This window comes from Rutidosis leptorrhynchoides, chromosome 7 (genome assembly GCF_046630445.1).
Source record: "Rutidosis leptorrhynchoides isolate AG116_Rl617_1_P2 chromosome 7, CSIRO_AGI_Rlap_v1, whole genome shotgun sequence".
Taxonomy (NCBI): domain Eukaryota; kingdom Viridiplantae; phylum Streptophyta; class Magnoliopsida; order Asterales; family Asteraceae; genus Rutidosis; species Rutidosis leptorrhynchoides.
In genome coordinates this window covers 157878729-157950817 of record NC_092339.1, presented here as the reverse complement: position 1 = coordinate 157950817, position 72089 = coordinate 157878729, and the positions used below count along the sequence as shown (strand labels likewise).

Genomic DNA, 72089 nt, shown 5'->3' with positions numbered 1-72089 from the left:
TCTAGATCCCTTTAAGAAGATAGTTTACAAGTAAACTTACAACTTTAAGCTTACAAGTACTCTTGCTAGAATCACTCTAAAAGATTACAAATTAAGTATAAGAATGATATCAGTAAGTATGAGAAAATATAAGTGCAAGAGGTAAGTCTTCAAATGCTTCAAGGCTTGGCTTTTATAGGAAAGAGAAATCTGCCTGGAAGTCATACGGCTCACTATACGGTTGACCGTGGTTCGACCGTGTACCTCTGACTTCTGATTCTTATGGCCGTTTTTGTCCTTTAAAAATTGTCATTTTCCCTTGTTGAATAGCTGCAACTAAAGGCCAATTACTTCTGAAATTATCCTCATTACCTTTTATGTTTTGGACATAACCTTGGAAGTTGACATGTCCATTAAAGAAGAAAGTCTTTAATCTTTGATCATTTGTCATTGATTACCAAAAGAGGTAATTGCAGATTTTTATCTCTTGACAAGCAATTATCTTCCAAAATCTTCATCAACCTTTCTTAATCACTTGTCATTTAGCTTATGGGAGTTTCTTGCCTTTTAGAACAATGTTACAACTTAAATGAACTAGTTTGAGTCTAGTTTGAACATAATGATTCTTGTTACATCTTGACTAGACTTGAGCTAATTACATTTACATACAAATAATGATACATAAAATCAATGGGAGAGCAACTCTTTAATTGGGACTTTAATGACCATTATTAGTATGTTTAAATGACACTATGATAAAAAGAGATGACACTTGAGTGTTTTAGCCTAAATCAAGCTTAAAGTGTCATTAAGATGTCATTAGGTGTGATTAGTAAAAATTAACATCTTTTGGTTCAAAACCCTTTTGAGATCAAAAAGGGCAACTATTATAAGTATGTTAAAAAGGGTTTTGTAAATTATAGATGCCAGGAACTAGTCAAAATTTATTTGGTCAAGATTGGTAACAGAGAAAACTACGGTCGGGCTGCGGTCGTCCGTGAGGTCAACCGTGGGTTTGCAGTTTTAGAAGAGCTTGAACTCGTTGATGCAGGACACACACGGTTGATGTCACGGTCGACCGTGGTGCAGCCATGTAGCATTTTTCCCAAGATGATTTCTTAAGTATTGGTCTTTTGCTAGAGATAGTTTAGGCTTATGAACTCATGTCGTCCTACATATGATTTAACTACTTAGTTCTTGTGTGTCATTATCAAAACAAAGTGATTAACTTTTAAATATTATGCTTTGAATCTTAACCAACATTCTCCCCCTTTTTGATGATGAAAAACATATGAGTAAGTGTTAACTATGTGGGTTGACATAAGTGTTAACATCACTTACCATATACTTTCTCCCCCTTTTGTCGAAGCAAAAAGGTTAGTCCCACTTGGAACTAAGCGCGCCCTATAGTAATGCTCCCCCTTAAATTGTACACACTTATCAATTGTTCTTGTTAATAAAATAGCTCCCCCTTAAACCAATAGTAGACATAAAAAGTAACAAACATGATAAGCATAGCAAGTGCATTACAAGCGTTAATCCTAGGACAAGTGTTGTTTCTACCCACCCTTATAATTGTTCTTAACCAACATTAAGTTCCTTTAAGGATAAATTCCATTGGTGCTAAACGCATCCGAGATTGTTGAGCTTTCATTGTCGGACGAGAGAATGATCACTTGATGATCCTCCCAAAAAGTAATAGGAATTGTTGACACGGGTTGAGGGACATGAGAAGCGTTGATGGCATTAACGAATTGGAAAAGCCTATTAAGATGATTTGAATACAGAAGTGGACAAGTTCCTAGTTCTCGAAGATAACCCATTCTTTGAGTAGTGAGATAAGCTAGATTTATGGGTTCTTGAGTGAGAAGTGACCACATGACAACAACTTTGGTTCCGGAGATGTGAGTGGCGGTAGGTTCCTGACAATAGACATTGTTCCGAATGACATTAAGAATAAGTTAAAGATCATGATGGATGTCATCATCTTGAATGCGAAGCCGTTGACTGAGGTTTCATTGTAATCCCGGAGTGGTGATGAGATCTAAGATGGGTTGCAACGGAAACATAGGATTGAGTGATCTTTGATCGGTTGAAGGAGTATAGAAGGAACGCCCATTCGAATGAATTGCCATAACGGTTCCGAATTGTTCAAGGGACCAAGTGTAAGGTGTTTTAAAACGTCGAAATGCCACTTGATCGGGGTTGGAAACATCAAGATTAGCATAGAATTCCTAAATGGTTTCATCAAGCTCAAGAAATGAGAAACAATTGTTATGGGTAAAAAGTTGAGTTAGCTCGGGAAACTCGGTATGATGAACAACACGCTCCTCATTAAGTGTTCTAGTCTCCATGTGTTGCCTATTGTTCGTGATACGTTGATTTCTCGTGTTGGTCATTTCCTAGAAAAACCGCAAATTTAGCAAACTAATCAAGTTGTTAAGTTTGAAAATCTATATGCTAAACATGTGTAGATTAGTCCTTGTCTAGACACATTTTGAAAACTATGAATTTGAAATTAAATTGTACTATTTTTCTTTTGAAAATTTAGACAAGTTTCATCTTGAATTTTGCTCTATGTTTGTCAAAAGTAGATACTAGTCATGAGATTGACAAGTATCATAATGATTTGTTCAAACATATGTGTTTGTGCATGAGTGAGTTTAAAAATTCAAAGCATATATGAGTTAAAAAAAAAACTTTCTACAACAATTTTACTCATATATTTAAGTAATTCATGCAAGAAATAAGTGTTCCTATGATTTTGGAAAGAATATAATCACTTTAATAAAATTTGAAGTAAGTTTTAGGTGTTTACCTTGAATAGATTTGAAAGAGTATGGACCACTTTTTGAAGATTACTTGAAGGTAGGACCAAAGTAAAACCAGAAATTCAGTGGTTAGGGTTTAAGGAAGAGATGTGGTTGGTGGAAAAGTTGTTTGGATATTAAAGGAGTTGCATAAAAGACAAAGAAATTCATCAGACATCAGGCGGCTCTCATCACGGTTGACCGTGGTTCGACCGTGCGTGATCAGGAAGAAATTTTACGGAGTATGTTCCATCATTCCCAACCCATTCCTAAGCAAGTTAAAGGTTTCCTTTTAAGGGGCTTAGTGAATATGTCAGCTATGTTTTCAGCAGATTCTACCTTATCTATCACAATATTACCATTTTGGACGTGGTCACGAAGAAAATGGTGCCTAATGTCTATGTGTTTAGTCCTAGAGTGTAATATTTGATTTTTCGATAGGTGTATAGCACTTTTATTATCACAACATATGGGTATTTCAGATGAGATGATACCGTAATCGAGGAAGGTTTGCTTCATCCATAGCACTTGTGCGCACGCTCTTCCCATTGCTACATATTCGGCTTCGATGGTAGACAATGCGACAGATGTTTGCTTCTTTGAGAACCATGACGTTAAGTAAAGCCCCACGAACGCGCATACTCCACTTGTGCTTTTTCTATCAATCATTGATCCACCATGATCAGAATCCGCAAAGCACATAATGTCAATCCCGGTAAACTTTGGATACCATAACCCAAGATGCATTGTTCCTTTTTAGTATCTAAAGATCCTTTTAACGGCCTCTACGTGCAACGTCTTTGGATTCTCTTAAAATCTTGCACATAAGCACACTCTAAACATGATGTCGGGCTGACTTGCTGTTAAATAAAGAAGGTATCCAATCATTCCCCTATATTTAGTACTATCAAATGGTTCTCCTTCTCCTTCTAAAGTAAGTTTCCCATTTGTTACCATCAGAGTCGCCATTGGTTTCGAGTTCTCCATTCCAAGTTTCTTGAGTATTTCATGAACGTATTTTTGTTGATTGATGAATGTTCCGTCTTCTAGTTGCATGATTTGTAGTCCAAGAAAGAACTTGAGTTCACCCATCATGCTCATTTCAAACTCATCATGCATTAACTTAGAAAACTCATTGCTAAGAGACTCGTTAGTAGATCCAAATACAATATCATCAACATATATTTGAATTATGACTAAATCCTTTTCATGCCTTTTGATAAAGAGTGTATTATCAATTTTTCCCATTTCAAACCCATTATTTATTAAGAATGTTCTAAGTCTTTCATACCATGCTCTAGGGGCTTGTTTAAGTCCATAGAGAGCCTTTTTAAGTTTATAAACATGATAAGGTTTTTCGAAATCTTCAAACCCCGGAGGTTGTGATACATAAACTTCTTCATTTATTACACCATTTAAAAAAGGCACTTTTGACATCCATTTGATAGAGTTTGAAATTATGAGCACATGCATATGCAAGAAGCATTCTTATTGACTCTAGCTTAGCGACTGGAAAAAATGTTTCATCGTAATCAATTCCTTCTTGTTGGCTATATCCTTGTGCAACTAGTCTAGCTTTGTTTCTAACTACTTTGCCATCCTCATCTAGACCCATTTTGTACCTATGATGTTGTTTTCACTCGGTAAAGGAACCAAATCCCATACATCGCTTCTTTGTAATTGATTTAATTCCTCTTGCATAGCTTCTATCCAACTTTCATCTAATAGGGCTTCCTTATTATTTTTGGGTTCTATTTGTGAAATAAAAGCATAGTTGGCAATTAGGTTAAATACTTGTGACCTAGTGGTTCTAGTGTTGATGTCTCCTATGACTTGGTCTATAGGATGATCTTTTACATGTTTAATATCTATTGAGGACGCTAAGTTATCCTTACTTAGTTTCAAATGAGATCCGTCCTCATTTGTGTCATTGAACTCAACTTGAGTTGGCATCATTTCTATAGCATCTTGTTCGATCACCTCATCATCCTGTAAAGGTTTAGTCTTAGGTGGTGGAGGAGTTTCATCAAAGGTGACATCTAGGGATTCTTCTATGACATTTGTATATTTATTTAGAACCCTATATGCCTTACTTTCTAACGAATATCCTAAGAATACTCTTTCGTAAGCTTTAGGCTCAAACTTTGTAAGATATTCTTTTTTGTTTATGATAAAGCATTTGCACCCGAATACTCTAAGATGACTTACGGTTGGTTTTCTACCATTTAAAATTTCATAAGGTGTTTTATCCATTGATGGCCTAATTAAGACTCTATTTTGAATGTAGGTGGAGGTGACAACGGCTTCACTCCAAAACTTTTGAGGTATTGATTGTTCATTTAACATAGTTCGACTCATTTCTTGAAGAGTTCGGTTTTTCCTTTCAACAACCCCATTGGATTGAGGTGTGCGAGGAGCCGAGAAGTTATGAGTAATACCATTTAAATCACAAAAGACTCCTAATTGAGCATCATTATCAAATTCTCTACCATGATCCGTTCTTATTGTTACTATAGTACAACCAAGCAAGTTTTGTATCTTAGTAGCAAAAATTATAAATCTTTCGCATGCTTCATTTTTATGTTTTAGAAATAGTGTCCATGTATATCTTGAAAAATCATCTACTATTACCAAATTATAAAAATTTCCTCCATAACTTTGAACGGCCGATGGCCCAAATAAGTCCATGTGCACAAGTTCTAAACATCTTTTAGTAGAAATGAAATTATTAGGTTTATGACTTGTATGAACTTGTTTTCCTACTTTGCATGCATCACAAAAATGGCTTTCATATTTTAATTTAGGCAAGTCTCTAACTATGTGTTTTGAGGATATATTATGAATTAGTTTCATGTTAGCATGCCCTAATCTCCTATGACATAATGTAGTAGTGTCATGTATAGATGTGAGACAAATATCTACATGCTTAAAGTCGTCCAATTTGCATGTATAAAGGCCTTTCTTCCTAATTCCATTTATGACACTTTTACCATCTTTTATTATGTGTGATGAATTTTTAGTAAATGTCATGTTATATCCTTTGTCACATATTCTTCCTACACTTAGCAAGTTAAAACTTAAGTTTTTAATGTACAACACATTATCAAGTGTAATCTTTTGATTAGTAATGGTACCTTTACCGACGATTTTTCCTTTCACATCGTCACCAAAGATTACATCACCTCCATTATGCTCCGAATACTTTGTGAAGAATTCGTTGTTACCCGTCATGTGTGTTGTACATCCGCTATCAATTATCCATTCTTCATTTTGTACAACACCATTGAGACAAACCTATATTTGATTAATCAATAACTTTGGTACCCAATGTTTGTTGGGTCCGGGATGATTAGCATTAAAGATTCCTACTCTAATCCATTTCTTAACAATTTTAATTTTGTTATTCCTTTTAGTTTTGACTCTATTCTTAGAGTTTTGATTAATCATTTTTCTTAAAGAACTTTTTGCAAATGATTTGATTTCTCTTTCTCTTGTCTTAACTTGATTGGTTGTGAAGGCCTTTGGTTTTGGTGTTTCTACTACTTGAGGTCTAACAAACACTATGGGCTTATGTTTGGATGACTTTGTTTCAAGAGTATTTTCCTTGTATCCTAGCCCTTGTTTGTCATTTGTTAATTTTTGAACACTTAAGATGTTTTCTAACACTTTACTACTTCCGTCATATTTTGAAAACTTAATTTTATTTTCAAGTAGTTTGTTAGTTTTGTTCAAAGCATAGTTTTCATGTTTTAAGTCATCACATGTAAGACATTCTTGTGAGTTAGATATTATTTCTTTAAGTTGTAATATTTCTAACCTAAGCAAGTTATTTTCTTCCTTTAGACTTGTGTTTTTGACACTTTACTACTCAAGGTACACAATTTTGCAAAGTTGTCAATACTAAACTCAATGGAATTTCGAAGTACCTCATTATCGGTTTGTCCGACTTGTGATCCTTTGTCGTCATCACTTGGTGTGTCAAAGGCCATGAGATATGTTTCCTTTCCTTCTTCTTGAGTGTCATTTTCTTCATCATCCCACGCACCTCCAAGAAAAACCTTTTCATTCTTTCTTTTGGGACATTCACTTATTAAATGATTTGGATCACCACACCCAAAACATTTTCGTACAAACTTTTTGTTGGGATCGAATGGCGTCTTTCTTTGTTCCATCGGAGGGCGAACTTGGTTTCCCGATCTTCGATAGAATTTCTTGAATGAGCGAACAATAAATGCGAGTTGCTCATCATCATTGAGAATATCATCATCGTCATCATCAATGTCATATTCATCATAATTCTTAGCCTTTAGAGCGATTGACTTGTTCTTTTCTCTCTTGGCCTTTTCTAACTCATCATCTTTATCTAGGATGACCTCATGTACTTTGAGATTTCCAATGAGTTCATCTAAAGTTAGCTTTTCCATATTCTTTAATTCATCAATTGCCGTCACCTTTGGTCTCCATCTTGATGGTAGAGCCCTTAAGAACTTACGAACATATTGCTTATCCGTGCAAGTTGTACCTAGAGCTTTCAAACTTGAACAAATATTTTTAAATCTAGTGTAGGCACTATCTATTTTTTCATAATCTTCAATAGCAAATTGTTCATATTTAGTTATAAGCAATTCTACTTTATTTTCTATGACTTGTGGGTTTTCAAGATGAGTAACCATGATACTATCCCAAATTTCCTTAGCACTACCCATCATAAACACCCTCTCATATTCTTTCCTAGGCAATGCATTAAAAATGGTCATTTTAGTCTCATAGTTTTGCCTACTTCTATTTTATGTTTCTTAGTCCATTCTTCTTCGGGTATATATATTTTAGTTTTCTTATCATCACTAAGCTTAAATGGAGCATGATCACCTTTAGTAATAATGTTCCAATAGTCTATATCTTTGAAACGGACATACATTTCAAATCGATGCTTCCAATAGCAAAATCCTTCACTTTCAAGAAGTGGAGGTCTTTGCATGGAACATCCTTCACTATAGTTCAAGTTCTCAAATTTTTGTTCCATGATCTTTAAACTCTAAGATTTGCAAAAATTAGTTTTAATTTTGAATTAGTAATTTTTGACAAAACGTTTAGAGCAATCGCTCTGATACCAATTGTAAGTAACTAGAGGGGGGGGGGGTGAATAGTTATTTAGTTAATTTTTAAAAAATTTCTTTTGCGATTTGTTGAAATTGAACTTGATATAGTGTGATTTGAAATGTTTGTTCTCTAACAATGCTAGCAATACAAATATATGTTAAATTGTAAATAAAAGATAAGGGAAGAGAGAACAAACACAACGATTTATAGTGGTTCGGGAAGATGTTAACTAATCTTCATTAATCCACTCCTCAATTCTACGAATTAAGATTTTTCTTCACTATGATACTCCAAACTCGGTGGAGTGTACGGATACAACACTAGTACTTCGATAAGCTGCACCTTGTGAACTCTTACATCCCTTTGAAGACTTCACAAACACCTATAGCTCTTACCACAAGATCCTAATGAACTTATCCTAGTGAAAACACAACTATCCTCCAGATCCCTTTAAGAAGATAGTTTACAAGTAAACTTACAACTTTAAGCTTACAAGTACTCTTGCAAGAATCACTCTAAAAGATTACAAATTAAGTATAAGAATGATATCAGTAAGTATGAGAAAATATGAGTGCAAGAGGTGAGTCTTCAAATTCTTCAAGGCTTGGCTTTTATAGGAAAGAGAAATCTTCCTGGAAGTCATACGACTCACTGTATGGTCGATCGTGGTTCGACCGTGTACCTCTGACATCTGATTCTTATGGCCGTTTTTGTCCTTTGAAAATTGTCATTTTCCCTTGTTGAATAGCTGCAACTAAAGGCCAATTACTTCTGAAATTATCCTCATTACCTTTTATATTTTGGACATAAGCTTGGAAGTTGACATATCCATTAAAGAAGAAAGTCTTTAATCTTTGACCATTTGTCATTGATTACCAAAAGAGGTAATTGCAGATTTTTGTCTCTTGATAAACCATTATCTTCCAAAATCTTCATCAACATTTCTTAATCACTTGTCATTTAGCTTATGAGAGTTTCTTGCCTTTTAGAACATTGTTACAACTTAAATGAACTAGTTTGAGTCTAGTTTGAACATAATGATTCTTGTTACATCTTGACTACACTTGAGCTAATTACATTTTCATACAAATAATGATACATAAAATCAATGGGAGAACAACTCTTTAATTGAGACTTTAATGACCATTATTAGTATGTTTAAATGACACTATGATAAAGAGATATGACACTTGAGTGTTTTAGCCTAAATCAAGCTTAAAGTGTCATTAAGATGTCATTAGGTGTGATTAGTAAAAATTAACATCTTTTGTTTCAAAACTCTTTTGAGATCAAAAAGGGCAACTATTATAAGTATGTTAAAAAGGGTTTTGTAAATTATAGATGCCGGGAACTAGTCAAACTTTATTTGTTCAAGATTGGTAACAGAGAAAACTGCGGTCGGGCTGCGGTCGTCCGTGAGGTCAGCCGTGGGTTTGTAGTTTTAGAAGAGCTTGAACTCGTTGATGCAGGACACACACGGCTGATGTCACGGTCGACCGTGGTGCAGCCGTGTAGCATTTTTCCCAAGATGATTTCTTAAGTATTGGTCTTTTGCTAGAGATAGTTTAGGCTTATGAACTCATGTCGTCCTACATATGATTTAACTACTTAGTTCTTGTGTGTCATCATCAAAACAAAGTGATTAACTTTTGAATATTATGCTTTGACTTAACCAACAGTCTTTAAAACAAGGTTTGACCAAAATATGTCGCATTTATTTCTAATGTAAAGAAGTTTCAAAGTTTACAAAAGTAGTTAAACAACTAGATACATTACAACGTTTAAGTACAAATGAAACCTATGCGACACAATTTTAAATAAAGTCAAAAGACGCTCCATGTATGCATGTATACTCGACATCCAAGCAAGTATCAAATAGAGTGCGGAAGCATGTATCACTTAGCGTTCAAGGACCTGAGAAAACATATAGAAAATGTCAACGAAAAACGTTGGTGAAATCATAGGTTTAGTAAGTATATTGTATTGAACCACAAGATTTAGTATAAGGTGATTATCCAAATGGTTTACATTACAAAAGTTGTTGTTTGTATCACGAGCACCCAATTATCAAGGCTTAACTGAATAGTACCTCTGCATCATAGTGTTAGAACCTACACTATAACCGAAAATATATTTCATTTACCGACGGTAGCGAACCGTCCGAATGAGGGTTCGTCAAACCCGCATGGCCACACAACATAAGTTCTCGCTTACACCCTACAAGTGTAACTAATGATAATTGAACTTGAGGATTTTTGTTCTAACTCGTATGTGGAATGTTTATTTTCGTACTTGTATTTAAAGTATAAAAGTATAAAACGTTTATGTTCTCTCATCCCAAGTATAAGTATAAAAGAGTAAAAGTGGGACTATGATCTCACCTCGAGTGCACGAGTATATAGGTACTTCACAAAGTAAACGTATGCTAGTCTTGACCAAAACAATAGGTCGTATCAATATCGATAAAGTATGAAGTCGGTCAAAGTTGTTCAGTTAGTCCTATGGCTCGTTATGACTCGATTATATATAGCATGTGAGTCAAGTTGTCAAGTTTAATGCAAGATATAAGTATAAAAGTATGTTAGAACGATTAAACAAAGTATTGGTTAAGTTTGAATAAAAGTCAACTTTGGTCAAGTCAAAGTCAACGAAAAAGTCAACACGTTCGGGTCGGGTCTCAGACAATTTTTCTGAACTAATTAATCATATATGAGCATGTCAGAACAAGTTACATGTTAATCGGAGGTGCGTAGCATAGTTAGAATTTAACGTGAAAAAGGACAATTGAACAGCCCCCAAACGCGGCAAATGTCGCGCCGCGCCGAATGAGGGCCGCGCCGCGCCAATAGGCGTGAGCTGGTTCCTGGCTGTTTCAAATGTTCAAGTCTCGAACCAAACTTCATTTAAACATAACTAATGAACCGTAAACACTTAAAATGCATGCCATACATCGTTGGAAAGGTAATTTAATGAGGAATACAACTAAACACATTTCATCAACCAAAACCAACATTTACATTAATCGAAAACTCGTTGAATGATCCTTTAATGCTCACCATTTAATGTTTCAACCTCATACATGCAATTAATTCAGAAACTTAACACACACATATAATACGCCGTTTCATAGGTAATTATGCATACAATACTACTAATAACTTGCAAACAACATTGCAAAGCATTTAATGCATCAAAATTCACATTTAAGGCTACCAAACCCTAATCAAAAATTATAAACTCAACAATCATGTTAATGGAGTCTTTCCAAGTCAACCTACATACCAAATTGAAGCTAGTGATGCTAGTAACACATTTAACACATGCACTTTTAACATCCAACAACATTTAAACAACCAAATCTCAAGATCAAACTAGTCATTTTTCAAGTTTAAGCTAGTTACACCAAAATGACAAGAACAAGCAATTAAATAACATATTCATGTTAGACTTGAGCCATAGACACTAATTAACATACTTTTAAGTTAAAAACACTAAGAACATGAAATCTAGAGTTTTTAAAAAGTTACCCAAAAGAGATGAAATCGGTATGGAATTGAAGAAGAAGATGCAAGGATTCCAAATATGTAATTTGTTTTGAAGAACGCTTGCTAGATCAAATTTAGATGATGAATCTTTGATTTGGGTGTTTGAGAGTAAAAAGTGAAAGTATCAAAATGTGGGTGAATGAATGAGTGGAGGAGGAGGAGATTTGACTCTTTGACCTAGTCAAGACTTTGGTCACTTGGCAACATTAGTCCCTCAAGTTTAAAAGCGGGTGAGTGAATTAACCAAACGAATTACCTTAAATATGTAGAGTAAACGAGAGATGTTATAATTAATAACGGACTTTAAAATAAATAAACGAAAAGTAAACAGAAAAAGACGGGTTGTTACATGTGGCCATTGATTACTTTATAAAGTGGGGTAGAAGCTAAACGACATAAAACAATCACCGGAAAGCAAATAGCCAAATTCGTATGGGAAAATATTGTCAGCCAATTTGGAATCCCAAATGAGATTGTAAATGATAATGGTACACAATTTGAGGGAAACCCTTTTATGGATTAGTGCCAAGAACTGAACGTAAAGCAAACATTCACGTCAGTTGCACACCCTCAGGCTAATGGCCAATGTGAAGTTACAAATCGTGACATTGTGATGGGCATTAAAGCAAGACTTGGCTTATGTCGAAAGGGTTGGGTGGATGAACTACCAAACGTGCTTTGGGCACACCACACAACACTAAAAGGCTCTAATAAAGAGACACCATTCACTACAAGAAAACTGCGTTCTTAGGACCCCCATAAGGGTCCTAAAAGGCCCATTCTTAGGACCCTTTGCCTGATAGGACCCCCAAAACGCACGACCTAACAACAGCGGTCGTATTAACCTAAAAAGGTCTTAACGCTTATAGGACCTTTTATTTGAGTCCTATAAACAACATCGAAAGGGTCCTAAGAATGGGCCTTTTAGGACACTTTATAATACTTTGAGATGCACAAAAGGGTCCTATGACGCCTAAATTTGTATGTTAGATCATATTAGGACCCCAAAAAGTGTACTAATATAATGAGAAACTATGTTAGTACCAATAAAAGCGTCCTAAAATAATTGTAAATTATGTAAGTACCCAAAAAAGGGTCCTATTATAAAAATATAGTAGTTTAGTACCACAAAAAAAGGTCCTAATATACATTTAGTAGTTTAGTACCACAAAAAAGGGTCCTAATATATATAAAAATTATGTAAGTACCCAAAAAAGGGTCCTATTATAAAAAAATATAGTAGTTTAGTACCACAAAAAGGGTCCTAATATAACTATATGTTAACTTAGTACCACAAAAAAGCATCCTAATAAGTCATATGAGTTTCGAATATCCGGTTTGGGTATTCGGGTCCATTTCGGATTTTGGGTCAGGTTATAGTAATTGGGCCTTTCCAGGCCCGTTCAGCTAATTGGGCCTTTTGGGCCAGGTTATGGTAATTGGGACTTTCCAGGCCAGTTCAGATAATTGGGTCTTTCCAGGCCAGTTCAGATATTTGGGCCTTTTGGGCCAGGTTATGTTAATTGGGCCTTTCCAGGCCAGTTCAGATAATTAGGCTTTTTGGGCCAGGTTATGGTAATTGGGCCTTTGCAAGCCAGTTTAGATAATTGGGCCTTTTATGCCCGGTTATGCTAATTGGGCTTGTCTCCACGTTTAAGCTTACTGGGCCTTTCGGGCCTACTTCAGCTACTTAGGCGTTTTAGGCCCTGTTCGGATCCTGTTTTCTTTTGATTGCATCAATTTATTATTCATTGCAATTACAATAATTTTAAATTTTTAAATTACAAAACAAATTAAATATAAATTATAATATTGATCACCACATGATTACATTTACAGTAAGTTATATTGTTTCAATAATAATAAAATCACGACAGGATAAATCATTGTTTCAAACATACCAACACATACATCGTATCAACAAATTGTTTCAAACACAAACATTCATTAATAAACCGACCCACATTAACAAACACAAAAAGTCTTCAACCCTTCACCATCAAATCTTGATCAATCCTCACGTACCAACTACAAATTAAATCATCCATGTATAAGCATAAAGGTGCACATTATAAAAATTAATCTTAATTATTACAAATTTAACAAGGACATACCTCGATTAACTTAGCAGGCCAGGCAATAGACGTACCAGTGACGTCATGAATGCATTTCAAATAATCATATGGCCTAAATAAAGCTTCATCTTTTTTAATGGCCACCTGAACATGGACCTCACACCAACCATGTCCAAGTTCTGTTCCATTAAGAACCGTATTTGGATCAATGCTCCTCAACCTTCCTATTGCTACGTTCTCGAAGTTTGTAAGGTTTTTTACATAAACTTCCTTATCGACCTAAAATTTAGTTGTCAAAAAAACATTTATGAACACTAAAAGGGTAGAAAAAGCAGTAAGCTATTAAATTGAAACATACCCATAAACGGTGATCACCCGAACCATTAGCATGAACACGCGAACCATCATTCTGAGCACTCGGACCATTGTTCTTCTCGGCTTTTAACCTTGCATTTTCTTCTTCAAGTTGTGCATTTCTAGACATCAGCTGAGCATTTACTTTACTAACAGCTAATCGACTAGGTCCTGCACCCCACAAATGATTGGCGAGAACACCAAGTTCGTACATTTCTGCAGTACCATTTTTAGCTTTACCCATTATCGTGGCAAAAACATCATCTGGTCCAGGTGCATCAGTTGCACCATCACCGAGTTTCTCGGTTAGGTCTTTCATTTGTTTCTGCATAAAAGAGATAGTAAATCGTTGATATTTGATTCAATAATATGACCAGTATATATATGTGACGACCTGGAAATTTCTGACCAAATTTAAACTTAATCTTTATATGGTTTCAACATGATAAGCAAAGTCTATTAAATTGAATTTCAGAATTTTTGAACTATTTCATGAAAGCATTTGACCTTTGACTATTCCCGACGATTCACAAACAATTGCGTGTAAATAAATATGTTAATATATATATACATATGAATATATATATATATATATATGTATGTATGTATAAATTCTACACATAAGAAATATTAAATATAAATAGTAAATAAATACTAAACATTCAATATATCATATTATTGGTAAAAATGATATAACTGATAAATTGTAACATAATAAAGTTAATTATAATTTTAAGTGTAAATGCTATATTAATATTATTATCATTACTTTCATTATTATTAATAATACTAACATTAATATTAATATATGTATCATCACAATTATTATTTAAAGTGTATATATATATATATATATATATATATATATATATATATATATATATATATATATATATATATATATATATATATATATATATATATATATATATATATATATATAGAGAGAGAGAGAGAAAATTAGATAAGTATAAATGGTTATATTATTATTGTTAATATTATTATTATCAGTAAAATTAATATTATTATAACTAATAATATTATTAGTACCATTAATAATAAAAATATTTTTATTATCATTATTAAAGTCAATGTTAGTTATATTATTAATATCAATAGATAATACATAAAATATTAAGTTGATATATATAAATTGATATATTATTATTATTATTATTATTATTATTATTATTATTATTATTATTATTATTATTATTATTATTATTATTATTATTATTATTATTATTAATGTTATTATTAATAATATTAGTATAATTGGTATTATTAATATAAATAATATTAGTGTTATATGTTTCTTAATAATTATTATCATTATTGTTAGTAATATTATTATTATTATTATTATTATTATTATTATTATTATTATTATTATTATTATTATTATTATTATTATTATTATTATTATACTTGTATTACTATTATATTAAAGAGTATTATTATTATATTTACATTTATTAATAAGAATAAATTATAATCTATACATATAATTAAATAACAAAAAAAAAGATATACAATAAGGGATATAAATACTGATAGGTCAGATCATGTTGAGATTGAGAGAAATGATAAGATAGAATGAGATTCGGTATGTAAGAAGGAGACTCGGTACTAGAGAGAATCGGTACAAATTAAATTCCACAGCTTCTAGAACTCAGTTACAATACAATGTCTATCTAATTAGGACTACATAGGTTCCTTATATAGTCCTCTTCTAAGGAACCTTCATTTAAGCTTAATTCACATTAACACTATACAACTTCGGGGTCCTAACAATCTCCCCCTTAGTATTTAATGTGAACTTTACAATATAATCCTATCCAAAACATCTAAAGGAACTTTGTTCCTCTGAAGTGAACTTTAGATTTGAATCCCTTGAGATTCTCATCTTATTTTGAGATGACTTTTCAATCTTGTGAGAATGTACTTGACAATCTCATTATCTTCAGTTGAATAGCAGTTATTAATCAGTCTCCATCTCATGTATTTGAAAGCATACATCAACGTTCCGTCTGAGTATCTTCTAAAATCTGAGACTCTGATGAAGATCTTTGTATAGTGAGAATTGACAAATATAAACCCATATGGACAGTCGCTCACTTCAAGTAAGGACATATATCTAAGCTCTTCAATCACTTGATTTGGCTGTTTGATTCCGAGCTTTTTGTGTCCAGATTCCAAACCCATTTGAAAATCATGAACAGACATCCATCTCATCGAATCAAGAATAAACCTGTAGACTGCCTTCATTACAGTAGCATGATAAATTGTTGCAGATTCATTCAAGTTAATCAAATAATTGTAAATGAAAATAATGTCGTCCATCTTCAGTTTATTAAAATCTGCTTCTGTAAACTGATAATCCTCATCATCCATTCTTGTAACTTGAAACAATGGCATCTTCACTTCATCCTTATTAATCATCAAAATCTTATTTATGCTTTTGATCTCTGAATTCCGCTGAATTTGAAGTTTCTTTTCATTCTTCAATTTGAATTTATTGCGAACACTCAGATAAGCTTTGAGATATTCAGGCTTCTTATGATATTTCCATGCACCCAGGACACTCATTAATGCAGAAAGGACGAGATCAGAATCACCATAGATTCTATACGCTTGTTGTTCAATGAATGGTGAACGAAGAATCTTTTTCTCTTCATCCTCAATTAGTTGGTAATCATCATCACGCTCAAGAACAATCTCTGCAGTTTGAAATGGAACATTCAAATCAGGAGGAGTTGTAGTATCTTCTTTGCCATTAGAGAAAATCTCCTTTTCGAAGTGAATTCCAAATTCATCAGTTGGAGAAATCAAGTTAACAAATTGATGATCATTAAATTCATTGGCGACACTTGATGACCCCTTCAAAATATCTTCAATGTTGTCAAAGTTTTGATTGTTCTCTTGAGATGACTTATTCTCTGATTGATCAGCTGTATCCATAATCATTAACATCCCTGAGTCACCCTCTCTCTGACTTTCTGATTCATCTAGAAAACTTTCACATTGGATTTCCTCAATTTCATCACTTCCGGAATCAGATATATCAACAACATCTTTATTCTTCTGTTGACTAGATGTACCAGCTTCATAACCACTGGACCGATGACCACTTTGTCTATTCTCCCCCTCATGAAGATTGTCGGGATCGAAATCATCATGATCAGGCATGTGAATTAGTCCAAGTGACTTGCATGGAGAGAAAGGATACACTATCCTTGCTTGCTCAAGATAAATCATCATAGTCTCGCGAATTTCATCAAGATCAGTCCGTTTAGCAAACTTAGCAAGATAGAGCTCCTCCACCTCATTGTCAGAGAGATACTGTAATCCATATCTATTTGAAATCCGAGAAGGTGACCCAGTTGGTGAAACAACAGTGTAACCATGAACAAAAGCAGCATCAGCAGCATTTGTTGAAGGCGATGTCGATGGAAGTGTATGAGTTGTCGTGAGGGCAGGTAAGGATGATTGTGCGGTATTATTCTTATATGTAGGGCTGTACATACTACTAGTCAGATTTGTGATATCCCCTTCTGATGGAGGTTGGGTAACAACCGGAGTTGTCACCGGCGAAGTTTCTTTCGAAGCATCCGCCTCCATGACTTTGGTCTCATGGGACTCTGACAAAGTAGCAGAACTACTCGTCGGTTTAGCTCTCGCAGAGATATTGCTATCTCCGACTCCTAAAATCATTGATATACCATGAGGTGGTAAATCTCTTTCAGTTAAAGACTCTTCCTCCAGACCCTGAGATTCAGAATCCGGAAGAGAAGTGGTTTGATCCAATGAATCACTTTCATGAATCAAGGGATCAGTCTGCTGGAAGTCTGATAAATATCCCGAAGGATTGTCATGTTGACTCGTTTCCATGGGACGCGGCAGATCTTCCTCATCAAGATAAGCCGGACCTCGAGAACCTGTTGTACGTTGAGGCACAGAAGGATTTCCAGCCGATACGCAGGGTGCCTTTTCAAGACTTTTCGGCTCCCCTTCGGCCGTTCTGGACTTCAATGATTGAGTTTCCTCAATCAATTGAGTCAACGCAGACTTTACTGCAGAGGAAGACTTTACTTCCTTAGATGCCGAAGCACCTTGCTTTGTAGGATTTATTATTAAGTCCTGTTTAGATTGGATGGGCTTAGTGGACTTTTTACCATCCGTGCGTTTAGATCTCTTGCCTACCGAAACTTGTGCTTCATTTAGCGTAGGGCTTACTGTTATTATTGGATGTGATACGGAGATGGGTGAGGGTTACCTAATTGGTTCTAGGTCTTAGTTCGTATCACCAACGGTAGTAGTAACTGTTTGGCGGATGATAGGTGTTGAAGTCCTAGATCTAGTTACTCGTTGGGTTGGCGGAGTCTGAATCATCTCATCAGGTATATATCGAGTCCTCTTAGGAGAATGTTCGGGATACGATTCAGATGCTGTTGCTAAAGTGTCGGTGTCACTGCTCACTTCAGGTGTTGTGGAAAGGGTTGGTTCAATCCTAGTTGGACTAGGTTCCTTGATCCTCACGGGTTGAGCTTGGTGCGCTGCCCTAGATCGGTTAAGGTTCACCCTAAGTGGAGGATTAGCTGGCCCGGGTGGTTGAACTATAGGTTCCCCTACAACCTCTGGGGTTGGAACCACGGCGGGTTCAACTTATTCTTGTTGTACCGGGTTCGGAAGAGGTATTCCTACAGCCTCAAAATAAGAATGCATACGAGCGTCTTGGGGTTCAGCTAGCCTCACTAGCCAATTTGGAATTGGCGCAGTGAATTGATTATCAGACACCATCGGGGTATTCATCTTCAGCTCCCCAAATCGTTTCATCTGTAATCCATGTGTACCTGGTACAAATATATTTGCATTTCTGCAAGCATTTATAGCATCATGGATAAAGATACAGAAAAACCTTTCGCAAGGGATGTATGAACCCCTTGGCTTATCAACTTGAGCTTGAACCAGATCCTATAAAAGCTCAGCATAGTCAGGAGCCTCTACTCTTATGAAAGAGTATAATACTTTCAGCATTGGCACAATCAAGCTATCGGATCCACTCCTTATCATCAGGAAGCATCTATTGATGATTGAGAAGATCACATACCACCTTGAGTACAGATATTTCTTCTGAAACTTAACTGGTGGAACATTGGTAGCTCCAAAATAACCAAGATCAAAGACAGAAGTCATCATTTGCTGAGTAGCAGGAAAAGCAGGAGCATTCTGCACAACAGGAAGTCTGAATATCCTCCTGAAATCAGCTTTAGTGATACTCCTCCTCCCTTGAACTCCTCTCAGTTGAAATTCAAAACGAGCTTGTGTTCCCTCTGGATTTTTAGTAGTAGGTTGTGTAGCTTCCACAAAACTAATTGCTCTGTTAAGTAACTCCAGATCTGTTACAGCTACACTGGCAGTAGTACTGAGAGCAGGCCACAGTGTGTGCCTCTCTAGAATTGCTGTCCAGTAGTTGCAGGGAATACTGGTTTCAGAGTTGATGAAGTGATTGTTCGCCATTTAGCTGTACAAATAAGAAATAGAAGACCACAAGATATTCAAAAAGCATATATCTCTTTTCTTATTTGTCTTTGAAATCCTTTGTATATGTTTTATCTTTTAATCTCAAATATGAACAAACAATTGGCAATCATGACATTCATATGATATTCATCACAATACAAATTTATCATGCAAAGTCAATTATACTACACAAAGAATCAGAACAACACTTAGTCAATTTTTTTAAACACATTTCAAGCTGATTCGGTAGTCATGAAAACTTGAGATTCTGTAACCAAATAAGCTTGAGTTTTTAGATCAGAAAGATATAGAATAAACAAGTTAAGTGTTTGAAGATAAAAATCATAAATTTTCAAGGTACCAAAAGTCAGATTCGGTATCAAGAGAAGAACAGATTCGGTATCTCCAAAATTAACATAAAGACACTCTAACATGCATATTCTATCATGTAAAATCACAACCATAATCAATTAACCAATCAATTAAATCATAACAAAATGTTAATTGTATGAACAGACTCGGTACAGTAGATAAAACATATTCGGTAGATACAGTATCCATCAAACAATCAATTAAACATGTAATCTAGCTTGGTCAAATGATAGATCAATCAATATAACTCAGATTAGACAAGAATTTATGTTAATTAACCAAATCAATTGAGTTTAATCAAGGATTAATAGAATACGACTCAGACTCGGTAAAATCAACAGAATTTTGAAATTGAGAGTTAAAATTCAGTTATTTTGATCTTTTCTGGTTGATAAACACATAATTATCTCAGATCTATAAGTATGTTAATTAAAATGAACATTTACCCAAGAATTTGAAGATACAGAGAGACAGACTCGGTAGATTAGGCAGATTCGGTATAATCAAGCAGACTCGGTAGGTAATTAACAACAGTAAGTGAGTAAGTTTGACTTTGACCCTCTTTTTATAGATACCGAAGGTAAAATACCGAATGGGCTTTACAGAATGGGCCTATTATACCGAATTCAGTCCAATTTTCAAAACTTTATCAATTTAACTTCAAATCTTGACAAATTGACTTTTTCTCTCAATATTCATTTCAATCTTTTTATGAAAAATATTTCTGAGACAATTTTGAAAACTTTGAACTTACCGAATCTGTACTGTTGGATGTCAGATTCGGTATAATGCTAAAAATAGCATTTTATCCAGTAAAAAACAAATATTTTTGGATTTTATCTTTTCCAATTTTTATGAATTTTACAAAATAAGATTTGTACTTAAAAGAACTTTGAATTTTGTGAACAAAGTACAAATCTTCAGTAATACCAATTGTTAAAACGGGTTGCATACTGAGATGTATACAAGCCTTAGTGAATTATTTCAGATATAAAACAAAGAATTTATGAATTCACTTTTGAAAAACAATATTTTTGAGTAATTTTCTCATTTTCTCCCTTTTTCTCCCCCTCAAAATGTGATATACAAGAACGTAAATCAGCATTTTGATAAATTACCCTAGAAAATGAATGAACTCCCCCTTGAAATATGATATCAATGAGTTACCTCCCCCTTATGTAACCATTGAACAATTATATCTAGGAAGTTATCATAAATCTAAAGGTTCCCCCTTAAAAGATGATATCCAAAGCATATGAAAGTAGTTGCTCCCCCTAGAAAGTATCTACTCCCCCTAAACACAAGATCTCAAGAATAAGTCTCAACAGATCTAAGGAATATCAAGCACTATACTCTACCATGCCAATCTCTTTGATCAAGAATTTTAGCCTAAGTTCATCTAAAGGCTTAGTGAACATGTTGGCTAATTGCACTTTGGTAGGCACAAAGTATAACTCTATATCCCCTTTCTCTACATAGTCCTTAATGAAATGATAGCGAATATCTATGTGTTTAGTCTTAGAATGCTGGACCGGGTTGCTTGTAATTGCAATAGCACTTTGTAAATCACAGTAAATCGGGGTCTTAGAAATCTTAAAGCCATAGTCTAAAAGTTGAGTTTGCATCCACAAAACTTGTGAACAATAATGAGCTGCAGCAATGTACTCAGACTCAGCTATTGATAAAGACACACAGTTCTGCTTTTTGAATGACCAACCAACTAGCCTATTCCCCAACATCTGAATTGATCCAGATGTGCTTTTTCTATCAACATGACAACCGCCATGATCCGCATCATCGTAAGCAGTGAGATTGAAATCGGATCCATGAGGATACCAGATCTCAAGGTTAGGTGTACCTTTAAGGTACTGAAAAATCCTAACAACCGCTTTGGAATGAGATTTCTTAGGGTTTGACTGAAAGCGGGCACAGACAGTTACAGCAAGTGTAATGTCGGGTCGACTTGCAGTCAGATACATTAAAGAACCAACCATGCTTCGATAAAGTGTAACATCAAAGGGTTCCCCATTAGCATCAGCATCCAGTAAAGTCCTCATTGGGGTTGTCATTGGTTTTAAAGCAGTCATTTTAAAACATTTTAGCATATCATTGATATACTTTGTTTGTCTGAGAAAAATCCCGTTTGGTAATTGTTTTACTTGTAACCCCAAAAAGAAATTTAACTGATCAAGCATGCTCATTTCGAATTTGTTGGCCATAAGATCACCAAATTTTTTGCATATGGTCGGGGATGTGGAACCAAAAATAATGTCATCAACGTAAATTTGAACCAAGAGAATGTGACCGTGGTTTTTACGGATGAATAGTGTTGTATCAATCGTTCCACGAGAGAAGCCGTTGTCCAGCAAGTACTTTGTTAAGGTCTCGTACCATGCACTCGGTGCTTGCTTTAGACCGTATAAAGCTTTCTCCAAGTAGTAGATGTGATTTGGATGAATGGGATCGACAAAGCCTTCTGGTTGATCGACATGGACTTCCTCTTGAAGATGACCGTTCAGAAAAGCAGTTTTGACGTCCATTTGAAACACCGTGAACTTCATATGAGAAGCAAATGCAAGGAAAAGACGAATAGCCTCAATCCTAGCAACCGGAGCAAATGTTTCGTCATAATCAATACCCTCTTGTTGTCGATATCCCTTGGCCACAAGACGTGCCTTATTCCGAACCACAATTCCATCAGAATCCTTCTTGTTCTTAAAAATCCACTTAACCCCTATTGGTCGTTGACCAGTTGGTCTTGGAACCAATCGCCATACTTTTTACCGTTCAAATTGATTGATCTCTTCTTGCATTGCAACCACCCAGTTCGGATCTAGTAAAGCTTGAGCAACCGTTGTTGGTTCAATCTTACTAAGAAAGGCAGTGTATAGACACATATTCCAAGTAGCCCTTCGAGTTAAGACTGGAGCAGATACATCACCAATAATAAGATCTATTGGATGACTTTTAGTCCATCGGTTGTGTGGAAGAGGTTATACATCACTGGTATCCATTGAAACATCAACCGTTGTTGACGTTGAGCCTTGATCCGCTTGATCTGATGTAACGTTATCTAATGGATTCAACTGAGTATCTGGAGAAACAGCTGGAGTTGTATCAACTGATGAATCTTGAATTGGTTCAAGATTATCAGTAACAGGAGGTGGTAGGGAGGATGAAGAAGCAACAGGTGAATCCGTTGGTGTTGTATCTTCATCAAAAAGACTTTGTTGAGTCTCCACATTAGTAGACTGTGACAGTGTAACCGGTACAGTTTGAACATTTGAAATCCATTGAGGAGCATAAAGACTATCAAACAAGATATCCAGTTCCTCTGATGTAACGATAGGAACACCCTTCGTCGAGAAAATTGAGTTTTGCGCGGAAGAAGAAGTAGCCAGGTTAGGATCGGGTTTTGAACTGAGTTGTTCAAAAGCCATCCTAAAAATTCATCGAACTTGACATTGATGCTCTCTTTAATCGTTTTTGTCCGTTTGTGATAAACCCGATAAGCAACTTTGTTCGAAGAATAACCGAGAAATATGGCTTGATCGCCATTTGGATCAAACTTTCCGAGGCTGTCAAAATCGTTAAGCACATAGCATATACAACCAAAGACACGGAAATATTTGACATTCGGGCGTCTACCATATAATAACTCATATGGAGTTTTATCAAAATGTTTATTAACAATACAACGATTTTGGGTATAGCATGCAGTTGAAATGGCCTCCCCCCACATTTTTGGAGGTAGTTTGGAGTAAGCAAGCATCGTTCGAGCTGCTTCGCATAATGTACGATTACGTCGTTCGACTACTCCATTCTGTTGGGGTGTCCGAGTAGCAGAGAACTGATGTTCAATGCCTTGTTCTTTCAAATAACTATCAAGCAGGTCATTCTTAAATTCCGTCCCATTATCAGTTCGAATACTCTTAACATGTTTGTTAAAAGAGCGTTGAGTCTTTTTAACGAACTCAATGATAATGGCGAGGGTTTCTGACTTAGTTCACAGAAGAAAAATCCATGTAAAACGAGTATAGTCATCGACAATGACAAGCACATGCTTCTTGCCACCGAGGCTAGAAATACGCATGGGTCCACATAAGTCCATATGCAATAGTTGCAAAGACGATGAAAGACTGGGGTTTTACTTAAGCGGATGATTAGTCCGTTTCAGCTTACCCATCGCACATGATGAACACACATGATGCTTATCATAGTGAAAGGTAGGAATACCATCAACTAAGTCTTTGGTGACTAGTCGATTGATACCCTTGTAATTCAGGTGTGACATCCGATGATGCCATAAGCATGAATTTTCTTTGGTAGAACGAGTGGCCAAACACATGGTTGTATGTGAAGGTGCATCATTGAGGTCAATAGTGTATAGTGAAGCACAACGTTTACCAACAAGAAGATCATTTTCTTCGGTGGATTGCACCGGGCATTGTCGACGTTCAAACAGAACTTTAAGATCTCCATCGCATAATTGACTTACACTAAATAAACTGCACCCCAAACCTTCAACATATGAAACCCGTTTGATTGTTATACCATTTTGCACAAAATCTTCGTAACCTGTTATCGCTGCAATTTCATCATTTCCAAAAGTAACCGTTCCTAGGAATTTGTCAATGAAGTTGACAAGCAAGGATTTATCGCCCGTCATGTGTCGAGAACAACCGGAATCGTTATACCAAACACGGACGCCAAAACCCTGTAAATGTGAATTCCTAGAGTTTAGGTACCCAAAGTTTCTTGGGTCCTCTACGGTTAGTACCAACAATAAACTTTGGATCAATGACAAGATAATCACGTAAAGAATCATGCAGTTTAGACAATAAATCATCATTTAAAACCACATTACATGAAGCATCATACGCAATATCAAGTTTTACATCGTTATCAGAAGTCTTAACACACAACTTATTCCAAGTAGATGTTTTGTTCACAGACGAAAATTGAAAAACATGAGATGATTTCCTAGGCCGACTAGCAGATTGCGTTGGTTTGGTTGCTACTTTCTTAGTCGTGGACTTAGGAACCCATACAAATTTGTAATTCAAGTTTGGATTATGACCTGTGACACGAGAAACACCTTTGTTAGTTAGACGTCCAAACTCTTCAGTTGACACATGAGATGATTGATTTTGCAAAATTTCCAATTTGATTTTACGTTCTTTTGCATCATACTCACTTAAATCAGGTTTAAGACTTGTGTGTTGTGTGGACTTAACTGATGTTGTTAAAAGACTCTCTTTTGAAGTTTTTGTCATTAGAATCATAGGAATCTTTTTAGTTGACACAGAACCATCAGGAGAATGAACCTTTTTGACAACAAATTGAGTTGTAGAAACAACTTTTGAACCACGATTGCCAAATTGAGAACGGAGAGGATTTTTAAGAATAGTAATGGATTTTACATCCTTAGATGTTGACATTCCCTTTCCCTTCTTAGTAATCCCACCATTACATTCAAGCACATTGATTTCAACATTAGACGATTGCTTAAGTGTGTTAGCCTGTTTCAGTTGAATTATCTTTTGTTTTAAGCTTTTAATCTCAAGACATAATTCTTCAGCAGAAACTATCACTTCACCCTCCTTAAAAGCAAAGGAACATTCTTTCTTAGGCAGTGAAGGCAATTTATCACACAGGGCAAGCATTTGTTCTAATGATTGGCACTTAAGTTGCAAGTCAATATTCTCCTTTTCTAGTTGAGCTACTATACGATTCAAATTCCGTACAGCAGGTAAATGCAAATAATAATCGTGAAAAGGATCAAGTTGACTTTCAAAATCTATCAAAGGTTCAATGATCGGTTCAGTATGAGGTTTTACTTTTTCATCTAAAGAATTTTGACCTAGAGATTCTGTCTCAAAGAAAATAGTTAGTTCATGTGCTAGGTCTTCACAGAAAACATTATTAGAACATGCAGGTAAAGCAGGTAGAACTGGTTTCACATCAAAAGTTGGTTCATCAAACACCTCATCTATGTTAACAATGCTAGAACTAGGTTTGTTAAACACGTCATTCTCAAGCATTAAAATGTATTTCTCTAGCATGAGTGTAGGAATGTAAACCAATCTACGTGTCGGCACATTATTAGCACATTGCACATTCTTTTCATTTTCAACAAGTTCCTTCAAGAAAGCAGGATTTGATTTACCCATTTTTGCATTAATTTTCTCATACATTAAGCTAATTTGATGGTATTTTTTAGATTTGTGATTAACAATAATATCATCAAAATCAGCATCAGAAGAATGCACAAAATGCGGTGGTAAACTAGCTTGAAAGTAATCAGAATGATATAATCCTAGAATCTTTTTGGAAGCTCCATCTAAGATCTTAGGATCTTCAAAACCCAACCCCCACTTTTCCCCATGAATCATTTTTGATCTATTCATGAAAATCGTTTGTTTTGAAAGTTCCATATCCATGATAGCTTTGGATTGCTCTGTTCGATAGAGTTTTTCCTCATATCGAGCAAGTTGAGCTTTCATTAGAACAGACTCTTTTGAGAATGAAGAGATTTCAGTGTCTTTTTCAATTATTGCATTTTCCAAATGAATAATTTTCTTGTTTAGATTTGAAAGTGTGGGTTCATGTTGGTTTTTTAAATCAGAAAGATCTTTTTCTAAGAATTTAACTTTTTCTGCAAGTCGTTCAGATTTTAAACGATAATCAGTTCGTTCGACTTTAATCGGATGAATTGTCTTTTTAAGATCTTCCAACTCAGATTCCGAGGAGCTGAGTTGGACGGTCAACTTTTGCAATTCCGATTGTAATTTGGATGAAGATGGTTTGGTCTCAGAAGGTTTGATTTTGTCTTTTAAAACCTTGTTTTCAGATTTTAAGCCTTTGACTTCTTTTGACATTGAGACCAGATTCTTCATCAAGTCATTTTGCATTTTTATAAAATCAGGTGAGATTTCAGTTGATTGTACCTCATCATCGTCAGCTGTTGAGTCGGAATTCTCCAATGCTTCCTTAGCTTTGATGAGCTTGGTCACCTTGCAAACATTTGCATGTTCCACCTCTGAGTCTGAATCATCAGTCCAGTTAAACCAAGTATCATCAACCGGTTTTAGCTCTCCCCCAGTTTCCATAATCTTAGCCATTAACATTTTCTTCTTGTAGTAAGCTGCGTCCTTCTTCTTAGGCATTTTGCACTCACGAGAGTAATGACCAGCTTTGCCACAATTGAAACAGATTGAATCTTCCTTCTTGGAATCATCAGCACGTTGTTGTTTGGATTGATCAGCTTCCTTGTGGTACGAGGAAGATGATGAGTGTTTGCGTTGATTGCTTGATTTGCCTTTAAACTTGTGTTTGTTCAAGGCGTTTGTAAACATGGCTGCCATCTTGACTAATTCAAGGTGTGAATCATCAACATCAGAAAGATTCAACTCTTCAGAATCAGTTGATTCTTCAACAAGCACTTTCTTGGACAAGCTTTTGGAAAATGATTTGCTCTTCTTTTTGGCAATTAGAGCAAGAGGATCACTTGGAGATGACTCTTTCCTTCCTTCTTGAAGTTTAGACACCTCAGGTTGGTAATGCATAAGAACTCCAACAAGCTCATGAATAGTCAACTTGTCAATCTCTTTGGTAGATCGAACAATGGTTCCATAAGGAAGCCAATCAGCATTGAGCTTTTTGAGGAATTTCATGTTGACTTCAGCATGTACTTTTACAATCTTACACCTTTTCAACTCATTGAGAACACCATTGAAACGACGGTAGGTATCCTTGAGTAGCTCTTCTGGTTCCTGCTTGAAATCTTCATACAATCCCAGAGCCTTATTCAATTTAGTAACGTCTGACATGTCATAACCTTCTTGTTGTCATTTAATCTCATCCCATATATCTTTTGTAGTAGTGTTGCTATCAACATTTTCAAATAGCTCATATGGGATAGCTTGCATGACAATATTCTTAGCCTCTATGTCACCCTGAGCTCTTTCACGTTTATCACCAGAAAGTTCATAGACTGGAATTGGCATACCAGTATCCGGATGAAAATCAACAACTGGACCATCTCTCAGAGAAGCCCAAATATGTTTAGCTTTCTCACCCTTATAGTCTATGTACTGAGTAATACGATGAAGCCACTGAGTGTACTTGCCATCAAACAATACTGGAGGTCAGGAATCTGACCCAATGATAAGAGTATCTTGAGTAGACATCTTAAATTGAGGTAGATTCGGTATAGATTTGGTATTAAACACAATCTATGATCAGGGTTCAGTATAAAATCTAACAAGAATGTCAGATTTGGTAAAAATTCGGTACAGTAGCAGATTCGGTAAGTGGTTCGGTACTGTAGCAGATTCGATAACAATTCAGTATACCAGATTCTGTATCAGAAACTGATAAGAATCACAAGTAACACACCAAAATTCGGTATGGATTCGGTAACCACACAACTTGAAGCCTCAGAATACTTAAAACCAATGGATTAAATGATACAGAAAATCAGATTCTGTATCTGACTCGGTAGTCAGATTCTGTATGAATTTGAAATTCAAACTCAATTCAATCCCTTTGAATTAGATTATGTAACCTTGCTGCACAAGGAAACAAGTTAGTATCACACAAAATATCAAAGATACCGAATGTATAGAATACCGAATGTCAACTGTAGCAGTTGACAATACCGAGTTTAAGTCTAAAACTTAGAAATATAACAGAATCCTTTCTCAAACCACACCAATTAGCTGCGTATGATCAAATAGAAATGTGATAGAATCACAAACACACCACAATCTGCAACACTTAAGATGAATTTCCAGTAATGAAGCAGATTCGGTATGACAGTTACGATACCGAATGTTGATCAAATCTTTAAAACTTGAAGAATTGAAGAAATTGAACCGACAGAAATGTGATTTAACACCTCACGAACACAACTGAATCTTTAAATCTTCACAAAACACCAGAATCAAGCTTGAATTAAGCAATACCAAGAGTTTTAGCCACAAACTCTAAAAATCAACTTGATTCTCCATAATTGAAGTTAAAAAGCTGTAATGATGATCGAAACTCTTTCTAACAGACCTAATACACCTTCGCTGAACTTATCACAAGAATCTGAACGTCAGATTATCAAATTCGATAATACCGAATCTGATTCAATATACCGAGAGTGTTCAGATTCTGTAAACTACAATCTCTGGATCGATATAGTGATGTAGAATCACTTCCTGGTAGCTCTGATACCAAATGATAGGTCAGATCATGTTGAGATTGAGAGAAATGATAAGATAAAATGAGATTCAGTATGTAAGAAGGAGACTCGGTACTAGAGAGAATCGGTACAAATTAAATTCCACAGCTTCTAGAACTCAGTTACAATACAATGGCTATCTAATTAGGACTACATAGGTTCCTTATATAGCCCTCTTCTAAGGAACCTTCATTTAAGCTTAATTCACATTAATACTATACAACTTCAGGGTCCTAACAAATACACATATATAAACACTGATATATATAAAGATTATAATTAAATACATATACAGATTATAAATATATAAATAAAAATATATATATACAATTAAAAGCATAACTAAATACAGAAAAATTATGTATTCTGTTTACAATCATTTTCAAACTTTATCTAAATTGATTTCTTGTCTCTAAAACCAGTACAAATCACGACTTCAATCAGACTAACATCCAAATTCAGTAGAAGGTCTTAATCCTTGTAATTCCTTTCTAATTATTTATTTTTCTGATTAATTATTCTTATCGAATTAAATGGCTATAAAACAAAGAGGTTACGCTGAGATATTACTACCTTCAATCACCATTACATCCTCAATATCAATTACCAAATTCTTACAGCGTTTATTTAATTAAATTAAATCAGAAATAGGAAGAACACGGGTCTATCTCTGTTTCGTGTTCAAATTTTGAAAAGCTCGATTTCGATTTTAATTTTAAAATGTAATAAAGCAGTCTTGTTAGGAATCTTCCAAGAAAAATTTCTGTAAAATCTTAGCTCCCAACTCCTTGTATCAAGTTCCAATTTTTGAGTCAAAGATTTTTTTTAAAAAGTCAACATATTTGTTCATCGTGAAATTCGTAAATGTTTTGAAGTTTTGAATTAAATCGACGATTCAAAAAGTTTGTATGAACAATTTAGAACCTATTTCATGTTATAAGTTTTGTCTAAAACCTTCTAAAATTTTGAAATTGATTTGAGTTGGGTTCGTGTTCTTCACAGACTGATCAGCATATTTTTATTTATTTTTTTTGTTTTAAATTAATTAGATCAATCTTTAATCGTTTTTATATAAACTATAAATCTTAAAACTAATTGTTAACTCATTGAGTAATTAATTTCGAATTTTGGTCGATTTGGTATTGGGTAAAGAAGAAGAAGAAATCGAAGTTGAAACAGATACAGTTAAATAAGAATAAAATGGGTATACATCAGGAAAAACAGAATAGAGCAGCTGGTAAGGGGTGTTTGTGCGTGAGCAGGAGGTCTCGGCTTCGACCCCGGTCTGGGGCAATTCTTTATACAAAAACTTTTATAGGGTATAACCTCTTATTTCTAATTCTATTATTATTATTATTATTAATTATTAATTATTATTATTATTATTATTATTATTATTATTATTATTATTATTATTATTATTATTATTATTATTATTATTATTATTGTTATTACTATGATTATTATTATTTTTGTTATTATTATTGTTATTATAAATATTATAAAAATTATTATTATTATCATAGTTATAAGTGTTATAACAATTATTATTATTATTATTATTATTATTATTATTATTATTATTATTATTATTATTATTATAAGTATTATTAATGTTATTATTATTATTAATTTATCATTTTAATATTATTATCATTATTATTATGATTATGGTTATCATTAATATTATGAAAACAATAAAAATTTATCACTTTCATAAATATTAGTATTAGTATCATCTTATAAATATTAGAATTATCATTATTAACATAGGTAGTATTAAAAATATTATCATTATTATTATTAATATGATTACAATTATTAGTATTGCTATTATTTAAAATTATTATTATTATTATTATTATTATTATTATTATTATTATTATTTTTATTATTATTATCAATTTTACTAAAATTATTATTTTGATATCACTAAAAACTATTATTATTATTGCTATCAGTATTATCTATATCATTATTATTAATAATTATGATTATGAAAATAAAAGTTTTAATGACGTTATTAAAACTATAAGCAAAAAAATAAAGATTTTATATAAATATATTTAATATACACAACCTAACTATATTAATTTTTCTACATACAAAATGAAAATATATATATAATGAAACTTATTAATCTATTATATATAAAAATTATATCAATAAAAATAACATATATATTTGTTCGATTAAAATTACGTATGTTAATATATATACAAATGATATAGGTTCGTGAATCTAAGGCCAACCCTACACTTGTTCAATGACGTCATATGTATTTTTACTACGAAATACAGTATTGTGAGTTTCATTTTCTCCCTTTTTAAATGCTTTTGCAATATATATTTTGAGACTGAGAATACATGCGCTGCTTTTATAACTGTTTTACAAAATAGACACAAGTACTTGAAACTACATTCTATGATTGAATTATTATACAGGATATCACCCTTTTAGCTTGGTAGCCTAAGAATTAGGGAACAGACCCCTCAATTAACGCGAATCCTAAAGATAGATCTATTGGGCTTAACAAACCCCATCCAGGTTATGGATGCTTTAGTACTTCGATTTTATATACAGATTAGTATACCTGTATATTTGGGGATATTCTAGATGCATTTGTTAATGTCGTTTACCATGTGTTCACCATATTAATGAATTTTAATTGGTTATGCGTACTATTTTATTACACAGGTTATGTGTAATATAAAAATGAAATCTTGTGGTCTATTAAAATTATGAAAATGAATGATTATGATAAACCTATTAACTCACCAACCTTTTGGTTGACACTTTTAAGCAAGTTTATTCTCAGGTACGAAAGAAATCTTCCGTTGTGCATTTGCTCAATTTAGCAATATTACTTGGAGTCATTCCTGGCATATTTCAAAAGACATTGCATTCAAGTCATTGAGTTCAAAAAGACTGTTATAAAAGATTAGTCATTCATATTAGGAGAATCATATATCATTTGTATCGAAAGGTTATATTTTGAAATGAGTTGTCTTTCAACGATTGCAATGTTTGTAAAATGTATCATATAAAGGTCAATACCTCACAATGAAATCAATTGAGATGAATCTTTTATAATCGATATGAACGAGTCGTTAAAGTTGGTATCAGAGCGGTGGTCTTAGCGAACCAGGTCTTGCATTAGTGTGTCTAACTGATAGTTGTTTAGATGCATTATTAGGTCTGGACTTCGACCGTGTCTGCATGTCAAAAGTTTTGCTTATCATTTCGTATCAAAAATTACTTGCTTATCATCCTTAAAGCCTAGACACGTTTTATTGCCTCTATTGCATAGATAGTGTATTGATAAATTTGTATCTTAGCATATGTGTTACTGTAAACTTTGCCTGACATATTCCGTAAATTTCTCCGTAATCTACGGGATCTTCTGTATTATACATAGGTATTCTATGTAATTAGAATATCATCCGATATCCGGGAATCATTTCATATCGAAAAATCCTTTACCCCATCGTACGAAATGGAACTCGTCACTAGTTCAAGTTCTTCGGATTCCGACAGCTATTCCAACATAGATGTTCACCTAAGCTCCAAAAGCAGCATCACCGGAATGAATCAACCAATCAGCCATCATCAATTCTGGATGAATTGGGGATGAGCTCGTAGTCGACTTAATCAATGGAGACGAGAAGAAGGCGATCCTTTCCACCAACCGAATTCACCTCTTGGCGATGAACCTGAAGCACTTACCGGCAAACCAGTCCGAAACACCATTTTCACCCTTAATTCCAGAATAGCTCGTAACGATTACATAATATCCACCATTTTAAACCTTACTCATCCACTCGTCCCACCCGACAATCATCCTGGAGTAATTGAAGAGTCAACGAGCTTCACTCTCGAGTAATTAATTTGGAGAATATGGTGCAAAACTTACCAGCTTCATCAACATCACCGGCACCAACAGTACCACCAACATCAACACTAGTGCCACCAACAACCCAAGTTTCAACATCACATACCTCAACTTCGCAATCTATACCTCTAGCGTGACCATCGTTCTACATATCGTTCTACATCTACATCATTATCTTCATCCTCCCTGGCGATTATGTAATCTCTAATGTTTTAGAGATTATGTATTCTAGTTCAAACGGTAAATCAAATGAGTTTAATACTATATTGACTCATTAAATCCATGATTACATCTGAAGAATATATATATATATATATATATATATATATATATATATATATATATATATATTCATAAAGGTTGTAATTAAAAGTTCTTTTGTACAAATTGTTAATGGTGAAAATATTTTAACGGGTAGGTAATACCCGAGGAATATTTAGGTTTCACATTAATAAGTTACACTGTACTTTCTTCCAATCTGATTCAACAGTCATTTACTATCCTACTTACATCCACATATATACGTATCTGTTCACCGCAGAATAACCATTTTCATTCAATTTCATATTTGGATTTTAACCTATCAGAATCCAACAAGTGGCATAATGAAGAAAACATTAGATAAAATAAAATTTGTTAGAAACAAACAAATTAACTATGAGAAATTTTGTTAAGAATCCACGCTAACAAAATCCTAGCTAACTGTTCGTAGCGAACTGTTAATTCCTTATTACATCTATTTATCGGAATTTATTTATCGCAATTTTAATTCTCGCAATTTTATTTACCGTCATTTAATTTCTGTTATTTATTTTACGCACTTTATTTACGCATTTTAAATATCGGGACACGTATACAATGTTTTGACATATCATATTGACGTCATCTATATATATTATTTGGAATAACCGTAAGTCACTCTATATCGCGGTAATGCTCGAGTTAGCATATAAAGGGTCGAGGTTGATTCTAAAATAATATATATACTTTAAGTTATGATCGAGTCTGAGACATGTATACAATGGGTCACGATTCGTATTAATTAATTCAAATATATATATTAAACTATACATGAATTATTGAACTACTAACTATGGACTACTAACATTGAACAATTAAAATGAATTGAAATATTGATTATAACATATGAAACTAAACATTTCTTCAAGTTTGCCACTTGATTTCATCTTAATCCTCATTTGTATCTTGACGATTACAATCTGCGTTCAAACCTTTCATGATTCTTGAAAACACCTCAATCGAGAGGATGAACCAACAGCACTTCATCTACGAGAAGAAAGATGTAAGCAATAATCATGCACCTGAAAAACTCTCGGAAACTGAGTAAACGTTTAACATGTAGCTGTGCGAATTCATTTAGTGTTATTATTACCGAAAATAACTTTGCAACTCCTGTTCGAGATAGTCAGTTTTGTCACAGCTCCAGCAAGTCAACTTCGACTTTTCGTTCTAAATAACCTTATTATAACCTTGATATATATGCGTGCTCTTTTATTGTTACCGGGAAACCTTTTATATTCCACTATATTACCAGCAGACATACCAACAACCTCGTTGCTCCTTGGCTTACATCTCTCCGACAAATCACTATATTTATCTATTGAAGTCTTATCATGAACTCATCGGCATCTTGTAACAATAATTACCATACCAAATACCGAGAGGCATCAATCGATAATCTCAAATTTCTCAGTGATTCTACGACAACAACTATATATATATATATATATATATATATATATATATATATATATATATATATATATATATATATATATTTATATATATATATAACTTCTATCTCCTGGATTTACGAACTTCAATTCTAAATTTCTAAAAAGTGCTTTAGCCTATGAATCAGTTTTCTGAGTTTTGAAAAAGCTGATGAAGCAGTGAAAACTGAAGACTGCCTTAATAGTTAAAAGTTTGATGATAAAGAATGGAGTGTTGAAAAAGTTCAAAGATTTTGATACTAAAAAATGAATTGAGCAAACCATGAAGGAGACTCTAAACAAATCACAAGGACTAAACTTGTACATAAAGAATCTTGATGATTCTGTTCTGATAAAATCTTCAGCGAATACCTTGCTCCTTAATTATTCTAAATCATTGTGAATTAATTTCTTCATCACAATTTGATTCTAAAATCATAAGATATCATCGTATCTTTCATTATAAATATCCTCAATATTTCTGAATATATCTTCATAAATATTCTTGTCTGATATTATTTATCTCTCCGCGTTATCTGAAACTGTTAATTTCTAAATTTCTGAAAAATTCGAGTGTGAATTATGAATGTTTTGAGGTAGTGTTAGAATTTGATGCATGAGTTAGTATAATATAATGACACTTGATCAATGTGATTATATTACAGTTAGTCATGCTGAGTTTTTAATGGAACATGATGATTCACATACTATAACGTCATCATGTGCCATGTTACACGACTCTTACATTCTACCTAATCTCTAAACAAATCAAGAACATATTTTCTTGATAGTTCTATCTTTTTCCGTAACTTCTGGTAATTTAACCAATCAAGATTGTGTTATTACAATTTCTTAAAACATTAGTTATATTCGTTCAAAACTCCATACCTATGAATTCTGGACCATTACTGCGTTATTTAAAGTCGGGAAGAGAAAACAAAAGCATGGGACTTTTAAAAATAAAGGAAAATATAAAGCCCGACAACAACACAGAAATTACAAACCGTGTATATTGATGCGTATAGCAATATAAAGACACGGGAGAACTAAAAACACTCTAAAACCAAGAGTGTAGTAGAAGTGAATAGATTCTTCCGGCGGCAAATGAAAAAGAAGAATGATAGATATGAAAGTTAGGAGTATATCAAGAATCAGAACTGGATGGAGCATATTGATAAATGGATTGAGGGAGGAAGAATAGAATGTGTGAGTTATGGAAATAAGGAAACGAAGGGGGTGGATATATAGTAAAATATCCGACAGAACAATCAAAACAGATTATCTCATTTAATCAAAGCGGATCCTAATTTCCTTAATTACCGAAGAACCAAATCTTATTACGAAGAATTTCTTCTGAATTCCTTGAATTCCAGAAATCAACCGTGACTACGTCACCGGTTAAGTCAAACCTGCATTTATTCAATTTCACTCTTTTGCGATAGCTTCACTCGTAATCTTCACATAAACGAATTGTTTATTCCATATTACTCACTGATAATAAAACTCTAATTTCAGTTCGTATGCATCATGAAAACATACTTATTGTCAGCCATGACCATCCCAATCAAATTTCGGGATGAAATTTCTTTAACGGGTAGGTACTGTGACGACCCGGAAATTTCTGACCAAATTTAAACTTAATCTTTATATGGTTTCAACATGATAAGCAAAGTCTATTAAATTGAATTTCAGAATTTTTGAACTATTTCGTGAAAGCATTTGACCTTTGACTATTCCCGACGATTCACGAACAATTGCGTGTAAATAAATATGTTAATATATATACATATGAATAAATAAATATATATATATATATATATATATATATATATATATATATATATATATATATATATATATATATAGATTCTACACATAAGAAACATTAAATATAAATAGTAAATAAATACTAAAGATTCGATATATCATATTATTGGTAAAAATGATATAATTGATAAATTGTAACATATTAAAGTTAATTATAATTTTAAGTGTAAATGCTATATTAATATTATTATCATTACTTTCATTATTATTAATAATACTAACATTAATATTAATATATGTATCATCACAATTATTATATATATATATATATATATATATATATATATATATATATATATATATATATATATATATATATATATATATATATATATATATATATATATAGATTCTACACATAAGAAATATTAAATATAAATAGTAAATAAGTACTAAAGATTCAATATATCATATTATTGGTAAAAATGATATAATTGATAAATTATAACATATTAAAGTTAATTATAATTTTAAGTGTAAATGCTATATTAATATTATTATCATTACTTTCATTATTATTAATAATACTAACATTAATATTAATATATGTATCATCACAATTATTATATAAAGTATATATATATATATATATATATATATATATATATATATATATATATATATATATATATATATATATATATATATATATATATATAGGAAATTAGATAAGTATAAATGGTTATATTATTATTGTTTATATTATTATTATCAGTAAAATTAATATTATTATAACTAATAATATTAATAGTACCATTAATAATAAAAATATTTTTATTATCATTATTAAAGTCAATGTTAGATATATTATTAATATCAATAGAAAATACATAAAATATGAAGTTGATATATATAAATTGATATATTATTATTATTATTAGTATTAATGTTATTATTAATAATATTAGTATAATTGGTATTATTGCTATAAATAATATTAGTGTTATATATTTCTTAATAATTATTATCATTATCATTAGTAATAATAATATTATTATTATTATTATTATTATTATTATTATTATACTTGTATTACTATTATATTAAAGAGTATTATTATTATATTTACATTTATTAATAAGAATAAATTATAATCTATACATATAATTAAATAACAAAAAAAAGAGATATACAATTAGGGATATAAATACACATATATAAACACTGATATATATAAAGATTATAATTAAATACATATACATATACTGAATACATATATTTATATAAATAAATACATATACAGATTATAAATATATAAATAAAAATATATATACGATTAAAAGCATAACTAAATACACAAAAATTATGTATTCTATTTACAATCGTTTTCAAACTTTATCTAAATTGATTTCTTGTCTCTAAAACCAGTACAAATCACGACTTCAATCACACTAACATCCAAATTTAGTTAAAGGTCTTAATCCTTGTAATTCCTTTTAATTATTTATTTTTCCGATTAATTATTCTTCTCGAATCAAATGGCTATAAAACAAAGAGGTTACGCTGAGATATTACTACCTTCAATCACCATTACATCCTCAATATCAATTACCAAATTCTTACAGCGTTTATTTAATTGAATTAAATCAGAAATAGGAAGAACACAGGTTTGTCTCTGTTTCGTGTTCAAATTTTGAAAAGCTCGATTTCGATTTTTTTAACACCCCGTTAAAAATTCCCTTGACGAAATGTTAACTCTGGTCCCAGTGCTTGGCTTGACTTCTACGTAACAGCAATATTTTACAGCGGAAGTAATTAATACCTGAGAATAAAACACGCAAAATGGATCAACAATAATGTTAAGTGAATCTACAGGATTTAGGTAAACAATACAGTATGTTCAAGAAATAATATTCCAAAAAACGTTTATTAGTGGAAGACCACCAAGGTTCAATGTTAAAGTTTTTAGACAACACCGTTTCCCATTCTAAAAGTTTGTTGACACTACTATGTCAAGTTTCAAATATCTGTAAACAATACCATGTCAAGTTTTATCTAATTTTGTTCGTAAACCACATTTTTACATAACGTTGTATAGCATCTGAAAAACAGTTATCAGAAAAATAGTTTAAATTTCCTTGACCACGAGATTTTACAAGTACAACACCAAGTTGCAAAAATGTTTGCATAATCTGAGCACCTGAATACTAGCAATGACCCGATTATATAAACCACTATACCCGCCCTTACCTCGTAAAATGTTATACACCTGTTCGAGTGTATCTAATATTCAAAGTAAATGCACCACAGTTAATCTTGTAGGGTGAGGTTGTCAACCTAACGGATCCGTCCATCTAAATTGTGCTTACACCGATGATATTAAAAGTATTCAAGCTAGAGGCTTTGTGAACAAACTCAATACGCATATATAGTACTCGTGTCAATACAAAAGCATTTGATAAAGTAAGTATAACAGCGTGTATTCTCATCCCTAAAAACATGTAAAAAGCGGTACTGTAGACTCACCTTTGAATAAAGCTCGGATGACAGACAAAAACTTGTACGGTTTACAGCTGAATAATGCAACCTAAGTATACGTATTTAGGTTGGTCAATATATGTATCTTAAATAAGGGTGGTTTCATAGTATAAGTTGTCTTATTGCTCGACTCGACGCGTTTCAAAGTAAAAGTCAACAAATAGTCAACTAAATCATGCAAGTCAAATAAAGTCAACTGAAGTCAAACTGAAAGTCAAACTTGGTCAATGTGGTCAACTAAAGTCAACATCAGTAGGTTCATGTCAAATGTTGGTCAACATATCAATCCTAAGTCAAACAACACATTTCAGGTCATAAATGATTATTTTCACAATTTCAGTTTATCGTTGTGCACAAAGTTCGTGAACACGTAGCATACTTAGCACATTATCTCGTAGTACAAAATTCACATAAATATGGAAACCTCCAGATCATAAGTATACTCAAAATCGATTCCAAAAAGTCCGGCCAGGGTCTCATACGATAAATAAAAGTCAGGAATCAGAAGGGGTACATTTGGGGTTTGCCAAGTCAGTTTCTGACCGCGCACTAATTTCGTTTTGGCTATAACCGGAGTTAGGAACATGAAATTGATACAAAACCAGTGGAAATAGTTCAAGGACAAGTCAAATTAACACATATCAAAAGTTGAGCAATTTTTGTTTAACCAATTTGTACAGTTTATTCATGCAAGTTGAATGTTCAGTTTTTCAGCTCAATTCAAAAGTCACACAAAGTATGACACTAGTGTGCCCAATGCATAAAGTTTCGGAGTTTACAATAAACTAACCACAAGTCACATATCATATCAAAATTCATATTCCAGAAGCTTACATGCTCATTCAATAAACAAAATCCACAGAGTGTAAAATAGAGAGCAATTTACAGATTCTATTCTAGTTTAGCTAGTCACATTCACACGCGATTATCCGAAGATCTAGATACAATTAGCCTATGATATCTACATGAAAGGTGAATCACTTTTTGTGTACATTTCAAATATGCAAAGCTTTAAACACAGAAGTCAACACATTTTTTCATACAAGGCTGTTTTCATGCAAGTGCTGTATAAATCCACTTTTACACTAATTCAAGCATAAATTGAGTTAATCATAAGCAAATGACATGCTATCCTAGTCTAACTTGAGTGTTTTTAAATTATCTTTCCAGTGGTATAAGTTTTACATGCCAATTCATGGTATATCAAACCCAGATTTCTAATCAATCACAAAGACGCAACGTTAATATCAATTAAGCATAACTTGATCATCCGGATACGAAATCAAGCGAATCCAAAGCCTAAACTCAATAGTTTTTCGCAAGGAATCTGAATATAACATAATAATTAACATTTGAAAAACTTAATTTTTCTGATCATGCATAAACAAATTCGGTTTTAAACCCTAACGCATCAAACAATCAATATAACGATTACAATTAACACGTACACGTATAGACTTGAGCAATTGACAACATAACTATGAAACTTTAATAAAAATCAGACTTTTAATATTAGGGTTCATGTGACTATACCTTTGATCATAAAATTAATGATACACACGCGTAGAGGACGATGGGAATTACAACGTTTATGTAGAAGGTTTATTCGATTGAGCAAAAATTAATGGTGTTGTGTAAGGGTTGTTGGTCGATGAACAGGGGGAGAAGAAGGAGGGTAATCGGTTGCAATTTTATTTTTAGGGAATGTGCAGTAGATTAGGTTTACTAGTATTTTTATATCTAGGGCTTAATGACACTAGTAGCAACTAATAAGCCCAAAACAACAAAACTAAGGGGTGGGGTGGTGTGGTCGGCCGAACATGGCCCAATGGGGTACTCCCGAGCTCGTGTTGTTCAATTCCTTTTACTCGTGGTCCGTTTCAAGTGTCGTTTAGTCATACCGTAGGCCCGGAATGCTAAACCGATCGTTAAACGCAACCAATCATTTAATTTATTAAAACCCCAATAAATTAAATATTATTGAAAAGTTAATAATTAATAATTTAATTATTAAAATAAACCCGAGCGTTTCGTTGTTCAAAAAGCAGTTATCAAAATCATATCGTTTTTATCATATTTCATTATCCGAAATATTTATTTGAATTAATATCAACCCATATTAATTATTGTAACCCTCCAAAGATCAAGTATGCATTTATTACACATAAACACATAAAAGTCAAATATTCGCCGTTAAATAAACTAAACGGAAGGTTAACGGAAGTAACGGAAAAAGCAAGGTTGTTACATTACCCACCTGTTATTGAAAATTTCGTCCTGAAATTTTAGTGAACGTCCGCTGAAGTAGTTTCTTGGGGGAACAGTTGCGAGTATTTCTGTCTCATCTGGTCTTCACGCTCCCACGTGAACTCTGGTCCTCTTCTAGCGTTCCACCGAACTTTAACGATAGGAATTCTGCTTTGTTTCAACTGTTTGACCTCACAGCCCAAGATTTCGATAGGTTCTTCAATGAAATGAAGTTTGTCATCGATACGCAGTTCCTCTAAAGGAATAATCAAATTATCATCGGCTAGGCACTTCTTTAGATTGGATACATGAAAAACGTCATGTATACCACTGAGTACTTGTGGCAGTTCCAATTTGTAAGCAATCGGTCTAACTCTTTCAGTTATCTCAAACGGTCCAATATATCTAGGACTCAGTTTACCTCGTTTCCCAAATCGTACAACACCCTTCCAAGGTGATACTTTAAGCATAACTTTGTCACCAACTTGGAACTCTATATCCTTCTGTCTAAAATCGATGTAACTCTTTTGATGACTTTGAGCCGTTCTCAATCGTTCCTGAATCTGTAAAATTTTCTCAGTTGTCTCCTGAATAATCTCAGGGCCTGTCAACTGACTATCTCCCAATTCGCTCCAACAAACGGGAGATCTACACTTCCTTTCGTACAACGCCTCGAAAGGTGCAGCTTTAATGCTTGCATGGTAGCTGTTATTGTATGAGAACTCAGATAGTGGTAAGTACTTATCTCCTCCGTTTCCAAAATCAATGACACATGCTCGCAACATGTCCTCAAAAGTCTGAATAGTTCGTTCGCTCTAGCCATCTGTCTGGGGGTGATATGCTGTACTCATATCTAAACGGGTCCCCATTGCTTTCTGTAATGATTGCCAAAACCTGGAAGTAAATGTGCTATCGCGATCGGATATAATGGATATAGGCACTCCATGTCTAGAGACGACTTATTTAATGTAGATCTGAGCCAACTTCTCCATTTTATCAGTTTCTCTTATTGGTAGGAAGTGTGCAGACTTAGTGAGACGATCCACGATAACCCAAATAGTATCGTGACCTCCAGCCGTTCTCGGCAGTTTTGTGATGAAGTCCATGGTAATACCTTCCCACTTCCACTGGGGAATCTCTGGTTGAGTTAATAATCCTGATGGCTTCTGATGCTCAGCCTTGACTTTAGCACAAGTCAAGCACTTTTCGACATAGGTAGCAATGTCAGCTTTCAAATTTGGCCACCAATAGAATGCCTTCAAATCCTGGTACATTTTATCTGATCCCGGATGAATTGAGTACCTTGACTTGTGTGCTTCCTCCAACACTAGTTCTCTCAATCCAACAAACTTTGGTACCCAGATTCGATTAGCAAAGTATCGTGTTCCGTCCTCTTTGATGTCAAATTTCTTATCTATTCCTCTGAGAAATTCAACATCGAAATTTTCTTGTTTCACGGCTTCTTATTGTGCTTCACGGATTTGTGATGTGATATTCGTACGGACAACTATGTTAAGAGCTTTAACCCTAAGAGGTCTCTTTCGCTCTTTTCTGCTTAAAGCATCCGCCACAACATTCACCTTGCCTGGATGGTATTGAAGTTGGCAGTTATAATCGTTAAGTAGTTCCATCCAACGTCGTTGTCTCATGTTGAGCTGTTTCTGATCGAATATGTGTTGTAAATTCTTATGGTCAGTGAAGATAGTAAACTTGGTTCAATACAGGTAGTGCCTCCACATTTTAAGTGCAAAGACAATAGTTCCTAATTCAAGGTCGTGCGCAGTGTAGTTCTGCTCGTGAATCTTTAACTGTCGCGATCCATAAGCAATAACTTTATTTCGTTGCATAAGCACGCAACTCATTCCTTGACGTGAGGCATCACAATAAACAACAAAATCTTCACTTCCCTCGGGTAGAGACAATAATGGTGCAGTTGTTAACTTTGAAATGTCCCGTTCTTATTGATTAAAAACGTTCCATATTAATTGATTTCGTTGCGAGGTTTTGACCTCTATATGAGACATTTTTCAAAGACTGCATTCATTTTTAAAACAAACCATAACCTTTATTTCATAAATAAAGGTTTAAAAAGCTTTACGTAGATTATCAAATAATGATAATCTAAAATATCCTGTTTACACACGACCATTACATAATGGTTTACAATACAAATATGTTACATCGAAATCAGTTTCTTGAATGCAGTTTTTACACAATATCATACAAACATGGACTCCAAATCTTGTCCTTATTTTAGTATGCAACAGCGGAAGCTCTTAATATTCACCTGAGAATAAACATGCTTTAAACGTCAACAAAAATGTTGGTGAGTTATAGGTTTAACCTATATATATCAAATCGTAACAATAGACCACAAGATTTCATATTTCAATACACATCCCATACATAGAGATAAAAATCATTCATATGGTGAACACCTGGTAACCGACAATAACAAGATGCATATATAAGAATATCCCCATCATTCCGGGACACCCTTCGGATATGATATAAATTTCGAAGTACTAAAGCATCCGGTACTTTGGATGGGGTTTGTTAGGCCCAATAGATCTATCTTTAGGATTCGCGTCAATTAGGGTGTCTGTTCCCTAATTCTTAGATTACCAGACTTAATAAAAAGGGGCATATTCGATTTCGATAATTCAACCATAGAATGTAGTTTCACGTACTTGTGTCTATTTTGTAAATCATTTATAAAACCTGCATGTATTCTCATCCCAAAAATATTAGATTTTAAAAGTGGGACTATAACTCACTTTCACAGATTTTACTTCGTCGGGAAGTAAGACTTGGCCACTGGTTGATTCACGAACCTATATCAATATATACATATATATCAAAGTATGTTCAAAATATATTTACAACACTTTTAATATATTTTGATGTTTTAAGTTTATTAAGTCAGCTGTCCTCGTTAGTAACCTACAACTAGTTGTCCACAGTTAGATGTACAGAAATAAATCGATAAATATTATCTTGAATCAATCCACGACCCAGTGTATACGTATCTCAGTATTGATCACAACTCAAACTATATATATTTTGGAATCAACCTCAACCCTGTATAGCTAACTCCAACATTCACATATAGAGTGTCTATGGTTGTTCCGAAATATATATAGATGTGTCGACATGATAGGTCGAAACATTGTATACGTGTCTATGGTATCTCAAGATTAGATAATATACAATACAAGTTGATTAAGTTATGGTTGGAATAGATTTGTTACCAATTTTCACGTAGCTAAAATGAGAAAAATTATCCAATCTTGTTTTACCCATAACTTCTTCATTTTAAATCCGTTTTGAGTGAATCAAATTGCTATGGTTTCATATTGAACTATATTTTATGAATCTAAGTAGAAAAAGTATAGGTTTATAGTCGGAAAAATAAGTTACAAGTCATTTTTGTAAAGGTAGTCATTTCAGTCGAAAGAACGACGTCTAGATGACCATTTTAGAAAACATACTTCCACTTTGAGTTTAACCATAATTTTTGGATATAGTTTCATGTTCATAATAAAAATCATTTTCTCAGAATAACAACTTTTAAATCAAAGTTTATCATAGTTTTTAATTAACTAACCCAAAACAGCCCGCGGTGTTACTACGACGGCGTAAATCCGGTTTTACGGTGTTTTTCGTGTTTCCAGGTTTTAAATCATTAAGTTAGCATATCATATAGATATAGAACATGTGTTTAGTTGATTTTAAAAGTCAAGTTAGAAGGATTAACTTTTGTTTGCGAACAAGTTTAGAATTAACTAAACTATGTTCTAGTGATTACAAGTTTAAACCTTCGAATAAGATAGCTTTATATGTATGAATCGAATGATGTTATGAACATCATTACTACCTTAATTTCCTTGGATAAACCTACTGGAAAAGAGAAAAATGGATCTAGCTTCAATGGATCCTTGGATGGCTCGAAGTTCTTGAAGCAGAATCATGACACGAAAACAAGTTCAAGTAAGATCATCACTTGAAATAAGATTGTTATAGTTATAGAAATTGAACCAAAGTTTGAATATGATTATTACCTTGTATTAGAATGATAACCTACTGTAAGAAACAAAGATTTCTTGAGGTTGGATGATCACCTTACAAGATTGGAAATGAGCTAGCAAACTTGAAAGTATTCTTGATTTTATGAAACTAGAACTTTTGGAATTTATGAAGAACACTTAGAACTTGAAGATAGAACTTGAGAGAGATCAATTAGATGAAGAAAATTGAAGAATGAAAGTGTTTGTAGGTGTTTTTGGTCGTTGGTGTATGGATTAGATATAAAGGATATGTAATTTTGTTTTCATGTAAATAAGTCATGAATGATTACTCATATTTTTGTAATTTTATGAGATATTTCATGCTAGTTGCCAAATGATGGTTCCCACATATGTTAGGTGACTCACATGGGCTGCTAAGAGCTGATCATTGGAGTGTATATACCAATAGTACATACATCTAAAAGCTGTGTATTGTACGAGTACGAATACGGGTGCATACGAGTAGAATTGTTGATGAAACTGAACGAGGATGTAATTGTAAGCATTTTTGTTAAGTAGAAGTATTTTGATAAGTGTCTTGAAGTCTTTCAAAAGTGTATAAATACATATTAAAACACTACATGTATATACATTTTAACTGAGTCGTTAAGTCATCGTTAGTCGTTACATGTAAGTGTTGTTTTGAAACCTTTAGGTTAACGATCTTGTTAAATGTTGTTAACCCAATGTTTATAATATCAAATGAGATTTTAAATTATTATATTATCATGATATTATCATGTATGAATATCTCTTAATATGATATATATACATTAAATGTCTTTACAACGATAATCGTTACATATATGTCTCGTTTAAAAATCATTAAGTTAGTAGTCTTGTTTTTACATATGTAGTTCATTGTTAATATACTTTATGATATGTTTTCTTATCATAGTATCATGTTAACTATATATATATATATCCATATATATGTCATCATATAGTTTTTACAAGTTTTAACGTTCGTGAATCACCGATCAACTTGGGTGGTCAATTGTCTATATGAAACATATTTCAATTAATCAAGTCTTAACAAGTTTGATTGCTTAACATGTTGGAAACATTTAATCATGTAAATATCAATCTCAATTAATATATATAAACATGGAAAAGTTCGGGTCACTACAGTACCTACCCGTTAAATAAATTTCGTCCCGAAATTTTAAGCTGTTGAAGGTGTTGACGAATCTTCTGGAAATAGATGCGGGTATTTCTTCTTCATCTGATCTTCATGCTCCCAGGTGAACTCGGGTCCTCTACGAGCATTCCATCGAATCTTAACAATTGGTATCTTGTTTTGCTTAAGTCTTTTAACCTCACGATCCATTATTTCGACGGGTTCTTCGATGAATTGAAGTTTTTCGTTGATTTGGATTTCATTTAACGGAATAGTGAGATCTTCTTTAGCAAAACATTTCTTCAAATTCGAGACGTGGAAAGTGTTATGTACAGCCGCGAGTTGTTGAGGTAACTCAAGTCGGTAAGCTACTGGTCCGACACGATCAATAATCTTGAATGGTCCAATATACCTTGGATTTAATTTCCTTTGTTTACCAAATCGAACAACGCCTTTCCAAGGTGCAACTTTAAGCATGACCATCTCTCCAATTTCAAATTCTATATCTTTTCTTTTAATGTCAGCATAGCTCTTTTGTCGACTTTGGGCAGTTTTCAACCGTTGTTGAATTTGGATGATCTTCTCGGTAGTTTCTTGTATAATCTCTGGACCCGTAATCTGTCTATCCCCCACTTCACTCCAACAAATCGGAGACATGCACTTTCTACCATAAAGTGCTTCAAACGGCGCCATCTCAATGCTTGAATGATAGCTGTTGTTGTAGGAAAATTCTGCTAACGGTAGATGTCGATCCCAACTGTTTCCGAAATCAATAACACATGCTCGTAGCATGTCTTCAAGCGTTTGTATCGTCCTTTCGCTCTGCCCATCAGTTTGTGGATGATAGGCAGTACTCATGTCTAGACGAGTTCCTAATGCTTGCTGTAATGTCTGCCAGAATCTTGAAATAAATCTGCCATCCCTATCAGAGATAATAGAGATTGGTATTCCATGTCTGGAGACGACTTCCTTCAAATACAGTCGTGCTAACTTCTCCATCTTGTCATCTTCTCTTATTGGTAGGAAGTGTGCTGATTTGGTGAGACGATCAACTATTACCCAAATAGTATCAAAACCACTTGCAGTCCTTGGCAATTTAGTGATGAAATCCATGGTAATGTTTTCCCATTTCCATTCCGGGATTTCGGGTTGTTGAAGTAGACCTGATGGTTTCTGATGCTCAGCTTTGACCTTAGAACATGTCAAACATTCTCCTACATATTTAGCAACATCGGCTTTCATACCCGGCCACCAAAAATGTTTCTTGAGATCCTTGTACATCTTCCCCGTTCCAGGATGTATTGAGTATCTGGTTTTATGAGCTTCTCTAAGTACCATTTCTCTCATATCTCCAAATTTTGGTACCCAAATCCTTTCAGCCCTATACCGGGTTCCGTCTTCCCGAATATTAAGATGCTTCTCCGATCCTTTGGGTATTTCATCCTTTAAATTTCCCTCTTTTAAAACTCCTTGTTGCGCCTCCTTTATTTGAGTAGTAATGTTATTATGAATCATTATATTCATAGATTTTACTCGAATGGGTTCTCTGTCCTTCCTGCTCAAGGCATCGGCTACCACATTTGCCTTCCCCGGGTGGTAACGAATCTCAAAGTCGTAATCATTCAATAATTCAATCCACCTACGCTGCCTCATATTCAGTTGTTTCTGATTAAATATGTGTTGAAGACTTTTGTGGTCGGTATATATAATACTTTTGACCCCATATAAGTAGTTCCTCCAAGTCTTTAATGCAAAAACAACCGCGCCTAATTCCAAATCATGCGTCGTATAATTTTGTTCGTGAATCTTCAATTGTCTAGACGCATAAGCAATCACCTTCGTTCGTTGCATTAATACACAACCAAGACCTTGCTTTGATGCGTCACAATAAATCACAAAATCATCATTCCCTTCAGGCAATGACAATATAGGTGCCGTAGTTAGCTTTTTCTTCAATAACTGAAACGCTTTCTCTTGTTCATCATTCCATTCAAATTTCTTCCCTTTATGCGTTAATGCAGTCAAGGGTTTTGCTATTCTGGAAAAGTCTTGGATGAACCTTCTGTAGTAACCAGCTAGTCCTAAAAACTGGCGTATGTGTTTCGGAGTTTTCGGGGTTTCCCACTTTTCAACAGTTTCTATCTTTGCCGGATCCACCTTAATACCTTCTTTGTTCACTATGTGACCGAGGAATTGAACTTCTTCCAACCAAAATGCACACTTTGAAAACTTAGCGTACAATTCTTCCTTCCTCAATACTTCTAACACCTTTCTCAAATGTTCACCATGTTCTTGGTCATTCTTTGAGTAAATAAGTATGTCATCAATGAAAACAATGACAAACTTGTCAAGGTATGGTCCACACACTCGGTTCATAAGATCCATGAACACAGCTGGTGCATTAGTTAAACCAAACGGCATGACCATGAACTCGTAATGACCGTAACGTGTTCTGAAAGCAGTCTTTGGAATATCATCTTCTTTCACCCGCATTTGATGATACCCGGAACGTAAGTCAATCTTTGAATAAACAGACGAGCCTTGTAGTTGATCAAATAAGTCGTCGATTCTCGGTAGTGGGTAGCGGTTCTTAATGGTAAGTTTGTTCAACTCTCGGTAGTCGATACACAACCTGAATGTACCATCTTTCTTCTTGACAAACAAAACAGGAGCTCCCCACGGTGATGTGCTTGGTCGAATGAAACCACGCTCTAAAAGTTCTTGTAATTGGCTTTGCAGTTCTTTCATCTCGCTGGGTGCGAGTCTGTAAGGAGCACGAGCTATTGGTGCAGCTCCTGGTACAAGATCTATTTGAAATTCAACGGATCGATGTGGGGGTAATCCCGGTAATTCTTTCGGAAATACATCGGGAAATTCTTTTGCAATGGGAACATCATTGATGCTCTCTTCTTCAGTTTGTACTTTCTCGACGTGTGCTAGAACAGCATAGCAACCTTTTCTTATTAGTTTTTGTGCCTTCAAATTACTAATAAGATGTAGCTTCGTGTTGCCCTTTTCTCCGTACACCATTAAGGGTTTTCCTTTTTCTCGTATAATGCGAATTGCATTTTTGTAACAAACGATCTCCGCTTTCACTTCTTTCAACCAGTCCATACCGATTATCACATCAAAACTCCCTAACTCTACTGGTATCAAATCAATCTTAAATGTTTCACTAACCAGTTTAATTTCTCGATTCCGACATATATTATCTGCTGAAATTAATTTACCATTTGCTAATTCGAGTAAAAATTTACTATCCAAAGGCGTCAATGGACAACTTAATTTAGCACAAAAATCTCTACTCATATAGCTTCTATCCGCACCCGAATCAAATAAAACGTAAGCAGATTTATTGTCAATAAGAAACGTACCCGTAACAAGCTCCGGGTCTTCCTGTGCCTCTACCGCATTAATATTGAAAACTCTTCCACGGCCTTGTCCATTCGTGTTCTCCTGGTTCGGGCAATTTCTAATAATGTGGCCTGGTTTTCCACATTTATAACAAACTACATTGGCATAACTTGCTCCGACACTACTTGCTCCGCCATTACTCGTTCCGACACCATTTGTTCCTTTCGTTCTATTAACCCCTGGTCCGTAGACCTCACACTTCGCCGCGCTATGACCATTTCTTTTACACTTGTTGCAAAATTTGGTGCAGAACCCCGAGTGATTCTTTTCACACCTTTGGCATAGCTGCTTCTGATTGTTGTTGTTGTTGCGGTTATTATTGTTGTTGGGATGATTGTTGTAGTTGTTGTTGTTGTTGTTGTTGTTGTTGTTGGGCCGTTTGTTGTAGTTGCGATTGATGTTGCGATTGTTGGGATAATTGTTGCGATTATTGTTGTAATTGCTGTTGTTGTTGTATTGGTGATTCTTATCACCGTTTTCCTCCCACTTTCTTTTGACTTGCTTCACATTGGCCTCTTCAGCAGTCTGTTCTTTAATTCTTTCTTCAATCTGGTTCACTAGTTTGTGAGCCATTCTACATGCCTGTTGTATGGAGGCGGGCTCGTGTGAACTTATATCTTCTTGGATTCTTTCCGGTAATCCTTTCACAAACGCGTCGATCTTCTCTTCCTCATCTTCGAATGCTCCCAGACACAATAGGCACAATTCTGTGAATCGTCTTTCGTACGTGGTAATATCAAATCCTTGGGTTCGTAACCCTCTAAGTTCTGTCTTGAGCTTATTGACCTCGGTTCTGGGACGGTACTTCTCGTTCATCAAGTGCTTGAATGCTGACCACGGTAGTGCGTACGCATCGTCTTGTCCCACTTGCTCTAGATAGGTATTCCACCATGTTAACGCAGAACCTGTGAAGGTATGCGTAGCGTACTTTACTTTGTCCTCTTCAGTACACTTACTTATGGCAAACACCGATTCGACCTTCTCGGTCCACCGTTTCAATCCGATCGGTCCTTCGGTTCCATCAAATTCCAAAGGTTTGCAGGCAGTGAATTCTTTGTAGGTGCATCCTACACGATTTCCTGTACTGCTAGATCCAAGGTTATTGTTGGTATGTAGCGCAGCCTGTACTGCGGCTATGTTTGAAGCTAGAAAAGTACGGAATTCCTCTTCATTCATATTCACGGTGTGTCGAGTAGTCGGTGCCATTTCCTTCAAAATAGTTAAATGGAACAAGTTAATCATACAGAATATTAAGAGTAGTTAATAGTATTTCGTAGCATAATATGAACTCATTTATAAAAGCTTTTTCTTCATATTAGCATTTTATAAGTTTAAATTCGGGTAGTACCTACCCGTTAAGTTCATACTTAGTAGCTAATATACAATTCAACTACTACAATTCTATATGAAAAACTGATTATAATATTATTTCGCGTTCAAACTTTTATACAATATTTTACAAACTTACAATACCGCTTATTTTACATAAGGCATGAAATATAGCACACAATAACTTTGATACAAGATAGTTGTGAAGATAATTCTAGCTAGTACACAAGTCGTTCAGCAAAGGCAATAAAGACACGTAATTCATACGTCCAGAAACAAGTCATGCATTCTGGTTTTACTAGGACTACTTCCCATCCTTGGTCTTGTGCAACATAACCGTTATGGCCGTTGATAAGACAGCGTGTTGTAACGTCATCAAAGGGACGAGGGTTACGTAATGTCCAACAGTCCCGTAATAATCTAAAAACCTCATTTCTTACCCCAATTACCGACTCCGTCACTTGTGGAAACGTTTTGTTTAATAGTTGTAGCCCGATGTTCTTGTTCTCACTTCGGTGAGAAGCGAACATTACTAATCCGTAAGCATAACATGCTTCTTTATGTTGCATGTTAGCCGCTTTTTCTAAATCACGAAGTCCAATATTCGGATATATTGAGTCAAAATAATTTCTTAACCCGTTGCGTAAAATAGCATTTGGGTTCCCCGCAATATATGCGTCAAAGTAAACACATCGTAACTTATGGGTTTCCCAATGTGATATCCCCCATCTTTCAAACGAAAGTCTCTTATAAACCAAGACATTCTTGGAACGTTCTTCGAATGTCTTACAAACTGATCTCGCCTTAAATAGTTGTGCCGAAGAATTCTGGCCGACTCTAGACAAGATTTAATCAATCATGTCTCCGGGTAGGTCTCTTAAAATATTGGGTTGTCTATCCATTTTGTGTTTTTAAACTGTAAAATAGACAAGAGTTAGTTTCATAAAAAAATACTTATTAATACAAGCAATTTTTACATATATCATAAAGCATAAGAACACTATATTACATATATTACACCACACGAATACAACTATCTTATTCCGACTCGCTCGTTTCTTCTTCTTCGGTTTTGGTTCGTTTTGCCAAGTTTCTAGGGATATATGATGTTCCCCTAATACGAGCCGTCGTTGTCCACATTGGTTTAGAAAAACCTGGTGGTTTAGAGGTTCCCGGGTCATTGTTACAACTTAAGGACTTCGGGGGTTGACGATACATATAAAGTTCATCGGGGTTGGAATTAGATTTCTCTATTTTTATGCCCTTTCCCTTATTATTTTCTTTTGCCTTTTTAAATTCAGTTGGGGTAATTTCTATAACATCATCGGAATTCTCGTCGGAATCCGATTCATCGGAGAATTGGTAATCCTCCCAATATTTTGCTTCCTTGGCGGAAACACCATTGACCATAATTAACTTTGGTCGGTTGGTTGAGGATTTTCTTTTACTTAACCGTTTTATTATTTCCCCCACCGGTTCTATTTCTTCATCCGGTTCCGATTCTTCTTCCGGTTCCGATTCTTCTTCCGGTTCCGACTCTTCTTCCGGTTCCTCTTCGGGAACTTGTGAATCAGTCCACAAATCATTCCAATTTACATTTGACTCTTCATTATTATTAGGTGAGTCAATGGGACTTGTTCTAGAGGTAGACATCTATCACATAATATCAAACACGTTAAGAGATTAATATATCACATAATATTCATATGTTAAAAATATATAGTTTCCAACAAAAATGTTAAGCAATCATTTTTAAAGAAAACACGGTCGAAGTCCAGACTCACTAATGCATCCTAACAAACTCGATAAGACACACTAATGAAAATTTTCTGGTTCTCTAAGACCAACGCTCGGATACCAACTGAAATGTCCCGTTCTTATTGATTAAAAACGTTCCATATTAATTGATTTCGTTGCGAGGTTTTGACCTCTATATGAGACGTTTTTCAAAGACTGCATTCATTTTTAAAACAAACCATAACCTTTATTTCATAAATAAAGGTTTAAAAAGCTTTACGTAGATTATCAAATAATGATAATCTAAAATATCCTGTTTACACACGACCATTACATAATGGTTTACAATACAAATATGTTACATCGAAATCAGTTTCTTGAATGCAGTTTTTACACAATATCATACAAACATGGACTCCAAATCTTGTCCTTATTTTAGTATGCAACAGCGGAAGCTCTTAATATTCACCTGAGAATAAACATGCTTTAAACGTCAACAAAAATGTTGGTGAGTTATAGGTTTAACCTATATATATCAAATCGTAACAATAGACCACAAGATTTCATATTTCAATACACATCCCATACATAGAGATAAAAATCATTCATATGGTGAACACCTGGTAACCGACAATAACAAGATGCATATATAAGAATATCCCCATCATTCCGGGACACCCTTCGGATATGATATAAATTTCGAAGTACTAAAGCATCCGGTACTTTGGATGGGGTTTGTTAGGCCCAATAGATCTATCTTTAGGATTCGCGTCAATTAGGGTGTCTGTTCCCTAATTCTTAGATTACCAGACTTAATAAAAAGGGGCATATTCGATTTCGATAATTCAACCATAGAATGTAGTTTCACGTACTTGTGTCTATTTTGTAAATCATTTATAAAACCTGCATGTATTCTCATCCCAAAAATATTAGATTTTAAAAGTGGGACTATAACTCACTTTCACAGATTTTACTTCGTCGGGAAGTAAGACTTGGCCACTGGTTGATTCACGAACCTATATCAATATATACATATATATCAAAGTATGTTCAAAATATATTTACAACACTTTTAATATATTTTGATGTTTTAAGTTTATTAAGTCAGCTGTCCTCGTTAGTAACCTACAACTAGTTGTCCACAGTTAGATGTACAGAAATAAATCGATAAATATTATCTTGAATCAATCCACGACCCAGTGTATACGTATCTCAGTATTGATCACAACTCAAACTATATATATTTTGGAATCAACCTCAACCCTGTATAGCTAACTCCAACATTCACATATAGAGTGTCTATGGTTGTTCCGAAATATATATAGATGTGTCGACATGATAGGTCGAAACATTGTATACGTGTCTATGGTATCTCAATATTAGATAATATACAATACAAGTTGATTAAGTTATGGTTGGAATAGATTTGTTACCAATTTTCACGTAGCTAAAATGAGAAAAATTATCCAATCTTGTTTTACCCATAACTTCTTCATTTTAAATCCGTTTTGAGTGAATCAAATTGCTATGGTTTTATATTGAACTCTATTTTATGAATCTAAATAGAAAAAGTATAGGTTTATAGTCAGAAAAATAAGTTACAAGTCATTTTTGTAAAGGTAGTCATTTCAGTCGAAAGAACGACGTCTAGATGACCATTTTAGAAAACATACTTCCACTTTGAGTTTAACCATAATTTTTGGATATAGTTTCATGTTCATAATAAAAATCATTTTCTCAGAATAACAACTTTTAAATCAAAGTTTATCATAGTTTTTAATTAACTAACCCAAAACAGCCCACGGTGTTACTACGACGGCGTAAATCCGGTTTTACGGTGTTTTTCGTGTTTCCAGGTTTTAAATCATTAAGTTAGCATATCATATAGATATAGAACATGTGTTTAGTTGATTTTAAAAGTCAAGTTAGAAGGATTAACTTTTGTTTGCGAACAAGTTTAGAATTAACTAAACTATGTTCTAGTGATTACAAGTTTAAACCTTCGAATAAGATAGCTTTATATGTATGAATCGAATGATGTTATGAACATCATTACTACCTTAATTTCCTTGGATAAACCTACTGGAAAAGAGAAAAATGGATCTAGCTTCAATGGATCCTTGGATGGCTCGAAGTTCTTGAAGCAGAATCATGACACGAAAACAAGTTCAAGTAAGATCATCACTTGAAATAAGATTGTTATAGTTATAGAAATTGAACCAAAGTTTGAATATGATTATTACCTTGTATTAGAATGATAACCTACTGTAAGAAACAAAGATTTCTTGAGGTTGGATGATCACCTTACAAGATTGGAAGTGAGCTAGCAAACTTGAAAGTATTCTTGATTTTATGAAACTAGAACTTTTGGAATTTATGAAGAACACTTAGAACTTGAAGATAGAACTTGAGAGAGATCAATTAGATGAAAAAATTGAAGAATGAAAGTGTTTGTAGGTGTTTTTGGTCGTTGGTGTATGGATTAGATATAAAGGATATGTAATTTTGTTTTCATGTAAATAAGTCATGAATGATTACTCATATTTTTGTAATTTTATGAGATATTTCATGCTAGTTGCCAAATGATGGTTCCCACATGTGTTAGGTGACTCACATGGGCTGCTAAGAGCTGATCATTGGAGTGTATATACCAATAGTACATACATCTAAAAGCTGTGTATTGTACGAGTACGAATACGGGTGCATACGAGTAGAATTGTTGATGAAACTGAACGAGGATGTAATTGTAAGCATTTTTGTTAAGTAGAAGTATTTTGATAAGTGTCTTGAAGTCTTTCAAAAGTGTATAAATACATATTAAAACACTACATGTATATACATTTTAACTGAGTCGTTAAGTCATCGTTAGTCGTTACATGTAAGTGTTGTTTTGAAACCTTTAGGTTAACGATCTTGTTAAATGTTGTTAACCCAATGTTTATAATATCAAATGAGATTTTAAATTATTATATTATCATAATATTATCATGTATGAATATCTCTTAATATGATATATATACATTAAATGTCTTTACAACGATAATCGTTACATATATGTCTCGTTTAAAAATCATTAAGTTAGTAGTCTTGTTTTTACATATGTAGTTCATTGTTAATATACTTTATGATATGTTTTCTTATCATAGTATCATGTTAACTATATATATATATCCATATATATGTCATCATATAGTTTTTACAAGTTTTAACGTTCGTGAATCACCGATCAACTTGGGTGGTCAATTGTCTATATGAAACATATTTCAATTAATCAAGTCTTAACAAGTTTGATTGCTTAACATGTTGGAAACATTTAATCATGTAAATATCAATCTCAATTAATATATATAAACATGGAAAAGTTCGGGTCACTACAAACTTCTCTTTCAACAACTAAAATGTGGACTCTTGCGGTTCTGACCACTCATACTTCTTGCCCTTATGAGTCAACGCGGTTAATGGTCAGGCGATCTTAGAGAATCCTTCGATGAATCTCCGGTAGTAACCAGCTAGACCCAAAAATTTCCGGATCTGAGTTGGCGTCTTTGGAGTTTCCCAATTCTTAACCGACTCAATCTTTGCTGGATCGACCTGTATTCCATTGGCCCCTACAACATGGCCAAGAAATTATACCTCTGGTAACTAAAAGTCACACTTAGAGAAGTTTGCATACAACTGCTCTTTCCTAAGCATGGTCAATATCGAACGTAGATGTTGTTCGTGCTCTTCCCTGTTCTTGGAGTATACCAATATATCATCAATAAACACTATAGCGAATTTATCTTGGTATGGCTTACACACACGGTTCATGAGATCCATGAACACTGCTGGTGCATTCGTCAAACCAAACGGCATCACGGTAAACTCATAATATCCATAACGTGTTCTAAACGATGTCTTCGGAACATCAGCTTCTTTGACTCTCAATTGGTGATACCCGGATCTCAAATCAATCTTCGAATAAAACTCGATCCCTGTAGTTGATCAAATAAGTCATCAATCCTCGGTAGCAGATACCGATTCTTGATTGTCAACTTGTTCAATTCTCTGTAATCGATACACAATCTCATCGACCCATCCTTCTTCTTAACAAACAAGACCGGAGTTCCAACTCGGAAATTCATGGTTATGTGACCCACCTTCTAGTACCTATCACAAATTAGGGCATTACAACCCTGATGTTCTTTACTATGGGAAGCTCTTGCAGTTCAAAAGGTGCAAATGCTTATATTGTACGCGTAACGGGTGCAGCTGCTGGCTTCAAATCAATTCAAAATTTGACTTTACGGTGGGGTAGACGTGTAAACCCGGAACAATCTCTAATAGTTGGGACATATTCGGGTCTCTTAAACGTCAGCTCATCCTTACTCACACATGCTAGAATTGCGAGACATTTTCATTTCATGTACTTCTGGACCTTCGAGTGATGACGGTACAAATCTCCTCTCCGTACACCACTACCGTCGGTGAAAGGAATTTGAATAGCCTTCTGGTCGTAGCTGCCTTGGTTGTATCTTCAGGTAACCAGTTTGTTTCAACCACGAGGTTAAAACTTTTCAGTTTAATAGTTCTATAGAGTACACGTTGTCTAAGGAAGGTACATGTTTATAAATATTGTGACCAAATTCTCTAGCGTTAAAGCTTCTATCAGCACCGGTGTTGACAGCATATATAAACAGTATGATCGATGAGTGAGAACAATCTCGTGACGAATTTCATGGAAAATGAAATTGAACAAGGTGTAATGGTAAATCAAACAAAATCTGATATTTAATCGAAAAGGGTTGGTACAAACTCCCAGACGGGTGTGTCTCGCAGGAAACAGATGAAGTGTGGTTCGCGTCGATATGTTCAAAGTTGGTTGGTAATGTTTGTGGGTATGATGAAAATGTTTGCCGCTTAAGAAAAGTACATTGGAACAGAATGAGGAAGGATACAGTAACAAGTAGTACTTACTAATAGCAATGAGTGGTGGTGTTAGTGATAAGTAGTGATAGGTTGTGATGAGCAGTGACGAGAGTAGTGACGGGTAAGTTATTAGTTTGCATACTCGCATCATAAGTATATAAGCATGTATATTAATGCACCCAATAAGGCATAATAGTTATCAGTCGGTAGGCTCGTGTTTGGGAAATAAAATCGTGAACGGCTGGTGGCTGAATGTTAGGTAAGTTGGAAGTTGAGTAGACAACATCTACTATGTATTGTGCGGGCTGTTACCAGGAACTCCTCCTTTAAAGACGTATCAAAAATGAGTTGTGATGCACAATAGCGAGCAGTAAAACGTGGAGGTGTGAGTAGTGATGAGTAGTACTTAGTAGTGGTAAGTAGTAATGAGTAGTATTTAGTAGTAGCAAGTAGCAAGGAGTAGCAGTTAAGTAGTATTTAGTAATGACAAGTGGTGAGAAGTAGTGATCAGTTGTGACTGGCAGTGAGAGGCGGTGTTGAGTAGTAGTTAACAGCGATAAACAGTACTGAATAGTGGTATGAAATGACGAGTGTATTCAAGTAGTGTCCTTGTAGTGACAAGTAGTAATCGGTGGTGGCAGGCAGTGTCGAGCAGTGATGAGTCAGTTATAATACAATTAATTTGCACAATGTAAGTTTCTACTCACATTTATGATTACACGGTTTGTTTTATAAACGTTGTTTACCCAAGTAACCTACTTGACTCGGCCCCAATTCCTTATTTTGCAATGTTGGAACTTCTATATGAGTTACCGTAATGTAATCCCGGTCATTACATTACACTATCTCACATTTCCATTCGACATCACTCCATAAGTTCAAGATGGCGTAGTCAACTTAATTTAGTTAAATCTGGCTTTGTGTGTACGTATGTGTTTCGTGATATAGTATATTTAGTCCAAGCCCATGTTGTATGGTATAAGGCATATATGTATGTGGTGTAATGTGTAGCCCTACATGTAGCATTGTGAAGCAAATAGTGCAGGTATGGTGTATAAAAGTCGTCCAAGACACACGGCTATAGACTAGACTTCACTAATGCGTCCTACGGTGAGACACACTAATGTATCCTAGTTCCCTATAGCCAAAGCTCTGATACCATCTTTAACACACCATAAAAAATCCCCTTAACGGAATGTTAACTCTGGTCCCAGTGCTTGGCTTGACTTCTACGTAACAACAATATTCTACAGCGGAAACAATTAATACCTGAGAATAAAACACGTAAAACGGATCAACAATAATGTTGAGTGAATCTACGATTTTAGATAAACAATACAGTATGTTCAAGAAATAATATTCCGAAAAACGTTTATTAGTGGAAGACCACCAAGGTTCAATTTAAAAGTTTTTAGACAACAACGTTTCCCGTTCCAAAAGTTTGTTGACACTACTATGTCAAGTTTCAAATATCTGTAAACAATACCATGTCAAGTTTTATCTCATTTTGTTCATAACCACAGTTTTACATAATGTTGTATAGCATCTAAAAAAATAGTTATCAGAAAAATAGTTTAAATTTCCTTGACCACGAGATTTTACAAGTACAACACCAAGTTGCAAAAACGTTTGCATAATCTGAGCACCTGAATACTAGCAATGACCAGAGTATAGAAACCACTATACCCGCCCTTACCTCGTAAAATGTTATACACCTGTTTGAGTGTATCTAATGTTCAAAGTAAATGCACCATAGTTAATATTGTAGGGTGAGGTTGTCAACCTAACTGATCCGTCCATCTAAATTGTGCTTACACCGATGGTATTAAAAGTATTCAAGCTAGAGGCTTTGTGAACAAACTCAGTACGCATATATAGTACTCGTGTCAATACAAAAGCATTTGATAAAGTAAGTATAACAGCGTGTATTCTAATCCCTGAAAACATGTAAAAATCAGGACTGTAGACTCACCTTTGAATAAAGCTCGGATGACAGACAAAAACTTGTACGGTTTACAGCTGAATAATGCAACCTAAGTATACGTATTTAGGTTGGTCAATATATGTATCTTAAATAAGGGTGGTTTCATAGTATAAGTTGTCTTATTGCTCGATTCGACGCGTTTCAAAGTAAAAGTCAACAAATAGTCAACTAAATCATGCAAGTCAAACAAAGTCAACCAAGTCAAACATGGTCAATGTGGTCAACTAAAGTCAACATCAGTAGGTTCATGTCAAATGTTGGTCAACATATCAATCCTAAGTCAAACAACAAATTTCAGGTCATAAATGATCATTTTCACAATTTTAGTTTATCGTTGTGCACAAAGTTCATGAACACGTAGCATACTTAGCACATTATCTCATAGTACAAAATTTATGTAAACATGGAAACCTCCAGATCATAAGTATACTCAAAATCAATTCCAAAAAGTCTGGCCAGGGTCTCATACGATAATTAAAAGTCAGGAATCAGAAGGGGTACATTTGGGGTTTGCCAAGTCAGTTTCTGACCGCGCATTGATTTTGTTTTGGCTATAACCGTAGTTAGGAACATGAAATTGATACAAGACCAGTGGACATAGTTCAAGGACAAGTCAAACTAACACATATCAAAAGTTGAGCAATTTTTGTTTAACCAATTTGTACAGTTTATTCATGCAAGTTGAATGTTCAGTTTTTCAGCTCAATTCAAAAGTCACACAAAGTATGACACTTGTGTGCCCAATGCATAAAGTTTCAAAGTTTGCAATAAACTAACCACAAGTCACATATCGTGTCAAAATTCAGATTCCAGAAGCTTACATGCTCATTCAATAAACACAATCCACAGAGTGTAAAACAGAGAGCAATTTACAGATTTAATTCTAGTTTAGCTAGTCACATTCGCACGCGATTATCTGAAGATCTAGATACAATTAGCCTATGATATCTACATGAAAAGTGAATTACTTTTTGTGTACATTTCAAATATGTAAAGCTTTAAATACAGAAGTCAACACATTTTATCATACAAGGCTGTTTTCATGCAAGTGCTGTATAAATTCACTTTTACACTAATTAAAGCATAACTCGAGTTAATCATAAGCAAACGACATGCTATCCTAGTCTAAATTGAGTGTTTTTAAATTATTTTTCCAGTGGTATAAGTTTCACATGCCAATTTGTGGTCTATCAAACCCAGATTTCTGATCAATCACAAAGACGCAACGTTAATATCAATTAAGCATAACTTGATCATCCGGATACGAAATCAAGCGAATCCAAAGCCTAAACTCAATAGTTTTTCGCAAGGAATCTGAATATAACATAATAATTAACATTTGAAAAACTTAATTTTTCTGATCATGCATAAACAAATTCGGTTTTAAACCCTAACGCATCAAACAATCAATATAACGATTAGAATTAACACGTACGCGTATAGACTTGAGCAATTGACAACATAACTATGAAACTTTAATAAAAATCAGATTTTTAATATTAGGGTTCATGTGATTATACCTTTGATCACAAAATTAATGATACACACGCGTAGAGGACGATGGGAATTACAACGTTTATGTAGAAGGTTTATTCGATTGAGCAAAAATTAATGGTGTTGTGTGAGGGTTGTTGGTCGACGAACAGGGGGAGAAGAAGGAGGGTAATCGGCTGCAATTTTGTTTTTAGGGAATGTGCAGTAGATTAGGTTTACTAGTATTTTTATATCTAGGGCTTAATGACACTAGTAGCAACTAATAAGCCCAAAACAAAAAAACTAAGGGGTGGGGTGGTGTGGTCGGCCGAACATGGCCCAATGGGGTACTCTCAGGCTCGTGTTGTCCAATTCCTTTTACTCGTGGTCCGTTTCAAGTGTCGTTTAGTCGTACCGTAGGCCCGGAATGCTAAATCGATCGTTAAACGCAACCAATCGTTTAATTTATTAAAACTCCAATAAATTAAATATTTTTGAAAAGTTAATAATTAATAATTTAATTATTAAAATAAACCTGAGCGTTTCATTGTTCAAAAAGCAGTTATCAAAATCGTATCGTTTTTATCGTATTTCATTATCCAAAATATTTATTTGAATTAATATCAACCCATATTAATTATTGTAACCCTCCAAATATCAAGTATGCATTTATTACACATAAACACATAAAAGTCAAATATTCGTCGTTAAATAAACTAACGGAAGGTTAACGGAAGTAACGAAAAAAACAGGGTTGTTACAATTTTAATTTCAAAATGTAATAAAGCAGTCTTGTTAGGAATCCTCCAAGAAAATTTTCTATAAAATCTTAGCTCCCAACTCCTTGTATCAAGTTCCAATTTTCGAGTCAAAGATTTTTTTTAAAAAGTCAAACTATTTGTTCATCGTGAAATTTGTAAATGTTTTGATGTTTTGAATTAAATTGACGACCCAAAAAGTTTATATGAACAATTTAGAACCTATTTCATGTTATAAGTTTTGTATAAAACCTTCTAAAATTTTGAAATTGATTTGAGTTGGGTTCGTGTTCTTCACAGACTGATCAGCATATTTTTATTTATTTTTTTGTTTTAAATTAATTAGATCAATCTTTAAACGTTTTTATATAAACTATAAATCTTAAAACTAATTGTTAACTCATTGAGTAATTAATTTCGAATTTTGGACGATTTGGTATTGGGTAAAGAAGAAGAAGAAGAAATCGAAGTTGAAACAGATACAGTTAAATAAGAATAAAATGGGTATACATTAGGAAAAACAGAATAGAGCAGCTGGTAAGGGGTGTTTGTGCGTGAGCGGGAGGTCTCGGCTTCGAGCCCAGTCTGGGGCAATTCTTTTTACAAAAACTTTTAAAGGGTATAACCTCTTATTTCTAATTCTATTATTATTATTATTATTATTATTATTATTATTATTATTATTATTATTATTATTATTATTATTATTATTATTATTATTATTATTATTATTATTATTATTATTATTATTATTGTTATTACTATGATTATTATTATTGTTGTTATTATTATTGTTATTATAAATATTATAAAAATTATTATTATTATCATAGTTATAAGTGTTATAACAATTATTATTATTATTATTATTATTATTATTATAAGTATTATTAATGTTATTATTATTATTAATTTATCATTTTAATATTATTATCATTATTATGATTATGGTTATCATTAATATTATGAAAACAATAAAAATTTATCACTTTCATAAATATTAGTATTAGTATCATCTTATAAATATTAGAATTATCATTATTAACATAGGTAGTATTAAAAATATTATCATTATTATTAATATGATTACAATTATTAGTATTGCTATTATTTAGAATTATTATTATTATTATTATTATTATTATTATTATTATTATTATTATTATTATTATTATTATTATTATTATTATTATTATTATTATTATTATTATTATCATTTTTACTAAATTTATTATTTTGATATCACTATAAACTATTATTATTATTATTATTATTATTATCAGTATCATCTATATCATTATTATTAATAATTATGATTATGAAAATAAAAGTTTTAATGACGTTATTAAAACTATAAGCATAAAAATAAAGATTTTATATAAATATATTTAATATACACAACCTAACTATATTAATATTTCTACATATAAAATGAAAATATATATATAATGAAACTTATTAATCTATTATATATAAAAATTATATCAATAAAAATAACATATATATTTGTTCGATTAAAATTACGTATGTTAATATATATACAAATGATATAGGTTCGTGAATCCAAGGCAAACCCTACACTTGTTCAATGACGTCATATGTATTTTTACTACGAAATACAGTATTGTGAGTTTCATTTGCTCCCTTTTTAAATGCTTTTGTAATATATATTTTGGGACTGAGAATACATGCGCTGCTTTTATAACTATTTTACGAAATAGACACAAGTACTTGAAACTACATTCTATGGTTGAATTATTATACCGAATATCACCCTTTTAGCTTGGTAGCCTAAGAATTAGGAAACAGACCCCCTAATTGACACGAATCCTAAAGATAGATCTATTGGGCCTAACAAACCCCATCTAGGTTATGGATGCTTTAATACTTCGATTTTATATACAGATGAGTGTACCTATATATTTGGGGATATTCTAGATGCATTTGTTAATGTCTGTTACCAGGTGTTCACCATATGAATGAATTTTAATTCGCAGTTTATGCGTACTTTTTTATTACACAGGTTATGTGTAATATAAAAATGAAATCTTGTGGTTTATTAAAATTATGGAAATGAATGATTATGATAAACCTATGAACTCACCAACCTATTGGTTAACACTTTTAAGCATGTTTATTCTCAGGTACGAAAGAAATCTTCCGCTGTGTATTTGCTCAATTTAGCAATATTACTTGGAATCATTCATAGCATATTTCAAAAGACGTTGCATTCAAGTCATTGAGTTCAAAAAGACTGTTATAAAATATTAGTCATTCATATTAGGAGAATCATATATCATTTGTACCGAAAGGTTATATTTTGAAATGAGTTGTCTTTCAGCGAATGCAATGTTTGTAAAACGTATCATATAGAGGTCAATACCTCGCAATGAAATCAATTGAGATGAATCGTTTATAATCGATATGAACGGGTTGTTAAAATATGCAGGAGATGGCATCGATATACATGGAAAATTGCCAACTAATTTGTGAGCTATACAAAGGATAACTATCATATTATAATTCTACTCTGATATTCGATATATGCAATGCCCAATCACAGTATAGCCCAATCACAGTATATGCAATGCTTACCCTTGTAACTAATTAAATTAAAGATATTGTTAATAGATATTTTTTTTAACTCCGACCTAAAAGTATACTTCAAATGAAATAAAAACCTCACAAGTGGTTTATGGTGATTAACATATATATAAATATACATCTACTGATATCATGTGTAGGATATATTTGATCTACTTTTATAAAATTACTTACAAAGACACGAGCAACTTCACCTTCACCGATTTTGTAACATTCCTTAAACATATCCACCCTAGTTGGCTCTTTTCCCAACTTCGCCTACAATGAGTAAAACCGAGGTAACTATTAACGATGTATATTCAAAAGCTATACGTTCTATATAAATAATTCCCCCATGATATATTACCTTCAGTTTTTCACGAATTCTTGCAAAACATTTTTCCCCGTCATTTGTGACAACTTCTTTTTAGCCCTATTGTCTTTGTTTTTTCCGTTCATCTCCTGAACAAGAAAAGAGTGGTCAGTATTCGAGGAGATCAAATCACGATGGTTAGTCTATCTACATGAAAGTGTAAGAATATATCATACCATCACATTATCTCTGGTCCAATATCCAAGAAGTCTTCTCCAGTGTCTTTTGGTTAGTTGTAGAGGTGGTGACTTTAATAGCTCCTCCATTGGTTTAGACGGGTCAAAGTAACATTCCTTAACTCTCGCCCTCCAATTTTTCTCTAGCGCCCATATGATTGGAGTATCCACGAATTAGCAGTTGGTGGAATATCAAACTTTGTCTACAAATTATAAAAAAAAAACATATAAATTGTGATGACCCGAAAATTTTCGACTAAATTTAAACTTAATCTCTATATGTTTTCGACAAGATAAGCAAAGTTTGTCATATTGAGTCTCGGAAAATTTTGAACTGTCTTCATATATTCAATTGACCTTCGACTGTTCTCGACGATTCACGAACAACTATTTGTAAATAGATGCATATATATTTAAAAGTATAGATATGTGTATTAATTCGAAATATAATTTGAAATATTATATTACTTAGTTATTGGAATTAATTTTTGTAAAATAAAATAATATAAGATATAATAAAGTTTATTATTAAAGTGAATATATATATATATATATATATATATATATATATATATATATATATATATATATATATATATATATATATATATATATATTGTATATTAAATGTAATTAATAATTGTAATACTTGTTGGACGTTTCGATTATTAATTAGAGAAGTTAAATTCGAACATGTGTGATTTTAAAATAAACGATAATCCGAAAATGAGTTTTACAAATTATAGACTTATTTAAAAATGTATTTAGGAACCATTTGTTGAATTTTAAAATTTTCTAAATTTTATTTGGGGTTGTGAGTGAATAATTAATGTAATTTTTATTTAATAGTTAATGACTGAATTTTATACCATAATGACCAAAATAAATAAAGCTATTTAATTTAAAAATATGGGATTTTTCGGAAGACTTGTATCTGCCACTGTTTTAACAACGGAGTACGATTTAGCAGTCCGTGAAAAGTGTCGTAGAATAATGCGTGTTGGAGGCTCCTTCACTGTAACCATTTACTGTTTCTTTTGATTCCTTTAGCCACTCATAAAATCATATATATATATATATATATATATATATATATATATATATATATATATATATATATATATATATATATATATATATATATATATATATATATATCCACATCTCTGACTCTTTATATATATACATAAATGCTTAAACCATCCCTCCTTTTTAGTCTAAGACTTATACAACCACTTTCACCAAACCATCCAAACACTATCCATTACATTTCTGTTATTGCTTGATGAAAATTACTAACATGCTCAAACCATCATCTAACCATGAAGAGATACTAATTTCACACGTTCAACTTTTAAGATATTTTATAATTATTATTTTATTTATTTATATATTCTCTCGACAAGTAATAAGACGAATTCAGTTAAAGTGGGAAAGCAACGTACCACGATTGTCGACTTTATACAAACAGAACATCGGTGATTTCGGAGGAGGTTGGTGACAGAATAATTGTAACCTGATCAATCTGTCTCTCTATCTTTATATATATATATATATATATATATATATATATATATATATATATATATATATATATATATATATATATATATATATATATATATATAAACATATATACACTGCGTGCGAGAGATATTCATAGAGATACCTGGTTCTTCTTACCCATCACCACTCTACATTGGCATCCTCCACCACTTCTTGCTTGCCACCATTATCCTCCGGCAACCACCATCACACACCACCTTCCACCTCTCACTCGTCCATCCCTCTCTCTCTCTTAACCATGATCGAACACCATCGGTTATACCACAACCATAACCCATCGATCATCATCATCATCATGTTATTATTCGATCACCTCTTGCTTGATCATCACCACCGGTCACCACCTTAACCTCCACCATGAAACCCATTTCCTTCCTGTTTCCTTTATCCTATATCTTTTCATAATCAAACATAACCCATCACCACATATCGTTGCTACTGCTACGTATATAATTTTTCTTTGTTTCAACCATCAACAACCACCATTACTTCGCACCCTATCTTCTTTCACGGCAATCACCACCACCTCCATTACTCATCATCATCAAACCCATTTCTTTTTCTATGTTCCTGCTTACATCAAAGAACCACATCTCCCTCACTCCATCGTGACCATCATACCCACTAAGACAATCACCATACATCACCTTTAATCATCTTTATCTAAACAACACCCACTTAATGTTTTCGTTCTATTTCTTGTATACTTTGAAAGCCAATCACCACCACCAACCTTCAAGAACTACTCAACCAGACACACCACTAAACGAGTTCTATATGACTGCAAACTGCTGCATTCTCCTGTTTCAACTTCAGCCGAATGATAATGAGATACAAACAAAGGTGATATTGATTAGTTAATAATGGTAATTTGATAATGATGTTTTCATATGAGCACAATTATAATAATGAACCAGAAAAATAATAAAGAGAATGAGCTGTAAAGTTATTGTCGAGCACTATGATGTTAAGACAAATATCACGACTGTCGACACATAAACTAGTGCTCTAATAGTCTATTTGGGCTCAAATTTGATTAATCTATTGGGCGGAGATTATTTAGCTATTGGGCCAAAGTGAATTGGGCCGCGATTGCTACTTTCCTACCTATCTACTCGAGATATATGGCTGTTGTGTACAGCTGAACCAGTGACGTTAGGGATGGCAATGGATGTTTCATCCATGGACATCCACCCGATCTGATCCATTTATAATGGATATGGATGATGTAAATGGACGATTAACGGATATGGATATGGATATGGATGATCTAAATATTTCGTGGATCGGATGTGAATGACAACTTATCATCCACGGATATATCCATTATCACCCAAAATACATCTATATATACATATATACGTACTAAAATATAAGCATTTAAATCTACATATTGATATACATATACATATAACCTTCAAATTCATAAATTATTAACAAAAATAAGAGTTGTGATAGTCACAATTACTAAATTGTTACTAACAATATTCAAAGTTACGTATTTAGATTAGTTTAAACTTATATCTACATATATTATAACGTATTTTGTTCATTTAAATTCACAATCAGCGACAAATTACAATCAAATCATGTGTAACAAATCAAAAACATAAGGATTAAATATTTACATTTGTTATAATCGATGTTAAATTGATAAAATGGTCATTAGATTAACATTACATTTGATATCCAACGGATATCCATTAACCCGCATAATCCATCGGATATGGATATGGACGGATGAACTGAAGTTAAATGGATATGGATATGGATATGGATGAGCAAAAATTAAATGGATATGGATGTGGATATGGCATCATCCGATCCATATCCGATCCATTGCCATCCCTAAGTGACGTACAATAACATGTAATGAGGACCGAGATCGATTGTTGTGGTGATTAAGGATGATCAATTATGAATTTGAAAAATAACTAAGAGTATGATGGAGGTGACGATCACGAAATGATGAAAGTGATTATAAATCAATAATTATAATGATCATTATGAGCATGATTATGATTTAAGATTATGATTTCGAAGATGTTACATAGTTAAATATGATAATGAAGACTACGAAGTTAGAATAAGGATGATGATGAGGTAGCAAGAAGGATGTTAACGCATGATTAGGATGTTGTATGAAGTTGATGATGATAATCGTGATGATGATCACGAATATGATCGTAATGATAGTCGAAGATGATGATGAACGAATGATAATTATGATGATCTGGATGATGATGATAAAAGGGTTAATCGAATGACGTATGATTATGTATGATGATGATATCGTACATAATTAGGATAGTGATTAAGATAATGATGATTATAATATTAAAACAGAAAATGAGTTACATAAAATAAAAATCGTATTTAGAATAGAAAATAACGGTCAGCAGCGGAATGGTTAGGAGCGTGGTGGGTTAGCGAGAGGTCGCAGGTTCGAGCTTGGACAGAAACATTATATTTTTAGGCCTATTTTATGAGGTAGCTACTCTTATTATTATTATTATTATTATTATTATTATTATTATTATTATTATTATTATTATTATTATTATTATTATTATTATTATTATTATTATTATTATTATTATTATTATTATTAATATTATTATTATTATTATTATTATTATTATTATTATTATTATCATTATTAGTATTATTATTAGTAAAAGTATTATTATTATTATTAATATCATTAACATTATTATTATCACTAATATTATTATTATTATAAACATATAACATTTTATTTATCTTTAGCAGTATTATCATTATTATTAATATTCAAAGTATTTTCATTTTTATCAACATTATTATTATTAGTATTATTAATTATTAATTCTTCAAATAAAGATTTTACTATATATAAATATATTTATGACATAAAACATGTCTACATTAATATTTTTGTAATAAATATTAATTATCTAGTTAAAGTATATAAAAATAAATATATCTAATGAGGTTATTGATGAAACATTAATATAACAACTATATCACTAATAATATGTAAATTTATTCGATTACCATCATATGTGTTAATATATATATAAATGATATAGGTTCGTGAATTCGAGGGCAAACCTGCATTGTTCAGTTGTTCAATGCCGTCATATGTATTTTTACTACAAAATACATTAGTGTGAGTTTCATTTACCTTTTTACCCTTTATATTTTTGGGCTGAGAATACATGCGAAATTTTAATAAATGTTTTACGAAATAGACACAAGTAATCGAAACTACATTATATGGTTGAATGATCGAAGCCGAATATGCCCCTTTTGCTTGGTAGCCTAAGAATTAGTAAATCGATCTACTAATTAACGCGAATCCTAAAGATAGATCTATTGGGCCTACCGAACCCCATCCAAAGTACCGGATGCTTTAGTACTTCGAATTCGTTTTTATCATGTCCGAAGGATTTCCCGGAATGATAGGGGATATTCTTATATGCATCTCGTTAATGTCAGTTACCAGATGTTCAATCCATATGAATGATTTTTGTCTCTATGCATGGGACGTATATTTATGATAAATGGAAATGAAAATCTTGTGGTCTATTAAAATGATAAAAATGAATGATTATGATAAACTAATAAACTCACCAACCTTTTGGTTGACACTTGAAAGCATGTTTATTCTCAGGTATGACAGAAATCTTCCGCTGTGCATTTGCTCATATTAGAGATATTACTTGGAGTCATTCATGACATATTTCAAAAGACGTTGCATTCGAGTCGTCGATTTCATCAAGATTATTACTAAGTTAATTAAATTTGAATATATTATGAAATTGTATGCATGCCGTCAACTTTTGATGTAATGAAAGTTTATCTTTTAAAAAACGAATGCAATGTTTGTAAAATGTATTATATAGAGGTCAAGTACCTCGCGATGTAACCAAATGTAATGTATTCGTCCAGATGGATTAGGACGGGTCATTGCATGTGGTATTAGAGCGGTGGTCTTAGCGAACCAGGTCTGCATTAGTGTGTCTAACTGATAAGTCGTTAGGTTGCATTAGTGAGTCTGGACTTCGACCGTGTCTGCATGTCAAAAGTTTTGCTTATCATTTTGTGTCGAAAATTACCTGCTTATCATTCTTAGAGAATCACTTGCTTATCATTCTTAGTCTAGACACATCTTACTGCATTGATTGCATGATTAGTGTATAGATAAAGTTCATATCTTAGCCTATCTGCTAATTTATATCTTAGCACATCTGTTACTGTAAACTTTTTCTGACACGTTTCCTTGATTTCCTCCGTAATCCATGGGATCTTTGGTACTACAGATAAGTATTCTATGTAGTTAGAATATCATTCGATATTCGAAATTCATTTCATATCGAAAATCCTTTATCTAACCGTGCAAGATGAATTCTGCAACCAGTTCAAGTTCCTTGGATTTCGACAGCTATTCCGACATGAATATTCACCTAAGCTCCGGAAGCAGCATCACCAGAATGAATCAACCAATCAGTCATCCCCAATTCATCTGATGGGTTCGTAGTCGACTGAATCAATGGAGACGCGAAGAAGGCAATCCTTTCCACCAACCGAATTCACCTCTTGGCGAAGAACCTGAAACACTTACCGGCGAACCTGTTCGAAACACCATTTCCACTCTTAGAGTATCTCACCACGACTATATCATGACTCAGATTCTAAACCTTATTCATTCGCTCGTTCCTATCGACAATCATCCCTGAATAATAGAAGAAGTCAACGAACTTCGCGCTCGAGTAATCAATTTGGAAAATATGGTGCAAAACGTACCAACTTCAGCAACATCAACGACATCAAACAGTACCACCAACATCAATACCAGTACCACAACAACTCAAGTTTCAACATCACACGCCTCAACATCTCATTATGTACATCGAGCATAATCATCGTTCTACGAATCGTTCTACATCATTTATCTTCGTTCTTCATGGTGATTATATAATCTCTAATGTTTTAAAGATTATGTATTCTAGTTCTAACGGAAAATTAAATGAGATCAATAGCTTATTGACTCATTAAACCCATGATTTCATCTGAAGAAAATATATATGTATATATGTTTTCATAAAGATTGTAATTAAATTTTTTTTTTGTACAAACTGTTAATGATGAAAATATTTTAACGGGTAGGTGATACCCGAAGAATATTTAAACTCCACATTAATAAGTTACAGTGTACATTCTTCGAGTCTGATTCAACAGTCATTTACTATCCTACTTACATTTACCGATATACGAATCGGTTCACCACAAAATAATCATTTTCATTCAATTTCATATTTGGACTTTGACTTCTCAGAATCTAACAAGTGGCATAATGAAGAAAACATTGGATAAAATAAAATTTGTTAGAAACAAACAAATTAACTATGAGAAATTTTGTTAAGAATCCACGCTAACAAAATCCTAGCAA

The 72089-nt window shown here is 33.3% G+C and overlaps 1 protein-coding gene across 1 annotated transcript; it reads right to left on the bottom strand.

Moving 5' to 3' along the window:
• Positions 1-13444: 13444 nt before the first annotated feature.
• Positions 13445-65179, bottom strand: LOC139859721 (uncharacterized). The gene is made up of 6 exons (XM_071848498.1): positions 65090-65179; positions 64937-65002; positions 64736-64819; positions 13868-14188; positions 13549-13788; positions 13445-13462 (listed from the first exon to the last, which is right to left on the bottom strand). Exons 1-6 carry the CDS (start codon positions 65177-65179, stop codon positions 13445-13447), a joined length of 819 nt encoding a protein of 272 aa, XP_071704599.1.
• Positions 65180-72089: the final 6910 nt, after the last annotated feature.

Coding starts and splice junctions, on each gene's coding strand:
- LOC139859721 (XM_071848498.1), bottom strand. CDS start 65,179: ATGGAGGAGCTATTAAAGTCACCACCTCTACAACTAACCAAAAGACAC. Junction 65,003..65,089: donor GGACCAGAGATAATGTGATG/GTATGATATATT, acceptor TTTCTTGTTCAG/GAGATGAACGGAAAAAACAA. Junction 13,789..13,867: donor CGGGTGATCACCGTTTATGG/GTATGTTTCAAT, acceptor ACTAAATTTTAG/GTCGATAAGGAAGTTTATGT.